Here is a 72,089-nt window from a genome sequence, read left to right as displayed (position 1 = left end):
ACCGATTTCGGGATTCCAGGATTCAAGATGCCAGAGCGTGTTCGAGTGAATGTTCTGTAAAGGTTCAGGGGAGTTGTACTAGGTTGTGACGAACCAGAGGATTGTGGAGGAGATGTAAGGATAGATCCTTGGATCTCCAGTTATGGATAGACCTTTTAAAAGGTTCGGTTGGGATTCACATCACCTTCCACGTTTCGCAATTGCGAAAGTGCATCATGAAAGTACGTCATGGATCAGAAGGTGGTGGTTTCGTTGGAGGACATTCAGGTCGATGAGCGCCTGAATCATGTTGAGAGGCCTGTGGCCTTCTGGAGAGAAGGGTGAAGGCTCTGCGAAACAAGGAGGTACCTTTGGTAAAGGTACAATGGAAGCACCAAATAGGGTCCGAGGGGACGTGGGAGCCGGAAGCAGAGATGCGGGAGCACTATCCGAGGATGTTCACCGCAGCAGACTTCGAGGATGAAGTCTAGTTCAAGTGGGGGAGAATTGTAACGCCCCGATTCTCGAATATCAATTTATGGTGATAAATTCTCATAAATTCAAGGTCTACTCGACGAGTTGGTTGCTTGACTTGTCGAGTAGCAGCGGGTTAGGTCGCGCACTTAAGTGACCTACTCGCCGACTCCAAGAAGGGACTCGACGAGTAGGAGCTGGAGGATGAAACCCTAAATCTTGGGGTTTTGCACCCTATTTAAAAGGATCATTTCCCTTAGCCTCCCTTGGCAGCCTCTAGAGAGTTCAGCAAAACCCTAATGCGTGTGTGTGTGCTCCATTGTGTGTTTCAAGCCTTGGAAGAAATTTCTTAGAGAAAGAAACTTGAAGATCAAGTAGCTAGCAGCAAGGTGCTTGTGTGGACCTGAAGTCTACCTTAGTTTAGCATCATTTGAAGGTAACAAGTTGTTACCTTGACCTTGTTCTTCCTAGATCTCTTCATGTTAAAGATTAGGGCTTTTATAGCATGGGTGATAACCATTTTCGGGTATGGGATAGGATCTGAAGTTGCCACTTCAGATCTGAGCTCATCTTGGACTCTAGAGCCATAAAGTCTCCAGCTTTAGACACCATGAACCCTTCCTTTTGAGTTAAACTCCATTTCAAGTTTAGTTTTGGCATTATGAGTCATTAGAGCCTTGCATGCACTTAAAGTTTGCAACTTTACGTGATAAACGTGCATTGGGAAGCTGGATCTACAATTTGGAGCCTTAGCATGGCTTAAAATCGTCTGTATGAATAAAGGACTGAAGAGACTCGGCGAGTTGTATGAACGTCTCGGCGAGTCCAGTGAAGATTGTCGTAGACTCGGCGAGTTGTATGAACGACTCGGCGAGTCCGATGAAGGTTGCTGTGGGCTCGGCGAGTCAGTCAAGTGACTCGGCGAGTTGGCGAGGGTTTTCTCAACCTTTAGACACGTATGAACGCGACAAGTTATGAAGGGAAAACTCGGCGAGTTGGCGAAGGAGTTACCGCCACTGACCCTAGGAACTCGACGAGTCACACGAGTGACTCGGCGGGTTGGCAAGTTATACAAGGAACTCGGCGAGTAACTAAGGGTACTCGACGAGTTAAGGTCAACATGGACTGTTGACCTTGACAGTTGACTTTGACCAAGGGTTGACCAGTTGACTTCTGAGGGTATTTTGATACATTGGATATTTATAGCAAAGGACATTGGTGAATATAGGTGTTAGAGTTGGAGCTACATTTGGAGGAGTTTGACACTACCTTCCGAGCTACTTGCGAGGTGAGTTATCCTCACTATATCAACAGGGTCTATAGCACCAAGGCCGACCCTTTATCGGATTTGTATACGGGTATATTGCATGATATGTTTATTGATCTGTTAGATCTGCATCCTGGTAGTTAGGACGGTATTGTGTTTAGTGACCTGGTAGGTCGGTATCCTGGTATATAGGATGATGCTATGTTAGTGACCGGTATCCTGGTTATAGGATGTTGCTATGCTATATGATCTGTTAGATCGGTTTGATTGCCTATAGACTGTTATGTGATTATTTGTTATATGTGCTCTTGGTGGTTTGATTGGGGGTTGGGTTGAGGCGGGTCCTGCTTCGTGATGTAGGCCAACATACCCACGGCGGACCGGATAGACTGCAGACCCGGGAGGGCACATAGTCAGGCCGAAGGCCCGACGAGCAGTCTGGATAGGCTAAAGGCCCCGAGATGGCGGACCAGATGTGCCGAGGCTCGGAGAGTGGACCAGATAGACTGAAGGCCCGGTACGAGCGGTCCAGTCAGACTGTAGACTCAGAGAGTGGACCAAGGTGCGGGCGGATCAGTCACACTGTAGACTCGAGATGCATGGCTGTTCTGTATTGGTTATATGATATGTTATGGTTATATGAGGTTGGTATTTTGGGGGTAACTCACTAAGCCTTCGAGCTTACATTTATCGATTAATGTTTTAGGTACAGCGGCTGAGCGCGGGAAGGCGAAGACGTGACCGTACACTTCCTCGATTATGACTATGATTTCTGGGAACTCTGATATTAAACTATTTTGGAAACCTTTTTGTAATAACTATTGGTATTTTGAATGCTTTAAAAGTTTAAATTTGGCTTGAATTTTATGGGTGTTACAGCGCGACTGATTTATCATTTAACTGCCACGATGTGGACATTGGTTGCCCACGGCGTGCTAACCTTCTGCGTTGACTTTGACTGTTGACTTTGGTATGGTTGACTTTTGGTCAAATTGGTAGTTTGGTTAGTAGACTAAGATGTTGACATTATATGGTTCCTTAGGTGGTGTGTAGCGCCAACATTCCAATTGTACGAGTTGTAGTCTATTCGACTTCGAGTGTGAGGTGAGTCTTCTCACTATCCTGTGCAGGATGCTAGACTCTCTGTGTGACTCTTGCATGTATGTTGGGCGGGGCCCGTTATGTATGTTGGGTGGGGGCCCGTTATGTATGTTGGGCAGGGCCCATATTGGTTATGTGGTATTTTGGGGAACTCACTAAGCTTTGTGCTTACGGTTTTATGTTTTAAATATTTCAGGTGCTTCTGGTTCCAAAGGGAAGGGTCTGACTTGATCGCACTGCATCCCCTGGTGTTTTTTTCCGCATTATTGATTTATGATTTTACTCTGATGTTTAAGAATACATTACACTCTGATTGTCTTGTGAACAAATGATTGAATAGCCTTGGGTGGTTGAAAAATGAAATTTATAATTGGTATTTTCGGGACGTTACAATTTGCAGCCCTAACTAGTCTCGTATTCAAAAAAAGGTAACGGTAGTCAATCATTTTTTCATGAAAAGTGAAAAAGAGAACATATTTTTGTGATTCTTATTGGTATGATTAAACAATAAAAAATAGGACTTTGTTATGGGAAATTGGAAGTTGGTATTTTGACATTAATCATCCCCTCACTTCTTCTCGAACACCTCTTTTGAAACCATTTTCATTTATTATTACTATTTTTCGTTCACATGCAGTCCATTAATCATCATGTTTATTGTTTTTTTCTGGATCAGAGTGATTTAATGAATGATGGCATTAAAGTCAGTCTGCTTGGAGTTTGGATGGCATTTTTTGTTGTATTTGCAGCAAAAAAGTTCACTCAACCTATCAAGGTAGATTTCACATTCTTTGTAACTAGAATTCTAAAATAAACACACACACACACACACATATATATATATATATATATATATATATATATATATATATATATATAAAGAGAGAGAGAGAGAGAGAGAGAAAGTTAGGTTCAAATAAGGATTGACATCTATTGTGCGGACGTGTGGACAACGCTATTCTGTGAGAATGACAAAGAAAATATGTTGTTTGATAATGTGAATACGTTCAATCTTACATAACTATTGTCATTATCACAAATTATCACTAATTAAATCGTCTATAAGGTTATTATAGACTTTTTTTTATTATTCTCATTCTGTCAGAATATTGTCAGAATGTTTATTGAGTCGTATTCTGTCAGAATGAAAATGAGTAAAAAATGATGTGTGAGAACAAAAATGAATAAGAATTAGTGAGAATGCATGAAAATGATGATAGTTGTGTGAGGTTGAACGTATTCAGATTAGCAAACAACCTATTCTCTTAGTAATTCTCATAGAATAGCATTGTCCACACGTCCGCACAATAGTTGTTTATCCACATTATAACCTAGCCCTATATATATATATATATATATATATATATATATATATATATATATATATATATATATATATATATATATATATATATTAGAGACAAATATGTGTTTTTGTTTGATGCTCTACCTGAAGAAGAAAATGCAGCTTTGATAAATAAACTCATGACTTCACCGCACACCGCATACGAGAGGGTGTGGTGTTCACAACACCATCGCACATGTCACCTCAACCTACTACACGGTGCGATGGGTGTATTCCTATTGTCCTTACCTCAAACTCATTTTTAGTAAAGGTTTTTTCAACCATATTCTTAGTTACAATCAACATGTCATCTACGTATAGCAATAAATTGTTAGTGTATCCCACATCGATAGACACAATCCTATATGTGTCTATATATGTTTAGAGTGCCCCCTCTTTTCATAAGAGCTATGTTGGAGAGTCAACTAACGACTCAAAATATACCATGAAAGTAGGAAACTCTTCAATTGATTTCCATTGATTGCCCATAGGGGATATATATATATATATATATATATATATATATATATATATATAGGGCTAGGTTAAAATGTTTCTTACATTTATTGTGTGCTAGAATGCACCAATAGAAATTTAGTAAAATTTAATTATTATTTAATTAAATAAAGATAGATTGTAACACCCATAAAATTCAAGCCAAATTTAAACTTTTAAAACATTCAAAATACCAATAGTTATTACAAAAAGGTTTCCAAAATAGTTTAATATCAGAGTTCCCAGAAATCATAGTCATAATCGAGGAAGTGTACGGTCACGCCTTCGCCTTCCCGCGGTCAGCCGATGTACTTGAAACAATAATCGATAAATGTAAGCTTGAAGGCTTAGTGAGTTACCCCCAAAATACCAACCTCATATAACCATAATATATCATATAACCAATACAGAACAGCCATGCATCTCGAGTCTACAGTGTGACTGGTCCGCGCGCACCTTGGTCCACTCTCTAAGTCTACAGTCTGACTGAACCGCCCGCATCGGGCCTTCAGTCTATCTGGTCCACTCTCCGAGCCTCGACACGTCTGGTCCGCCCTCTCGGGGCCTTCAGCCTATCCGGACCGCTCGTCGGGCCTTCGGCCTGACTATGTGCCCTCCCGGGTCTGCAGTCTATCCGGTCCGCCCTGGGTATGTTGGCCTACAGCACGAAGTAGGACCCGCCTCAACCCAACCCCCAATCAAACAACCATGTGCACACATAACAGATAATCACATAACAGTCTATAGGCAATCAAATCGATCTAACAAATCATATAGCATAGCAACATCCTATAACCAGGATACCGACCTAACCGGTCACTAACATAGCATCATCCTATATACCAGGATACCGACCTACCAGGTCACTAAACACAATACCGTCCTAACTACCAGGATGCAGATCTAACAAATCAATAAACATATCATGCAATATACCCGGATACAAATCTGATAAAGGGTCGGCCTTGGTGCCGTAGACCCTGTTGATATAGTGAGGATAACTCACCTCGCAAGTAGCTCGGAAGGTAGTGTCAAACTCCTCCAAATGTAGCTCCAACTCCAACACCTATATTCACCAATGTCCTTTGCTATAAATATCCAATGTATCAAAATACCCTCAGAAGTCAACTGGTCAACCCTTGGTCAAAGTCAACTATCAAGGTCAACAGTCCATGTTAACCTTAACTCGTCGAGTACCCTTAGCTACTCGCCGAGTTCCTTGTATAACTTGCCAACCCGCCGAGTCACTCGTGTGACTCGTCGAGTTCCTAGGGTCAGTGGCCGTAACTCCTTGGCCAACTCGCAGAGTTTTCCCTTTATAACCCGTCGCGTTCAAACGTGTCCAAAGGTTGGGAAAACCCTCGCCGACTCGCCGAGTCACTCGACTGACTCGCCGAGCCCACGACAACCTTCATCGGACTCGCCGAGTCGTTCATACAACTCGCCGAGTCTACGAAAATCTTCATTGGACTCGCCGAGTCGTTCATACAACTCGTCGAGTCTCTTCAGTCCTTTATTCATACAGACGATTTTAAGCCATGCTAAGGCTCCAAATTGTAGATCCAGCTTCCCAATGCACGTTTATCACGTAAAGTTGCAAACTTTACATGCATGTAAGGCTCTAATGACTCATAATGCCAAAACTAAGCTTGAAATGAAGTTTAACTCAAAAGGAATGGTTCATGTTGTCTAAAGCTGGAGACTTTATGGCTCTAGAGTCCAAGATGAGCTCAGATCTGAAGTGGCAACTTCAGACCCTATCCCATACCTGAAAATGGTTATCACCCATGCTATAAAAGCCCTAATCTTTAACATGAAGAGATCTAGGAAGAACAAGGTCAAGGTAACAACTTGTTACCTTCAAATGATGCTAAACTGAGGTAGACTTCAGGTCCACACAAGCAGCTTGCTGCTAGCTACTTGATCTTCAAGTTCCTTTCTCTAAGAATCTTCTTCCAAGGCTTGAAACACACAATGGAGCACACACACACGTATTAGGGTTTTGCTGAACTCTCTGGAGGCTGCCAAGGGAGGCTAAGGGCAAATGATCCTTTAAATAGGGTGCAAAACCCCGAGATTTAGGGTTTCATCCTCCAGCTCCTACTCATCGAGTCCCTTCTTGGACTCGGCGAGTAGGTCACTTAAGTGCGCGGCCTAACCCGCTGCTACTCGACGAGTCAGGCAACCAACTCGTCGAGTAGACCTTGAATTTATGAGAATTTATCACCATAAATTGATATTCGAGAATCGGGGCGTTACATAGATATTAAATGATTTCCATAATTGTATGTATATTAAATGATATCCATAATTATAATTTTCTCTTTATGGAAACTAATTAAATTCGTCATTAATGTCAACAATAACATTCTTTCTGAATGAATTCATATCTATGTCTTTATGTCAGCAATAACATTCTTTCAGGACTCACTCACTTAAAATACAATAACGTTGTATGGAATATGAAGAATGAGGGTGTAATCTAGTAGAATATACTCTCGTTCTGCTAGAATACACTCTTATTATTTTATATATGTATTCATTCTGAAAGAATATTATTATTGACATTAATAACGAATTTAATTAGTTTCCATAAAAAAAATTATAAGTATGGATATCATTTAATATACATTTAATGTTTACTAAATTCTTATTGGTGCATTCTAGCACACAATAGATGTGAGAAACATTTGAACCTACCTCTCTCTCTCTATATATACATATATATATATATATATATATATATATATATATATAATACAATCAGGTCCTATAACTATGGAAACACGTATACATCAAAATAATAAAAGATATTTACAATAAACACATAATATATATCTAATATATATATCGACTAATAAATATATCTTACATGCTATACAATTCGGCGTCTAGCATCCTTGTGGCTTGACATAACCATGTATATCATCAACGATATTTTGTCTCTATAGGGGAGTGTTAGTATATCTCACATCGGTGTGACATGTTCATATACGTCTCTATATATTTTGGAGTCACCGTTCTCTCCATAAGAGCTATTTTGGAGTGTCAACTAAGGACTCTACATATATCTTGCACAAATATATGTATGATTCATTAGACAAATTTTCAAGTAGACACAATTATCAAATTGGTTTTGATCATAGCCATGAGAAGTCAAATAAATCAACCACTTTATACCACTGTCTTAGAGATTGTTTCAAAGTGTAAAGAGATTTCTTCAGCATACATGCTTGATATTCTTGGCATTAATGAACCCTTTTAGATGACAAATATAAATCTTCACTTCTAAATTACCATGCAAGTATGAAGTTTTGACATCAAGTTGTCCAAGCTCCAAATTAAATGCACTCACCATGGCCAATTTTGTGCTTCATAACAAGCGAGAAAACTTCATGATAGTTAATGTCTTCCTTTTATGAGAACCCTTTTGCTAACAACCATGCCTTGAATCGCTCTGATTGAACCATTATAGTTTCTTTTTTCCTTTTAAATACTTATTTACATCCTACTAGTTTTGCTCCTTTTAGTAACGGTACTAGATCTCATATTTCATTCTTTTCTAGAGAGCGCATTTCTTCATTTATTGCCACCAACTAATCTAAATTTCTTTACTTGCAATAGTCTTTTTATATGATCTTGTCTCATCTGAACCAGTATTATCTTTCATTGTTGATGCATATGCAATTGAAACAAGGTTACAAGTATTAACACATCTTGCATATTTAGCACACTTATGAGTATTCCTCTTTAGCTCCCTTCTTGCTATAGATTCTAAATGTGAAAATCATAATTATTGGGTTGGGTCTGTATACAAGAATATTTGTAATACTAAATAGGTCTCTGCACCCCGCACTCCCACGTGATAAGTGTTTTTCGTATACGACTTTAGGCTTAACGGCCTTTAGCCTACTTCAAACACTTAGCCTTATAAAATTGTCATTCGGATTTCTTCACTTCATTCGGAGTCAAGTTATCTATTTAGATCACCAATTTCCTATTAACACTCCAACATCTTTTTTTAATCAAATTTAAACATTGTTATTTTTAATGTATTTTGATTCATTTTTTGTTACATTACCACCTACCATAGACATACATTTATATTAAATCTTAAATTGCAAGAATTCCATTGGGACCATTTCTCTATCTAGCTCTATCGATCACGTCTCTTAAATTAAAGCATGGGGAATGAATCTTAAATTACATTACCACCTAAATAGACATACATTTACAAATTACAACTAGTGCTTGCATTGATATAAACCGAAAGTACTGAATTAAGTATACCAATTTCGTTCCGCTTCAGTAGATTCTTGTTCATTGTTGGTTTACAATGTCCTACCACATTTTCACACTTTTATTCCCCAGCTATGAATGGTATTGTTTCTTCGTTAGTTTTTTTTCACTCTGTTGGTTTCTAATTATATTTGTCTTTGATTTTTAATTTTAGAAAAATTACGATATAACTGCTTTTATAAAATACAAAATTCGATTATATGTTATCTAATAAAGTTTCTTTTAATCATATTTTTAAGAGAACAAGTTCCGAAAACCAAGGCAACGATTCTATAAAAACAAAAGATACAAATTAACTAGGATTAAAATTCTAGATAAAAAATACATTATTAACAAAGATGAGGTAATATTTTGCATATAATATTTAATAAACCATTCACAAACCTTATTAAATGTCTATAATAACAAGATACAAGAAAAATAAAGATCTCGAGAACATGACAAAACAGTATAGTCATGTAACTCCTCTTTATATCTAAATAATTGTTGAAAATATATACGTCCAAATCAAACACAAGGTATTTATCTTAGTTTTAAAATAATTGAACTCATGACTTCCTTGTTAGCCAATAGGCTCGCCAACACTTGTATTAATCCTCGAATGAACAAAAAGGTATCTACATGAAATGTACTTAATTGATCATATTAATTAATGTTGTAATTATCTATACATTAACCATAAAGACATAATCATGGAATAATTTATTTTTTACCATTTGTTTATTAATCTATGGTGATAAAGTATTAAATAATGGATAAGAAATAATGATATTTAAACCCCATGACTTTTACGTTATATCCAAAGTCTTACAACTATATACAAAAAAACATATAGTACTATATATCTACGACAAGAACAACCACAGAAAAGCATTCCTAAATCAGTATAAAGAGCCATATATGCATATCCACTCATCTACAAAAGCACACATTAAAGGGGGACTGGTTACTAGTGTCTTTTAGTTCTTCCTCTTTCTAGTTTCTACCCATTTCAATTTTCCATTTAACTTCTTATAAATTAGCCATGGAAGCCACTGTCGGCTGGTGCAACTCCGGCTGCCGGAGTCAATACAAGACCGGCCACTACCACGTGTTCATCCACGTGAGTATCAATATGGGTTTGAAAGGTGGGCCCATTTGGAGAATTTTGTGGGGGAAAATCAAGAAAGAGAAGATGAAGAAGAAGAAGAAAAGGAAGAAGAAAGTGCATGGGGTTTTGAATACGACGCAGTTTAGTTATGATCCGTGTGAGTATGCACAAAATTTTGATCAGGGGTTGATGGTGAATGATTTCGATGATCTTTCGAGATCGTTTTCAGCTCGTTTTGCTGTCCCGTCTACAGTTTTCAACAAGGGATTGACTGTTTGATTGAAGCATGTACTATTTAGATGTAATGATCAATGTTTCCTAGTGGACTTAGTCAATGGAAAATAACGTAGTTTAATTTGTTTCTACTTGTTCATTTCATGTTCCTCCTATCTTTTTATTTTTACCAACACCGGACAAGATTGGACATGACTAACAAAAGGAGAAGGAGGTTATTAAGGTCCATGGACCAGAGATCAAAAGGAGGTCCCCCTCTCATTTTATTCCATCCTTTTGGGTTGGAGAAAAGATTATATAATATATCTCACTAACATCAGTGTTAGTCTATAATCTTTATGGCAAACAAATTAAATAGACGTTTTTTCTTAAGGGGTCAACTTTGTTCATTCCTTTTTGTCTAAAAAAAATGCAATTTCTGACTTAAAATATGATATAATCAAAAGTATGACCGTTACCCAACCAATTAAAATAGCATAGGATAACAATTAAATAAAAGGATGATAAGGTGCCGTTTGTTTTTTCGAAGCAAAAATGTCTGAAAGTTTGCGGACCACCTCTGTAACTCTCTGTAGCAGAAGAGGGGGACCAAACGGCTGCAACATGTAATAAAAAGTATGTTTGTTTTTTAACATCTACAGACTGCTGCAATAAGTTAAAGTAAGGTGTGAAGTGATTTGAAGCAGAGGGTCAAGTGTTGCGCCATACAACACACGCGCAACAGTTTTTAAGTCAGAAGTCTTCTGAAAAACAAACAGTTGCGAAGGACCAAGTGTTGCGCGTATGCTGCGCGGCACAACAATAAGTGGCCAAAAGTGGTTTTTTGGAAAAAACAAACAACACCTAACTAACAAACCATATTTTAAGTTTATAATATTAAACAAAATAACCATTTTTTTAAATGATTAATATTTTTGGGATGGATCATTCCGGATAGGAGTGTTATTTAGTCGATCCAATTGGTTATCGGATTCTTCTATTCTTTTTAATCAGTTTTTTGGCTTTTAAAATATTAACAAAAACCGAATCAAATAAGATTCACTTTAATCAGTTGTCAATTTAATTGGTTAGGTTTGTTTTGTTAGTTTACGGTTAAATACAAATAACAAACTTATATTTCTCTTACATAAAAATGATTTTCTATAAATATTGTTAACAAACTTATATATTACCATGATACCATCCATTGAACTTTGCTTTGTACACTATCCTACACAAACATATTTGCAAGGTGGTGAAACTTTCTAAAAACCCAAAGCCAATAATCATTTAATCTGTCCATTAGGTTGCACGGAGTTGACTCAGCACACCCTCGTCAGAGGTGACATGGACTCGGCGAACACTGGGTTGAACTCGGCATGCCGAGATCAGAAGGACAACTCGGCAATGGCAAGCCGAGTCTCGCTTCTTCTTCCTCCATCTTCCCCCTTTTCTTCCTTGGTGGAGCTGAGGTGGAGCTCAAAGAGCTCAACACCACTCCCCTTAGCCTTATAGCAGCCAAACAGTAAATAAAAAAAATAATAATAATATTTGTGCTTGATGCCGTGGTCCTTCAATTTTAAATCACGAATGTGCACACAATTGACAGTGTTTCTTGCACAAGATTAGAAGTAGATGAACACCAAACATCATCCATAATGATTGTCATCAGATTAATTGTTTATTAATCTATTATAGAATTATAGAATGTCTATGTATACTTAAAATTAGAAAGTAAAAAGGTTTATAACTTTAAAGTCTTAATCATTTTGTTTGGTTAAATTGAATGGTGAAAATGTTAAGTGAACCAAACTAAATAAGGTTTCAGAATTTGAGTTTACGAAAAACTAAACCGAATAAGCTCAACCAATCAATTGAACCTTATTCGGTTTGACCAGTTTGTTTGGTTTCGGTTTTTATTAACACCTCTAATTCCGGACCACTCAAGTCAAAAGTATTTTTGTGTCAAAAAAGTTCATTTCGGTCCAAAATTCCAGATTTTGGAAGAGAAAAACTTCGGGATTTCAATAACAAGTCCGGAAACTAATGAACAATTTCGAAATTTGGAGAAAATACTTCGATTATTTACTAAAATTTAACAAAAAAAGCTTAAAAAACATATCAAAGGGAGGTATATACATATAAACTCATACACACATTTGATTAAAAAATAGTCTTATTAAACATTTCAAAATAGATATTTAAGACATAAGTGAAGAGAAATTTTAATAAAAATGTGCTACATTAAATATTTTTGGTCAATCCACACTATCAAGAACAAGTCTGGAATGACAATTTAGGACAATACCATTTTCACAAAACACAAAAAAATGTTTCTTTTATTGAAAATCTTATTTATAATGATTATTTTAATAAATATCCTTAATAAATAGAGGAATTATGTAAACCAATATCAATCAATGTTGCTCGTATTTTGTAATGGTTGCTAGCTGAAAAAAAAATGTCACCGATTATAAGACATCATTCAATTGAAATTAATGAATCTATTTAATAAAAAAGTAGTACTTACTATGTTTATTATCTTTAAAGAGAGCAAACAAAAAACTTTATAGTAAAGGTGGTCAAGGTCTAGATTGTTAGACATTTTAGCTAATGAGAATTCATGATTCAAATTCAAATACCTGTCTCCAATTTAATTGAGGTAAAAATTGTAACTGGATAGAAAAAATTTAGTAGTTGGATGGGTTGTTAGTAATATCATCTAAAATAATTATATTAAAAAAGTTTTTCTACGTTTCATAATTGTTCACAACGAGTTTTTACATACGACTATACGAGGCATAGAGGGCAAACAAGAGGGGTAGAGGGAGGTGTAGAGAGGAGACAAGAGGGGTAGAGAGCAGCATAGAGGAGGAGAACCAAAACCATTTAACCAAAAAGTAAATAAACCGGAAACTGTAACCTTATACTGAGGATTGAATCCTTAAGCACAAGAAAATGTGGCAATTATAGGTCAATAAACAGAAATTAGTGAATTTATTTAATGAAAAGGAGGATTGAATCGTTACCCACAAGAAAATGTGGCAATTGTTGGACAATAAAAGAAATTAGGTGAATTTATTTATTTAAAAAGAAAATCGAATCCTTACCCACAAGTGGCAATTATAGACAATAAAAAGAATACTGGTGAATTTATTTGGTACTATCGTTTAAGAGAACAAAACAAAAGCTGTATGATAAAAGGTGGTCAAGGACTCAAGGTTATTCTAGACATGATAGACATTTTAGATCTTCAATTGTCAGTTATTTGTTTGAATCTTTTTTGGGATTTTTGTTTGTTCTTTCCCTGAGTATTTGTTCCTCTTTGTGTTCTTGTTCTTGTTTTTCTTTAAATTTTAGGTGAATTCTTTAACTCCAATCCTTTTTTATCAAAATCTGTCAAAGAAAATCCTCCGTTATAAAAAGAATTATTAAACTAGCATCATTTTCAGAGTCTGTCATATTTGCCTGTTCATATGTAAGAAAAAAAAGGTCAAAGGTGATATACTGATATTCATCTGACTTCTGAATGAATGAAAAAAAAAGGTCCAAGAACAATTGCAGCAGCAAGGCATGTGCTTCAAAACAAGCATACTGACCAATTGCTAATTTTATCTATCGTCTGAAAGGGAATACTTGGTCCCATTTCATTAAATTCATATCCACTGACAAATCTACCTAATCAATGACACCCATTTCCTATTGTACAAGTCATTAATGCGTGGAAAAAAGGTTGATTTTTACCCGTTACAAGTGGTCGTTGCATGAAGAGGGGGCAGCTTACAGTTGATCAGTTCCATCGTGGAAAAGGCATCCAATACCATGATCAATGTGTTTGAAGCCCTCACCTGTGTAAACCAGCAGCAGTAATGATCCATTTCTAGATGCCAATGGTAAGTACATGTAATGATGTAACGTTTATCAATAATTGGCAACTAAATTTTATGTGTTTCAGTGCACAAGATGAATCCTGTTTATTGTTCCATAACAACTGGCAACAAAATATCCATAGTTTTCTTCAAACAAAATTAAGTCAACAATTAGCAACACAATATATGAGATTCAGAGTGTTAATTCGCTAAATGTTACGAAATGGAGCATGTTCAATGTTCGATAACAATGAATTTCTTCGTAGAAAATTACTACCTGGATATCGATAAACCTAATGTCCCTCACAACTTTAGTCAAGTACATCATGTAATATTCAAATCAGATGCAAATTGTGAGTTGTGACAGATAACGAAAGAGCAATTTAACGGTGAAGATGAATTGGAAATTATATTCTGATCGATCAGTGTTATTGTGAAAAAAGAAAAAATTATGGAGCATTGGACAGATTCACATATTATTTTGCAAATGCAACTGGAATTCATACAACTTTCCTTTACCAAACAAATATGATCACACGAAAACGATGGCACATATGAATTGGAAGCTTCATTGATAGATATGATGATTTTGTTGTCTAAGTATGTCGAGTGATTTAGACAGAACGGCACAGATTTTTAGAAAAATGAAACTATGATTGTACAAGACGAAATCAAGGCGACGAAAAAATGCAAGTAAAAGATGGCACATAAAAAAAATTATTATATGTCAGAAGTGGGATTTGAACCCACGCTCTCTCACGAGAACCAGAACTTGAGTCTGGCGCCTTAGACCACTCGGCCATCCTGACTTAGATGCCTAATCTACGAAATTATTTTATAAAACCAATTCAATTAGGCTTACTTTCTCTTTATTCCTAAGGCCATGTTTGGTAGGGAGGGACTCGAGAATTAGAAAAAAAAAAAAAAAAAAGCGGAGAAAAAATCACACCACCACTTCGAACCCAATTAACGACATCAGGAAAATTTATTTCACGTTTGGTATTGGATTTCTCATGCCATCTGTATATTTCCTGTTTCTTGAACTTTGTATGGCAAATGGATGACGTCTAATTTGCTATTTATTTTCTCTTTATTAAAGGGTATGTTAGATAAAAAAATTGTGTCAACTTTTTTCCTATTTATGGTTAAATCATTATATATTTGTATCTTATAAAAACTAATCACTAAACAAATATTCAAGGTTTAATTGTTGATAAAAAATACATCCGAAAAGTATGGTGGTGCCGATAATAGATTCAAACCCGGTTATTTGAAGGTGATGCAATAATAACAAGATGTTAGTCTTCCTAACTCGGGTTGAAAACATAACCTCGTATTAAATCGAGGATGAAGACATGGAAAAATCATTTCAACATCGTGTACGAAATGGTAGTCGGAAAAAACACGAATGAATAAACATAATAAAAAGCTAATTTCCATTTTATTGCTTAATACAACCAAACAAAGGAAATGATTCTCAGAAACATTTCTCTAGTGAATTCTCTATTCTACTAAACAGTAGAATCAATTCTCTTTTCTCAGTATAATTCTCTTTCTCTACATTTTCATTCTCCATAACAATTCTATTTCTCTGTACCAAACGTGCCCTTAGAGATTGATGTTTGAATTTAAATTCTGACGTTTAAATTTGAATACAAACTAGTATTTAGGTCATATAACTCATTTCATTTGAAAATTGTAATTAATAAAAAAGAAAAATACAAAAAAAGTTATATAAAGAACCAAAAATACAACTTTGAAATATAATAACGGACCAAACTTGTAACATATAAAATACTAATAATTTAACTTTAAAATAATAAAGGATGAAAACTATTAAATTAAAATTTCTTTAGCGGAAAAATATCCAACATTACAAATTAATAGGTATATAATTACATAAAGGTTTTGGTTATGTAAAGTATTATTTCTTTTTTAATCGTAATCTCTTTTTTTATTACTATAATTTACGACATATGTTCTTAGACATTGAATTTAAAAATAGATGTTTAAAATGTAATTGGTGGTGGTAAAAGGAAGAAGAAAAGTTTCATTTTCTCTAGTTTACACTACTATGTGGATGATTTGGAATGCAAAGAATGTCTTGGTTTTCAGAAATGAAATGTGAGCTTCTTTACTTGTGACGGATGATATTAGTATTAACATTTTTAATTGGATCAACTCGTTAAAAGATCAACCCAAGACAGATTTTAAGCCAACCCGAGTCAAACTTGAACTTAATATTAGGCTCGTTTATTAAACGAGCTCGAGCTCGAGCATATGTCACTAAGCTCGATTAGGCTCACAAGCCTAAACGAGGCTATATATAATATAATTTATTATTTTTATATGTTAAAATAGAAACATATTTGAAGAATTAGTGATTTGGGGTATTAATAAGCGAGTTTCTTAACAAGCTCGAACCAAGCTTAAACTTATTTAGGTTCGTTAGACAAAAAAACGAGTCGAGCTTGTATAATTCTTCACGAGATTGAGTCGAACTCGAGCTCGAGCAGTTATAACTTAAACTAGTCCGAGCCAAGCTTGGCAAGGCTAGGCCTCGGCTCACCCCTAATCATACCCACACTACCCCTTCCTTTCTTTCTTTACCAATCCACCACTGTTGTAGTCCACCACCCACTACCTAACTTAGAATCTATTAATCATCCTTCAACATCGGCAGTTATGCTTGCTAACAACTTCATTGATCAATTACCATATGCAGTTGACTCACTATAACTATCATCAAGTCTTCAAATCATAGTCCAAAATATCAAATCCAAAAAAAACTCGTGGCTGACGACAAGTCAAACCTAGAAAATCAAACAAAAATACTCAAACCTAGGTAATTAAATGCAAATCAAAACCATATTATCAAACCAAAATAAACAAACGAGATTCAAACACAAAAAAACATCAATCCTATAAAATCAAATGAAATATGTAAATTTGAAAAATCTTAGAGACCATCTATGAAATTCACACGTGATATCTCAATTACCCGATCTACTTATGACAATAAAAACGATTTTTAGGAAAAAAAAGTTGTCAAGGTTCATTACTTTCGTAAAACAGCTTTATATCAACACAACATACATTTTGCAAAATTTAGTTTTATATCAACACAACGAACATTTTCCAAAAATTTATCTTTAACGTATTTCTTACAATAAGCACATAATCACTTATATCCGGTACGTATCAAAAAATATTTCATGAAAATACTACATCTTATAAATGTTTTGCAAGCTTCTATAATTTTATGAAATACCCACATGCATATTAATATAGAGTGAAACAAGGTCTTTCATTTTACCACTCTTCTCTTTATATTCTCCCGATAGTGAATCTTCCAATTTTGCTAATGACCATATACAAAATCAGTAGGCACTATATAAGCATGTTCGAACAGGTGTTTAAAAAAACGGATAATTCTATTACTATCAAGATCTCACTTGTCAACTTTGTTTTGGAAATATAGTGTGCGGCTTACCATCAAGTGTTCGACCAACAAAACTTGTAGTCAATGTTAGTAAATATTTATGTCTCAATCTTGTCTTCCACTTCGGTTGGTTGTCTCAGCTTTGCCCACCTATAATAAATAAGATTACATAATATTTGAGAACAATACCAAAACTATCATAATAAATAAGATTATATAATAATATTTCTAACAACTATATTAATTAATGATATATATTGTTATACATTCATTTGAAATTTGAAACAAATTCAAAATCGAAAATATGAATAAATAATTGAAGGTAATAAACAGCATTTATACATGATGTTTGAACCCAAAATCATCCATCTTTCCAGCATTGAGACCAAAATCACCCATCTTTCCAGCATTTGAAAGATAGTCTTGGGAATTATTCTTATTTTTAAGACAAAGACACATGAGCCAAACATTAATGTTGAAATAAGATTTATTTATTACGTTAATCAACCAGCTAATAGGTTGCAAATCTAGGCAATTGTCATTTATGATGGAAACTTATTGTCCAAATGCAAAAACTTTATATGCATTATGTTGGAAGGTGGACAAACTTTGGGCAAAGTTTTAGTTTTAATTTGTAAGTAAATTTTTGAATAGAGATGTGATAACTTTGAGTATATAATTTCTGCACGGAGGACAGATTTTTAAAGCCTATCTAATAATGAAACAAATAAGATGGGTAAAAGGGTGATATGAGTAAAAAAATATTTAGCGGGTCTTTAAATGTTTATATATTTAAAATTAATCATTCCAAACAAATTAAATTCTTAGTATAACCTTTACAGATATTATTTAGATTACGTATTTACAAATTTATAAAAATTGTTGAAGAATAAACACAAGCCATATTGACTGATAGTATGGTACTATTAAAAATTACAGATTGTTACTCAATATCTATTCAGCCGATTTGCCACAATAAAAAATATTTATGCGACCACAGTGGGAGTCGAACCCACGACCTTTTGATCCGAAGTCAAACGCGCTAATCCACTGCGCTATGCGGTCGTATTGATGATAAGAGTTTTTTTATAGATTTATCATGTATAAATTTATAAAAATTGTTGAAGAATAAACATAAGCAATTTCGACTGGTAGTATGGTACCATTAAAAATTACAGATTGTGACTCAATATCTATTAAACAGATTTGCAACAATAACAAAATTTTAAGCGACCACAGTGGGAGTCGAACCCACGACCTTTTGATCCGAAGTCAAACGCGCTAATCCACTGCGCTATGCGGTCGTGCTGATGATAAAAGTTTCGTAAAGATGTAATTATCTAATACAAAAAGTTTTTGCTGAAAGTTAAATTCCAAAGCAAGTTCAGTACATATAATGTAGATAGGTATTTTATTTCGTACTAAAAGAATAAGGAAAGCAATATCAATCTATGTATTTGTAACTCAAACTAATCATGGATAATCATCAAATAGTCTTTAATCTATCGGTAAGGTTTGATTTTTTCCAATAAGAGATCATGAGTTCAACTTTCTCTAAAAGACATAGACAATATTTAGGAGTATGTTAGTTTGATGTTTAAAAAAATAAAGATAATCACTAAATAAACAATCAAGAGATAGATGTATCACGAAATACTTGTTCTTTTTTTAAATTGATCACAAAAATAACCATATATTTTATAAATTATTTTGTGCACTATCAAAACTATTTTCTTACCATTCTAGAAAAAAGAGTTTATCGTTTTATGAAATTGTAATTATTTTAATAACATTGCAAAATGATATAAAATATATTAGATTATTTATTTATTTTTTCAATTTTGACCACTTAACTGGTATCCATCAAGTCACCCTGTATCATTTATCCTTGGAGCTCACATGCCAAGTAGGTGTTGTGGCAGCCATATTGACTCATACATGGCATTATAGGATGTATAAGAGACATCTCCTAAAAAAAGCTAGGTTTTAATACTTCATTTTCTTATCTTCTTCTCTCACATCAACTCCAAAAAATATATGGTTTGTCTAGGTTGATCAAGTGGTTCGTCATCACATACTTGTCTGAAAAGAATAAGGAATCAACTCGTTAGGAGGTGTCATTATGGATTATCAAATCGATTTCCAGTCTCTTGGAATAACAAAAGCATGCAATAATATACTTTTGTTGCAGGTCTTTCCCATATGAGAAAGAGATTATAAATACTTTGAATGGTATGATAAACTTCCTAGTGTATGGTACAAGACAAGTTTAACAAGTTGAAGTCTCAAACCATTACGTCCCACGATCCTACTATTTAGAAATCTCAACTCCAATTTTTTGTTTTTCATTTGGGTTATGATTTCCTTATTTGTCCTTTTGATAATCCTTGTAGGGATGCTACTTTTGTTATTGTAGAAGGGTTAAGTAGTTAGGCCAATAGTTTGTGTAGGTCTTGGGGATTACACTATGGCATTGACTAGGAGATATATCGACGAACACACATTGGTTATTGGCAATAATGTGTTTAACTGAACTCTCTCATTTCTATCAAGGTTAATGTTCTTTGTTGGAGGATTGCATTAGATGAACTTCCAACAATAGTTAATCTAATGCACAAAGGTATGGATATACCTCTCATTGTTTGGCTTGTAATCTGATGGAGTGGTCAACGAATCATCTTTTAGTTGATTGTGACATGGTTAAATTAAAGATTTAGCACAACGTGGGTATTGGGTGTGGTTTGTAAGTTCATCTTTACTGTCTTTATTGATTGGAAGACGTGGCCCACGGCTTTAAGGTGCAATAAGAAAGTAAAAAACATTTTAGAAGCTATTTGCCTTGCTACTTGGTGGGTGATATGAGTGTATAGAAATAATTGATTGTTTGGTTGTGTTAAACAAAAAAGAAGAGTTGTTCCACAAGATCATAACTCTTTTTTTGGGGATTGTAAGAGGTACAAGAAAGTTAATCCGAACTGGAAGAGTTGGATGTAGAACTGAGAACCTGATTTTTCATTTCCTGATGTAATTGTTTTTCGTTGTCAAGTTACTTGCTAAACTTTTTAATAAAATATTTTAGTTGTTAGAAAAATACAGATTCGGTCAACAACATGTAATTTAACTCCATGCAATTAATTGTTTTATTTGATTATAACTTATAACAAAGACTTACACACACTTATTCTGAAGGTGCATTTGTTTGTAGTTATTTAATGTTTATAGACAATCTTCTTTGGTTTAACTCATCCACGTTCATTTGTGTTAGACATATTGTATAATATGTTTTATTGTATTATATTCTTGTGTATGGCCCAGTGTTGTATGGCTCATTCATAGCCAACCCATTGTACATTGTATATTTATTAGTGAAATGCAAATGAGTCCATTAACGCCTTGTTCCCGAGTTATACTTAAGGAGAGAAATGGAAGGATACGGAGGGAAAGTGAGGGGTGTCGAAGGAAAAAAATGTTCCCGAGATTCATTAATGGAAGGAAAGTGAGGGGAGGGAAAGGATTTTGGAGTCATATTTTCCTCCCAAATTGGGCGGATTTGGGAAGAAAGTGAGGGGAATGAAAATTTTAAGTTTTATTTTATTTTTCCTTCTAACTCGGGAACACAAAAACTTAAATTTTTCCTTTCATTTCCTCTCATTTCCTTCGAACTCAGGAACACGGAATAATGAATATTTTCCTTCACCTCCCTTTCTTTCTGTCAAAATTTTCCTTCCCTTTTCTTTAATGAATTTACTAAAAAAAACTCGGGAACAAGCCGTAAGGGAAAATATTCTCAATAGCATGGTATCAGGCTAAAAACCCTAGCAAGTCGTCCCCCCCCCCCCCTCTTGTCGTCTTCACCCTCTGTGACCAACAATTCTTCTTTCTCATCTTCTCAATCATGTCCTCTCCCAATGACAAAATATAAGGCTGCACAAACATAAAATCATACTGTACTTACCAAACCTAGCATTACATATGCAATTTAGTAGGTCTGCTTATTCAGGAACAATCAAGCCTTACTTTGCGGCTTTCAAACGCATTCTCATATACAACCGTGGCACACTCGATCATGGCCTACAGTTATATACATCTTTTTCTCGTCGTCTAATGCAGATTGGGTTGGATGTCCTTCCACCAAACGATCCTCCTCTGGTTACTGTGTTTTTCTCGGTGATAACCTTTTCTCTTGGTCCTCAAAGAGACAAGGTACTATTTCTCGATCCAGTGTCGAATCTGAATATCGTGGTGTTGTGAATGTTGTTGTCGAGACCTGTTGGCTTAGTAATCGATTACGTGAGCTTCTGTATCCACCGCTTTCTGCTACTCTAGTTTATTGTGATAATGTGAGTGTTGTATACTTGTCTACCAATCTGGTTCAACATCAACGCACCAAACACATTGAGATCGACATTCACTTTGTGTGCGACAAGGTCGTCATGGGACAGATTCGTGTTTTACATGTCCCGTCGTCATCTCAGTATGCCGACATCTTCACCAAAGGGCTACCCTCCTTATTTCTCGATTTCAGATCCAGTCTGATCGTTCTCTCACGATCTTCCGTTCTGATTGTCGGGGGGGGGGGGGGGGGTTGTATAGTATATTTTATTGTATTGTATTATTGTGTATGGCCGAGTGCTGTATTGCCCGTTACAAATGAGTCCAGCATGGAAAAATATTATCGGTAACAATTTGTATTGGTCAGCATGCTAACCAAGGTGACAGGTTTGACAAATAAAAATGAATAACTGAATTGGGCCGAATAAAATTTAGAATTAATTATGTTTGATTTTGTTTTTGGTTCAAAAATATTTCAAAATTTTGGATTTCCATTCAAAGTGATTTTTTAATATTTTTATGACTTTGTTATAAATAATTAACGAATCTAGATCAACTTTTATGTATTATTGTATAAAAAATAAAGATAAAAATGGTATTAATTAACGTATATATTTGATAAAAACCAACAACTTTGTTTGCAAAGTTATAACTAAACATTATAATTAGTGATCAAAGAATTTGATACATAAATGGATGGAAATAAACTTTGATTTTTTCAATTAAATCCATTAAAAACGTACCATAAATATTTTCTCAAGAGAATTGACGATACTGTATTAAATAATGTTTTACAAAATTTGACAAAAAAATATAAGAATATATTATGATTTTTTTTCCATATTTATATAAACAACTTCAACGACTATTATTGTAATAAATTTTTATATATAAATTTGTCAAAAATATCATGTTTGTATCGTTGAAAGTTTTTTTTTTAAGTTTTGTAATTTTTTTTTCAAATTGTTTATCATTAATAAAGTTGAAAAATTATAAATTAAAAAAAACTTAAAAAAAATAAAGATATATATGTTTTTTTAGGCTAGAAAATGTCTGAAGATGTTAGAAGACTCTGGTCCACATCTGCGCCAAGAAGAGGGCGCGCAGACATTTTTAGGTCTGCAGTCTTCAAAAAAACAAACAGTCTGCGAAGGCTAATGTCTGCACGTGGTCTGCGCGGCACAGACAGAAGAGGTCACGCAGATTTGCAGAGAAAACAAACACTACCTAAGTCATGGTATCAAGTTATATACTGTATATATGAGTAAAGCGACTAACTAATGATATTGGTTTTAATATAGTGTGGTAATATATGTTTTCAAACTAAATAAATGTGTGAATGAGACTAAATGATTATTTTATCCTTTTATAGATTAAATAAATGTCATAATATATATATATATATATATATATATATATATATATATATATATATATATATATATAGGGAAATTGTCAGAAAAGTTCTAATATTTTCAGGAAAGTTAAACTTTAGTCCAAAGATTTTGTTTTGAACATTAAAGTCCCGATTATTTTTAAAAACACGATAATATGTCATTTCCTGTTAAAAGAAAAAAAAAGACTTTTTTGTAAACTTGAGCCAAAATAAAATAATCGGGACTTTTTTGTTTAAAAAAAATCTTGGGACTAAAGTGTAATTTTCCTGAAAATATTAGGACTTTTCTGACAATTTCTCATATATATATATATATATATATATATATATATATATATATATATATATATATATATATATATATATATATATATATATATATATATATAGGGTTGAGATCGGTTGAGAACTCAAAGTTTCCCGAGAACCCGAGAACTAAAAGTGGAGCGTTGGATCGAAATTAATTCATTAAAGACATGATCGTCATTTTACCAATCTTATTTAATGTTTAATTTTTTTTGTTATTGGAAAGATTAATAAAAGTTCTAAAAATTAACATAAAAAATCAAATTTCATATTTTTTTTTTAAAAAAAATAATTTTCGTTTTTTCTCAATGGAGATTTTTTTAATTTTTTCAGAAAAAATGAATTTAAAAAAAATGATTTTTTTTTAAACTGCAATTTTTTCAAAAAAACTGCAATTTTCTTTTAAAAAACTTTTTTTTTTCAAAAAAATAGTAATTTTTCCAAAAAACAAAAAAAAAACTGCATTTTTTTTCAAAAAAAAATCTGCAATTTTTTTCAAAAAAACTGCAATTTCTTTAAATATATTTATTTTTAAAAAGTAAATTGCAGTTTTTATAAAAAACAATTGCAGTGATTCATATGTGAATTACATGTAAAAACTGCAGTATTTTTTATTAAAAAGTAAAAACTGCAAAAAAATTGCAGTATATTTAAAAAAAACTGCATTTTTTATTAAAAAGTAAATTTTTAAAAATCAGTATATTTAAAAGAAACTATAATATTTAAAAAAAAAACTCTAATTTTTTAGCAAAAAAATCAACGTTTTAGGTGCATATATGCATATGTTTTCAAATGCATATATGAATATTTTCTTATACAATCATATTCGTAAGTAAAAATCATAAAAAATCTTAATTTTATTAATCAATCTATAAACATAATACTACAAGTATTTTATTCAATACAAAATAAAATATAAAAAAAACTACAACGATTCACAATACTATCATTTCTTCATATCAAGATTTTCATATTTTTCTTCAATTTATCACTTTTCACCTCTTCAATATTTTCCACAAATTCTTTAAATTCTACAAGAAAATTAAAAAAATGATTAATGCAAGAACACTCACAAAAATGTACATGTATATATCATATAAGATTCACATGAGATTATATCATGTGATTATATAATGTGTATCTTTTAACTATCATGTGATTGTATCTTTTAAGATTCACATGAGATTATATCATGAGATTATATCATGTGATTATATAATGTGATATTCACATATGATTCATATGTGAATTACATGTGATTTACATGTGAATCACATGTAATTCATATGTGAATTATGAATTACATGTTATTTACATATGAATCACATGTAATTCATATGTTTTTCACTCGTGATTTACATGTGAATCATATGTAATTCATATGTGAATTACATGTTATTTACATGTTTATCACATTTAATTCATATGTGTTTCACTCATGATTTACATGTGAATCACATCTGATTCATATGTAAATTACATGTGATTTACATGTGAATCACATGTAATTCATATGTGAATTACATGTGAATCACATGTAATTCATATGTGTTTCACTCGTGATTTACTTGTGAATCACAAGTGATTCATATGTGAATTACATGTGAATCACATGTAATTCATATGTGAATTACATGTTATTTACATGTGAATCGCATTTAATTCATATGTGAATTACATGTTATTTACATGTGAATCGCATGTAATTCATGTGTTTCACTCGTGATTTACATGTGATTCATATGTGAATTACATGTAATTTACATGTAATTTACATGTAATTCCTATGTGATTCACTTGTGATTTACATGTGAATCACATATCATTCATATATGATTTACATGTGATTAATATGTGAATCACATATGATCTACATGTGAATCACATGTGAATCACATATAATTCACATGTAAATATATGAATCACATCCAAATTAATACAATGGATATTATATACGACAAAATAATTAAATTTGGATAATAATGTAACGAGTTGTTGCAAGATAACTAATTATTGAGATATATGTAAAATTACCTAACTATCCCTATCTTTTAGCAAATGATTACTCATTTTTAAAATTCACATCCAAAAACTATCTAGGACCCATGTCATAAATAAAAGAACAAACCTTAATAGGTGTAGTGCATAAATACGGAGGGCTGACTCTTGAGTTTTCAGGGAAGCAGGTTGAATGCTGAAAACAATAGACTATCAGGTCTATTTTTTATCCCAAGATGGATTAAAATTGCAGCTTTTTGTCCCACCTAAAAAGGTGGGACAAAAAATATGTTCTCAAAATTATTATACTTTAAGAAATATATGCAATTATAGCAATGCATTTTTTATTAATTAATTAAGAAATGGAAGTAGGATGCTATAAATATAATCAACAAATTGACAAAAGTAGAAAATACAAATGATAAGAACCTGAAATTGGCAGGGGAGAAAACTCCAATCCAGTCATCATTTGATGGGTTCAAATTGCTATTGTGCACATTCATCCATTCAGAATTTTGCTACATATACTACAAATTAAATACCCAAGTTTGCTTGTTGGGCCCTCAATGCTACATGGATAAAAAAAGAAACGACTTACATTAACAAAAAAAAATTGGCAATGAAGACTTGCAGTTTAGGTTTCAATCCAGGTTAAGCTTCCCATTAACAAAAACTTGCTCGGAAGTTCTCCTCCTGATGGAGCTAGATATGTGATTTTCTTCCTAAAATTGTAAATACAACACAAAATTAATTTGTATTCTATATTTAATATTTAATAAGTTCAAAGCTCTCAATCAAACTGTAACAACGTAAATTTTCAAAACAATTTTTCATTTTTAAATCATACTTTCATTCACATGATAATCACAAAACATAATGTGTCACTGTGTCATAACCAAAAACATGTCCCAGAATCTCAATAACATAAACTCCATAAGTGTGTACGGATCATGCCGGCGCCTTCCCACGGTCCTCGCTAGTACCTGAAACACATTTCATAACAACTGTAAGCATAAATGCTTAGTGAGTTCCCCAAAATACCACATGCCACACATACGCCTTTCCAGGCCACAACTCTGTAGGATCTTCCGATCCATGTGTCTCAGGGGACTCCCGTCCCAAATCCCGGTAGACCTTCCAGTCCTACCCCTATCGACCTTCTGGTCCGTAACCTCTTGACCTTCCGGTCCATATCATACATAATCATACATAGCATATACATATCACATAACCGCATATAGCACATACATCATAGCATACAAGACCTTCCGGTCACACATAAGTACCCTTCCAGGTACAGTATAGTGAGAAGACTCACCTCGTATGATGTCTAGTAACTCACGTGCTCGATATCCCTGAATCTCGAAACAACGACCTAGCCCCGCCTAATCACATAAAGCAATTATTTCAAATCATAAACGGCTCTCAAGGCTAGACTAATCCCTTCCTATGTCCTCTCAGAAGGTTAAAAGACCATTTTACCCCTCAATGGTCCCAAAAGTCCAATTGTTGACCAAACCCTAAAAGTCAACAAAAGTCAACTCTCCGGGTTACGTTGCGCGTACCAAGCCTGTACGCTGGGCGTACCCGGCGACCTCACAGAAACGGGGAACGCGACCCCCTACGCCGCGCGTACTGGGATTACGCCCAGCGTAACTCCCAGTTTCAGACTCCTTAGCTCTTGAGGTCTTAAACAGTTAAGACCCACGTCCAACTTTTAGATCTGACCATTTCTAAGCCTCTTAATCCATAAAGTTGGTGACTTTAAGCCTTTGCATGGCTGGACAAGTCACTAACACCCATAACATTCCATTACCCAATTCTACAAAGCTCATAATACAAGCATGACCTCATATCAACGACCAAGATGGAAACTTTATGGATCTATAACACAAATATAACTGAAATGGGACAGATCTAGGTCCATGGAGTCCTTTATGCTCATAAAGTCTCCACCTTTGGGACTTTAACCCTAGAAATGGTCCATAAAGCACAAACCAAAAATAACAAGGAAAGCTTTGAGCTTTATACCTCCAAGTGAAGCTCCTCCCTCTGTAGAACTCAGATCCAAGCTTGTACTCCAACTTCTAGCCTCCACAAGAACCTCCTCTTCTTCTTTACTAACACACAAAGGCACTTTCTTGCTCAAGAACACACACACTAGCTTTAGAACGATAAAGTTGCTCTTCTAGGGTTTCTCTCTGAGGGATGGTGGATGGGGACAAGACCATCTCATTCCTTTTATAGCCCTCAAGCCACAATTAGGGTTTTGCACCTGGGCCAACTACGCCCAGCGTAACCCTGGGTACGCCCAGTGTACCTAGGCGAGTCCGCGTCCAAAATAAGCGCATGAGTACGCGCAACGTACTCTTGAGTACGCCCAGCGTACTCATTTGCTACAATTTCCACTCAAGGGCTACTCTTGACAACTTGACAAAAGAGAAGGATTAAATAGTTGTACCTGAATTTCGGGATGTTACAATTCTCCCCCACTAGAACCAGACTTCGCCCTCGAAGTCTCATGCTGAAAACAACTCCGGATGCTGCTCCCGCATCTCTGACTCTGTCTCCCAGGTCAGCTCAGACCCCCTCCGATGTTGCCACTGAACCTGAACCAGGGGCACCTCCTTGTTCCTCAGAACCTTGATCTTTCGATCCACAATCGCGATTGGCCTCTCAGCATAATTCAGGCTCGCATCCACCTGAATGTCCTCCAGCGGCACCACTGCCGACTCGTCGGCTATACACTTCCTCAACTGAGACACATGGAAGGTATCATGAATCTGGCTCAACTCCGCAGGTAGCTCCAACCGATATGCTACCTTGCCCACCCTCGCGGTCACCATGAACGGACCGATGTACCGGGGCCCCAGCTTTCCCCTCTTCCTGAATCGGATCACTCCTTTCCAAGGGGACACTTTCAGGAGTACGAAGTCCCCCACCTGGAACTCCAGCTCGGATCGTCGTCGATCCGCATAACTCTTCTGACGACTCTGAGCCGTCAGTAACCTCTGTCTAACCTGCTGTATCTGCTCTGTCTTCTGAAGCACTATTTCAGTGCTACCCATCACACGCTGCCCTACCTCTCCCCAGCAAATGGGAGTCCGACACCTCCTCCCATACAACAATTCGAAGGGAGGCATGCCAATACTAGAATGATGGCTGTTGTTGTAGGAGAACTCAGCCAACGGCAAGTACGTGTCCCAACTTCCCCCGAAGTCCAACACACATGCTCGAAGCATGTCCTCGAGCGTCTGAATCGTCCTCTCACTCTGCCCGTCCGACTGTGGGTGGTAGGCGGTACTGAAATGCAATCTCGTACCCAACTCCTCGTGGAACTTCTTCCAGAACCTGGAAGTGAAACGTACATCTCGATCAGACACAATCGAGATCGGTACTCCATGACGCGATACCACCTCTCTCACATACAACTCTGCCAACCTCTTAGCAGAAGAGCTTTCACTGATAGCAAGAAAATGCGCGCTCTTCGTTAGCCGGTCGACGATCACCCAAATTGCATCGACACCCCTTGCGGTCCTTGGCAATTTGGTGATGAAATCCATGGAAATATGTTCCCACTTCCACTGGGGAACCTCAAGCGGCTGCAACTTGCCATGCGGACGCTGGTGCTCGGCCTTAACCCTGCGACAGGTCAAGCACCTCTCAACAAACCACGCAACATCCCTCTTCATACAGGGCCACCAATAATCTTTCTTCAGGTCCAAATACATCTTCGTGGCGCCGGGATGGATCGAGAACCTCGATCTATGCGCCTCCTCCATCAGAATGGTACGTGCGCCGCCTGCATACGGCACCCAAATCCGGCCCTGAAAGGTCATCAGCCCTCGACTATCCGTCACGAACTCGGACACCTGCCCGATCACCCGCTCCCTCTTGCGGTTCTCTGGTATCACGGCCTCTGCCTGGGCCTCCCGAATGGTGTCCAACACCGGGGTCATCACTGTCAACCTCATACAAGTGCCTTGAATCGGGGCACTCTCCGCCTACGGCTCAGCGCATCGGCTACCACATTAGCTTTGCCCGGGTGGTACAGGATCTCACAATCATAATCCTTTCCCACATCCAACCATCTTCTCTGACGCATGTTCAGATTGGGCTGATCCATCAGATACTTCAAACTCTTATAGTCCGTATAAATGGTACATCGAACCCCATACAAATAGTGACGCCAAATCTTGAGGGCGAACACCACTGCCCCCAACTTCAGATCGTGGGTGGGATACCTCGTCTCATGAGGCTTCAGCTGCCTCGATGCATACGCTATTACATGCCCTCTCTGCATAAGCACCGCACCCAACCCCGATATCGATGCGTCACAATACACCACAAAATCATCCATCCCTTCCGGGAGGGCTAGCACAGGGGCTTCGCACAATCTCTGGCGAAGTGTCTTAAACGAGGTCTGCTGCTCTGGACCCCATGAAAAAGCAACACCCTTCCGGGTCAACCTGGTGAGAGGCACGACAATCTTGGAGAAATCCCTGATAAATCTCCGATAGTAGCCGGCCAGTCCTAGAAAACTCCTGATCTCGGTGGGAGATCTCGGCACCTCCCAACTCATAACCGCCTCAATCTTGGTCGGATCGACCAAAATCCCCTCCTGGTTGACGAGATGTCCCAAGAACTGGACCTCCCGTAACCAGAACTCGCACTTGGAGAATTTGGCATAAAGCCTCTCCGTCCTCAATACCCCGAGAATCTCTCTCAGATGCTCCTCGTGCTGCTCTCTAGATCTCGAATACACCAGTATATCGTCGATGAACACGATCACCGAACGATCCAACATCGGTCTACACACCCTGTTCATGAGATCCATGAACGCTGCTGGTGCATTGGTGAGCCCGAAAGGCATCACCACAAACTCGTAATGCCCATAACGAGTCCTGAACGCCGTCTTCTGGATATCCTCATCACGCACTCTCATCTGATGATATCCAGACCTCAGATCAATCTTGGAGAACCAAGACGCTCCCTGTAACTGATCGAACAAATCGTCGATCCTCGGTAATGGATAACGGTTCTTGACCGTCAGCTTGTTCAACTCCCGGTAATCAATACACATCCGGTGTGAACCATCCTTTTTCTTGACAAAAAGGATCGGCGCTCCCCATGGCGAACTACTCGGTCGAATAAACCCCTTCCCGAGCAGCTCCTGAAGCTGCGAGGATAACTCCTGCATCTCTGGCGGCGCAAGGCGATAAGGCACCTCGGCGATAGGTGCTGCCCCCGGAACCAAATCAATGCGGAACTATACATGCCTCTCGGGAGGCACTCCCGACAACTCCTCGGGAAAAACATCAGGGAACTCGCGCACTATCTGAACGTCATCCACCGAACTCGGCCTCCCAGCGGCCTCTCGTGTGTCCAACACATAGGCTACAAACCCACTGCAGCCCTGTTGTAAACTCTGTCTCGCTCTGGCAGCTGAACAGAACGCTGACCCACATCGGGTACCCTCGCCGTACACCGTAAGTACTCCCCCACTAGGGTCTCGTATCGTCACCAACTGTCGCTCGCAGCCTATCACAGCCCCAAATAGGCTCAACCAATCCATGCCCACTATGACACACACGTCCCCCATCGCTATCGGGACCAAATCTATCGGGAACTCAACACCGAAGATCTCGAGTACACATCCTCGCATCACCTCCGTAGCATACACCGCTCGCTCGTCAGCTATGGAAACTCGCAGAGGTCGACTCAACGCCTCTCGCCTGCTACTGATGTGCCGACTAAACACTATCGACTAAACACTATCGACACAAACGATCGACTCGCACCCGAGTCAAATAACACTAAGGCAGGTACAGAACTCACAAGAAAAGTACCTACACATATCATCATATAAGCACAATATCTCAACGTAACATAAATAAATAAGGAATACATACCAGCCACAACATCGGGCGCTGCGCGGACCTCATCCGCTGTCAACTGGAAAGCTCTCCCACGAGCCTTCAGTGCCTCGGCCTTCACTGGCCGAACCTCGGTAACCCTAGCAGTAGGGGCAGATCCCTGTGCTGATCCCTGATGTAACTGCGGGCACTCGGCCTTCCGATGGCCAGTCTGGTTGCAATGAAAGCAAACCATAAATCCCTTGGGGCAATCCTTGGTGATATGCCCCTCCTTGCCACATTTGTAGCAAGCACCCGATCAACAGACCCCATCATGCCCCTTGCCGCACTTTCCGCAAGTGCGGCCCTTCTGGCCTCCAGATCTCGTATCAGCGGACTTAGCCCGCTTTGCTGCCGGCTGAGACTGTGCCAGCCGCCGATCTATCCTCTGAGACTCGGCCTCCTCCCTGGCCTGAGTCTCCAACTCAATCTCCCTCTTCCGAGCATTTGCCTGAAGCTCAGCAAATGTCCGGTAAGTCGAGTTCGACACGAACTCCCGTATATCCCTCCTTAAAACGCCCAAATACCGGCTCATACGTGCCTGCTCAGTAGACACCTACTCAGGGCAGAACACCGCCCTCTCATGAAACTTCCTCGTAACCACAGTAACCGAATCAGTACCCTGCTTGAGGGTCAAGAACTCCTGTACCAACCGTTCCCTCTCCACCGGGGGAACATACTCGTCTCTGAACATGGTGGTGAACCTCTCCCAGGTCACCGCTGAAATCTCTGCAAGAGTGAAGCTCGCCGTCACGAACTTCCACCAGTCCTTCGCTCCCAAGCGAAGCTGGTTCAATGCGAACCGTACCCTCAGATGCTCCGGACATGAACACGTGTAGAAGCATCCCTCAATATCAGCAATCCATCTCATCGCAGCGATTGGATCCTGCGTCCCATCAAACTCTGGTGGCTTCGTGTTGCTGAACTCTCGAAGCAACAACGAGTCACCTCCCTGAGGTCTGGCAGCAGCCACCGCTGCAGTAGCTGCAGCAGCAGCAGCCTCAGTCACCGCGGCGTACCGCTCATCGAAAGTCTCAATCAGTGTGGTCTTAATAGACCCAAACATCTCCGGAATCTCGGCCCTGATCGCCGCCGCCACCTCATCGTGGATCATCTGACGAAGCTCCTCGTCACTCACGCCGCTCAACTCAGGTCTGTGGCGTGTCCCAACTGTGATGTCTCTGAAATACAACATAAGAATATCAGAGACTCGCTCGAGCATACTCGCACTCGATAACTCAACCCTACTTGTTCCTTGGTACCCAATGGATTCTTACTTAGAGTGCGCACTGCTCCGGTGTCTTCAGTAGTACGGGCCCTATACTACCGTCCACACCGCATCAGTATTCACCCTAAGTCCTCCTCCTTGGATCCCAAATCATAAGTACTCTATATCTCACTGGCATAGGCTACCCTTCGGTAGACCTCTCATCAGCTCCTCACTGCTACCTACTCGCTCTCAAGCATCACATAGCAGCAAAATCCTTCCTAGGCTAAGGCATCACAAAATCAGGCCACTCTAGTCCTAATATGAATACCTAGCCAACTCTAGCATGCATATCATATCATAACATGTCTCATAACACATAATGTAAGGGTATTTTGGGAAATCACCGTTCGGGCGCTGACTGATCGTACACACCGCTTCCTTCTGTCTTTCTCAAAATCTTTTACTCTTTTAGAAAAATTGTTTATTTTATGAAAAACTTCCTTGATTCCTCAGTTTGAGTTCAGATTCATCCGAAGATGCACCCGAATCCCTCAAACCAAGGCTCTGATACCAACTTGTAACAACGTAAATTTTCAAAACAATTTTTCATTTTTAAATCATACTTTCATTCACATGATAATCACAAAACATAATGTGTCACTGTGTCATAACCAAAAACATGTCCCAGAATCTCAATAACATAAACTCCATAAGTGTGTACGGATCATGCCGGCGCCTTCCCACGGTCCTCGCTAGTACCTGAAACACATTTCATAACAACTGTAAGCATAAATGCTTAGCGAGTTCCCCAAAATACCACATGCCACACATACGCCTTTCCAGGCTACAACTCTGTAGGATCTTCCGATCCATGTGTCTCAGGGGACTCTCGTCCCAAATCCCGGTACACCTTCCGGTCCTACCCCTATCGACCTTCCGGTCCGTAACCTCTTGACCTTCCGGTCCATATCATACATAATCATACATAGCATATACATATCACATAACCGCATATAGCACATACATCATAGCATACAAGACCTTCCGGTCACACATAAGTACCCTTCCAGGTACAGTATAGTGAGAAGACTCACCTCGTATGATGTCTAGTAACTCACGTGCTCGATATCCCTGAATCTCGAAACAACGACCTAGCCCCGCCTAATCACATAAAGCAATTATTTCAAATCATAAACGGCTCTCAAGGCTAGACTAATCCCTTCCTATGTCCTCTCAGAAGGTTAAAAGACCATTTTACCCCTCAATGGTCCCAAAAGTCCAATTGTTGACCAAACCCTAAAAGTCAACAAAAGTCAACTCTCCGGGTTACGCTGCGCGTACCAAGCCTGTACGCTGGGCGTACCCGGCGACCTCACAGAAATGGGGAACGCGACCCCCTACGCCGCGCGTACTGGGATTACGCCCAGCGTAACTCCCAGTTTCAGACTCCTTAGCTCTTGAGGTCTTAAACAGTTAAGACCCACGTCCAACTTTTAGATCTGACCATTTCTAAGCCTCTTAATCCATAAAGTTGGTGACTTTAAGCCTTTGCATGGCTGGACAAGTCACTAACACCCATAACATTCCATTACCCAATTCTAGAAAGCTCATAATACAAGCATGACCTCATATCAACGACCAAGATGGAAACTTTATGGATCTATAACACGAATATCATTGAAATGGGACAGATCTAGGTCCATGGAGTCCTTTATGCTCATAAAGTCTCCACCTTTGGGACTTTAACCCTAGAAATGGTCCATAAAGCACAAACCAAAAATAACAAGGAAAGCTTTGAGCTTTATACCTCCAAGTGAAGCTCAGAACTCAGATCCAAGCTTGTACTCCAACTTCTAGCCTCCACAAGAACCTCCTCTTCTTCTTTACTAACACACAAAGGCACTTTCTTGCTCAAGAATACACACACTAGCTTTAGAACGATAAAGTTGCTCTTCTAGGGTTTCTCTCTGAGGGATGGTGGCTGGGGACAAGACCATCTCATTCCTTTTAGAGCCCTCAAGCCACAATTAGGGTTTTGCACCTGGGCCAACTACGCCCAGCGTAACCCTGGGTACGCCCAGCGTACCTAGGCGAGTCCGCGTCCAAAATAAGCGCATAAGTACGCGCAGCGTACTAATTTGCTACAATTTCCACTCAAGGGCTACTCTTGACAACTTGACAAAAGAGAAGGGTTAAATAGTTGTACCTGAATTTCGGGATGTTACACAAACCTTGGAATATCAATATCAGTGATCCAAATAAACCCAGCTATGTTGCTACATTCAAAGCAAATAAACCAAAACAATAGTAAGCACCATATACAATAAGTTCTATTAAAACAATTTTAAAGAATACCTTGAAAGAATCTGATCTTGTTCTTTTGCAAAAGAGATAGCAAGAACTAAATTGAGCAAATCCCTGTTGATGTTTACAGGAACTTGTGAGTTGCCTTCTTCTAAATCATATAACTTAAACTTCAAGTTTGAACTTAAATTAATTATATTTCCATTTTATTTTTTTATTAGGATTATAAGGTCAGGAGATACATTGATCAGCCAGTTGAAGTTCCTGTAAGTTGATTATTTGTTCTATAAATTCTGTTATTTGTGCTTATTATGGGATTTACACAATTTTATTATGCTGTCAACAGAGTCGAATCACAACAGAGGAGTACTTGATGAAGCTGGATGAAGCACTTGAGGTAATTAAGTTTTTTTTAAGTATGAAAATCACTTGAGGTAATCACCACTTTCTGTTCTTGAAATCGAATGAATAAGTATCTTAATCAGCAATTTGCAGAGGCATAGAAACACAATAGTTCAAATCAAACGGACTAACTAAAACCTATCACTTTGGCATTGGGCTTAATGATGAACAAAATTTGATTGAATATATACAGAGGAGGCATTAAGATGTACCTTAGAAGGCTAATTCGAGTCTAGATTAACACATTTCACCAATCGAAAAAGGAACTCGTCTGCCAGGGGATCGTGAGAACCACCGGGTAAAATCCTCTCCGGTCCAAAAATACAGTTTCAGTGATTGAAAAAGTGAAGAATATACTAGAGATGGTGTCGACATGTACCGAAGGACGGACGACGATTTCTGAAGACGAGAACTGTGTAACGGCGGTCGTACACCGGCTGATGAAAGTATCACCGGCGGTGACAAATCACGGAATTGGAGTGATCTGGAGCTCGTGTTACATGTCAAGAGATCGAATGGCTCAGGAATCTGCAATGAGGAACAATGGATTGACAAAGGTGTTGCTCGTGATACAGAGTAATTGCTCCGACACGGCGAGGCAAATCGGTGTGTCGTTCATAATCGCAACCAAGAACTGCAAAATCAAAAGTTCAAATTCATAAAACTAGGAATACTAATTGAACTTACCTGAGTTGTGATGAGCAATAATTGACTTTATGTGTGTGATTTTGATCACCTGTGCTAGAAATCGATGGTGATTTCATTGAAATCGGCGATGATTTTGTTGAAAATCGACAATAACTGTGGTCCTTCATCGATCTTCAGCGCATGTGTGTGAGTCTGATCTTCAGTGAGGATCTCTTTCTGTACGATGTGATTACACATACTTCGGCTATCAAAGATCCATCATAGAATATTCAAGTATTTGGCAATCTATTGTCGCAATTGAAGATGAAAACTAATGACATCGATCTCTTAGCTCGTGGATTCACCATCGATGATACGGAGGATAAGGACCATGGATTAGTAGTCTTCACCTTACCCGATTCAATGAATAGCGGAGACATTTGACGGAGGAAACCATAGATGTTAGGCGATGGTTATGGATTGGGGAAGGATCGACGATGAAGTTGTAAGAGAAAGAGGGATGACGGACAAAGACGATGAGAGATTTGAGAGCGACATCGATTGATTTGGGGGATAATCTCTTCAGTACCATAAATGCCCTTCGATTAATTTCAGAACCATACCCCCGTGTTTAATTTTCCCATTTATTTACAAAAACGCCACTGAGCATCCTAGCCTTTTATTATTTTAATCTAACGGCTCACAATCGGTTATCGGGTTCTCGGGAAACTATGAGTTCTCAAATGATCATTCCTATATATATATATATATATATATATATATATATATATATATATATATATATATATATATATATATATATATATATATATATATATATATATATATATATATCGTTTGAACATATTATCAATTTCAATTTTAATGTGAAAATAGTTTGAAAGAATAAAAAATCTGTTATATAAAAAGCCAGTGTCTTAATAAATTAAGGATCACGCAAAGAATTTTTTCTTTTTTTGTTTTGGCCCGGTCCAATCCAAACCGTTGTTGAGATTTGCAGTATTGGACCAATCAAGTAATCAAGATATAAAAATCAAGGCATAAAGTCATGAACTATGAATCTTTAATTCAACTTCCCCATATGTATTATTACATGAGATGATTTAATTAAGAGCGACAAAAATGAGATAATGTATCGATTATTTTATATTTATTGTTTTGGCTTGAATCAATTTTTTCACAACTTATTTGTGATATCTACGCTAACCATGTAATTTTAATGGTAAATAAAACTAAACAATTAAGACTTCTTTTTACGGTTTAAATTCACAATTGAGCTTTCCACGATGACGAGACATGGGCCACGGCTTCACCAACAGTGATATACAATCCGTCCGACCCAAACGACTTCAAACTGTTCGATTTGTGTAGCTTTTCCATCACACTTCCTACTGGATTTGTCAACACAAGCTATATTTCCAAATTAAACAATGGAATTTGTTATTTTTTTTGTTTGTATATAACTATATATTATATACGGACAACAATGCTCCACTAGGTTGTACAATACTACCCGATATAATAAATAAAACTAACCTGAAGGGATCGCTTTTCTAACATCCTTTTGAGCTCGTTCACCATGGCAAGGCCGCTTGTGTCCATGGCCGTCACAGCTTAAGAGGTTACATGCAATTCACATGGAGAAATTTATTGTTATTACAAAATAAGCAGAAAATTAAAACAAATAAATCGGACAAAAATTCTGACTATGTCATAAAATGAAAGTAATCGGAGAGATTTGGTGTAAATACCATTCCAAAGCACACTAATTTTTAGAGCATATAAAAATGTGTTAGATCAGATTGGTAGAAGGTCAAAATTATATGAAATATTGTTACAACAACCTTAAGTGTATAAGGAAAGTTAGTAGTTTAGTCAAACTAGGAAGTTTTACTTGGTTAACAAGTCTTGGAATGTAACGTCTTTTCTGTTTGCCCATATATAGTTGTAGTTGTTTTCGTTTTGATTATAAGAGAAAAGTTTAACTTTTAAGCAATCCTTTCTTCTCCTCCATATATCCGTTTTTCATTATTTTGTTCTAACCCTTGCTTTATTTTCAAGCAAGTTGTTTATTTTGTTCAAACCTACAGAATATGATGTAAAGTGTAAACAATTTTTAACCATGTCATTTGTTATTTTTTACTCGTTCGCCATAAGTATAACTCAGCATTTTTTCGTATAAACCGGTTATATTCTAAAAATATCCACTTTTAAGAGTCAAACTAAAAGAGTTGGATCGAACCATCAATTCTTATTTTTATCCATCTTTTTTAATTTGTTTAAGTTTTACAAACATTAAATATGATTACAAAACTATAAATAATTCAATAATCCAACTGTTCTGAATATAACATTTTAGAATCTTGTATACTTTAACCGATTTTTGTAGGGTCTAACCTATTTTTTTAACTAAATTTATTAGTTTTATGATTTTATCCAGTAAACACATTAAGTTAAATACAATATATAAACTTGGGGAACTTATAATTTGTATATAAAATAGAATCGAAATCGGACACTTTGAGTCTTCAATGATAACATACCAGTCATGTCTATGATGACACACTTTAGAGTACTGCCATTGTTTGCCGCAATCCAATCTTCCTCCTCCCTTAACCATCTCAACATCCTGCAACATTATTTTGGCGTTTCATATTTATTATTTATTTGTATATGTATATTACAAACATTGTATTACATTTTAGATTTTATGTAACTAACCTTTCTTGTAGATAAGTCGAATTAGCAAAGTAGATTGGAGCCTCAATACCAAGTATAAAAAACGAAGGCACCCTTCGAGCTTCTCTATATCGATCAAGATCTTGATAGATTTGGGTGCCCGGAATATTTCCTAGGACACCCGTATTTGGTCGTGTCACGTGTAACAATATTTTAAATACCGAAACTCCCACCTACAATAAACCCATAAAAACAATTATTAGAAAAAAGCGATATATTTTGAAAATCTAATGTTATCCTTCCAACAACTTCTAAAATGGTTTAGTTCATACTAGAATTGAAACTCTCATAACAGACTGATTGTTTTATTGAAGAATATTGGAAAGATTACCGCGACTGCAAGGCCAACAGGGACTGAGACGAATAGAACACCTAAGAAGGACGATAAGCATGCTACAAAATCGAGTTTATCAACTTTCCAAAGACGAAATGCACTTTGATAATCCATTAGTCCAATCACAGCAGTGACAATGATTGCAGCCAATATTAGATCTGGGGTGTATCTAAAGAGGGGCATCAAGAACAAGAGTGTTACAAGTACTGTTAATGCCATTACAATGTTGGACATTGCTGTTTGCCCCCCTGCATTTTCATTCACAGCTGATCGGGAAAACGACCCTACAAATTGGAATCTGTCAATGGGATTGAAATATGAAGAAATTTGAATCTAGTAGGAACAGGAATTGGAATGTAGTTGAATTCCATTCCTGTGTTGTTTTCAGGAAATGGAATTGAATTGGATTCCATTTTCATATTCAATTCTTAAATCGAACCTGTAGTGACATAACAAGAGGAGCAAGAACCGGCCATGTTCATAAGTCCGATCGCTATCATTTCTTTGTTTCCATCGACTTGGTAGTTCTTAAACGATGCGAACGTTCTTCCAACTGCAATCCCTTCCTACAAATTAAAATGAACATAATGAATCGATCATGGATTCATTCCAATTGATGTACAGTACAACTCGACAATGCATCAAGTAGGATTCCAATTTCGGAGTAGAAACTATCAAATTAAAGCATTCGTGGCATAGGTTCGATTGATTTATTTATATCAAGTCATTTTTAGGGTTGAAAATTGTATAGGAAACCTACTGTAAGGGATAATAGGCCAGTAACAGCGCCGGTTTTGACTGCAACAGCTAGAAATTCTCCATGAAAATAGAGCATGTCTAACGAGGATGGATTCAAACCCTTCTTTAACTGACCAATCTGTGAAGAAACTTAAAAGTTATGGAGCTCCGTGTTAAAATGTAAACTACAGGTACTAATTTTGTAAAATATAAGCTTACAGTTGCAATGTTATGAAGCTTTGATTTGAAAAGAGCGACTATAAGAGTTGACAAAATAACTAATGTCAATGGAGCTGCTGCTGATATCCAAAAGAGTTTTGGTTTTCGCAATCCCTGCATTGATCAAAAGAATTTAGAAACAGAGCATAAAAATTTGGGTTAAAATGCAAAAACAGGGTATTCTTCTTGTAACATTATATTTTTATTTAATTGTATTACTTACAATTTGCCTTGTAGTCAGTAAACATGCCAAAAAGCTAAAGCCCATCATAATAGCATGCCAAGACCACTGCATAAATAATTAAATATTAAGAAATTATATATAAAATTGAATTTAAAATCTAAAAAAATATCATAAACAAGTCCAATCACTTAAAATAATCAATAAGCCTCTGAATATTTATCGTTGGGTTGCATCAATAAACAGACGTAAACAATTGTCTTTATATATATATATATATATATATATATATATATATATATATATATATATATATATATATATATATATATGGGTTTTGAGATCCTCTAGAAATATAACTGCATGAAATTGATATAACAAACAATTAATGATTATTTACTCGTTACCTCGTCTCTTCGCTCGATAACAGACGATAAAACGGGAATTATTTGCATTTTGCTAGTGAAATTGACAATCCCAAGTAGCCCTTTGAGTTGTTGCATGGAGACAATGACAGCTGCCCCAGCCATGAAACCAACAAGTGTCGCCTTCGATAAAAAATCGATTAAAAAACCTAACCTGTAGATTAAGATATATCCATTACTCAATTCCCTGGAATTCGATAACATATATGTAAGATGTGCGTATTGGTTTGATTTTGCGTTTACGTAGTGAATAGTGATCAGATGCAAAATCATAATCATAATCTGATCGTTTATTGTTTAAAGAGACGATGAATTGTTGCATCGTATCGTATTTGTATGTATCATGGATGAATCAATACATTAATGGTACCTGAGAAAGCCAAGAGAAGCTTGAAAGAGGCCAGCGAAGAAAGTAGCAGTGAAAGCCAATTTAAGGTAGAGAACTGGGTTTAAGGTGTAAGAAACGGCGTCGTTCAACATTGTTCCCATCACCATTGAAGCTATGGAAACCGGCCCGACCGCTAGATGTTTAGAACTCCCAAGTACAGCATATATCAATGGCGGCACAAAGCTTGAATCTGATCATATTTCCATATTTAACTAGTAAGTAAATGTATTTATATACACTATTTCAAAAAAAAAAAAAAAAATTATAAAAACTTACAGAGGCCAATTACAGGAGGCAGATTTGCAAGCTTTGCATAACTTATTCCCTGCAAACCAATTTGAAAAGCAAAATCAACTCATTTAGTAATTCTGAAGATGATGATGAATTCGGAATGTATCAATCTATCATGCATGTATATATGTATATATAGTGTATGCTATACCTGAGGTATGGCAAGGCTGGCAATTGTGAGACCAGAAACGACGTCTGAGCGGAAGAGGGTTAGATTATAATTAGGTGCCCACTGAAAGATTGGGAAGACGAAGTGAAGAGCGAAGAGGATTTTGTTTAAGCGTGTTTGGTTTTTTAATCCGTGGAGTGGATCGTCAGGGAAGAAAATCTCCGAGAGTTTGTGCCGGAGTTTCTGAAAAGTAGTTTTCTGCGGCGGTAGACAAACGCCGTGTAGCTCCTGTGGCTGTGTCCCCATTGTTTCCGACGGAACTAATATAGAAATGGTGGTGGTTTCTGGCTGAGCATGACCCGGACCCGAATTGTCCTCCACTTCTATGTTTAAACCCATTTTTTATATCTATTAACGGAATGGCAATTCGGGTTTAAATAAGGTGTAGAAGAAGGGTATGATTGGAAATTGTATTGGGAACCCAGGGGCAATATAGAGATTATACTTGCTTATGGTTTGGTTTCATTTTTTGAATCTCTATGGCGGATTAAAATCGGTCGAAATGTATAAATGTTTACAACTTTTTAATGGGACGATTTGATTAATATTATCTTTTACTTTTTAAAAGTTTTAGTAATTTTCATAAAGTTTTGCTAGCAAAATATGTCAAATTAATCATACCGTTTAAATATATATTACCACCGTTTGAACTATTTTATGAAACAAATTAGATCATCATTTTTATAATGACCTTCGTAATCATATTAATACATTATCTATTTATTAAATTAAAAAATAAGCATAAAAAGTATTGGAGGTAAAGCCGATCCAAACTAATATTTCTAATTTATAGAATCTTGTAAAGTTTCCATTTTTGTCCATTGATATGGAATTTAATGGCCTTGTTGCATATCCATTTGTTTGGGCTTTTTATTTGTCCACAACTCCTTATAGACTAGTGTCATCATCCCCATTCAGATTTTGGTTTGTACAATAAGTTTCCAAAAGGAATTTATGCACTGTTTTCCTCCTTCTGTCAACGGTTCTATGTATCCAAAAGAATATTATGGGGCCAAATTTTGATTCAACTCAAAAGGTCAAATATAAGGTAATTATTAACTACATATATTACGATATGGCAGGATATCCGGCCGATAGAAATGCATGTTTGGCAAAACTAATCGGTAGTTACAAGTTCTTAGTTGAAAACCGATATTTGTAGTTTTTATTTGAGCCTCCCACCCGGCCCGGAAATAGAGAATCCAGCCCCCTTTTGATCCATTCATTTCAGTATTTGGTAAAAATAGTTCCAACATCTTATGCACTTTGCACTTTTGTAGCCTCTAACTTCCAACACTTTTCATCATTAACTCTTTCAACTCGGGCATTTTATCAACAAGCTCTGAGCCCACATACATGATAATGAAGCCCACAAATTCTTTAATGTTAGCCCAGTAACAAAAACTAACCCACAAGCGATATCTTAACTATATTATAAAACATATTAGATAATTCTTGAATTTTAAGAGGTACAAATTTTAAATCTTGATGTATAAATTACCAAAGCACGGATAAACAACCAATCTTTACCATAAATAAATGAACTGGAATAAGGAAAGTTATTATTGAATTTAATCGGGACAAAAAAAAACTATACGTCATTATTTAGGAGTTTTTTTATTTAATTCAAAATTTGAAATGAATCTCCTTATACATTACTTCATTATTAATCTTCTCACATATCCAAAAATGTTTAATGTCTACATATTTATATTTAAATCGTTGGTATTAAAGGTACTAACATAAATTCTGATCACAAATTGTGTTTAATTTGTTGCATAAACATGATACACAAATTTGTGCAAATATATCAGATGTTTTTATAAAGCTTAATAAGTTTTTAGTTCAAAATATTTTTTTTATGGTTTGCTTATTTTTACATATAGTGTTTATTCTATTAAATTCCATTTAAGTTGTAAACATGTTAATAGCTAATAACAAATGATTTTGTTCATTTCATCAAAACAAAATAACATTTTATTACTAAATCAAATGAATCATTTGATTTCTTTTCGTAATTCGATTGTAACATCTTTGTAAATTGAAAAAACTAATTTGAATGATAAATTATATCATTTTGAGATCAATATTATTAGCTGGCAATTTTTATTCTTATTTACAATAAAGGTTTGAATGACGTGCATTGATATACATATACATGATACTATATTATACTTTTAAACTAATATAAAACCTAAAAATACATATACATGTAAAATGAATATTCATTCATTAAAAAGTAAATATCATGCTTATTATACTATTTTTTTAATTACGCAATTGTAAAATAAATTTTGTAACTATTTCCACAACAATTTATATGCATATATACATCCTACTAATATCCAATTCAAATCAAGAATATCACCCCTCCGATTAGAGTAAATACTTAGGTTTACTACTATTTGGTTATTAATTTATACTTTTGAAAAGAATTTGGGATGTGAAAGAAAACTACTTTGCTAAATAAAAGAATCATGTCTGTAGAAAAGATTCTAACACTTAAAAGGGAACTATTTGCGAAAAAACAAACAAACAAACTATTAGTTCCCATCTTATTGAACATTAAAGTGCACAAATAAAATTTTTACGAGGGATTCAGTCGACCTTCAAAATTTGAATCCCGCTGCATTGTGTGGGCATATAACTAATGAATATATGTATATATATATATATATATATATATATATATATATATATATATATATATATTCATGTGTTTCTTAAATTTATTGTGTTAGAATGCATCAATAGAAATTTAGTAAATTAAATAATTATTTAATTAAATAAAGATATATATTAAATGATATTCATAACTGTATGTATATTTAATGATATCCATAATTATAATTCTTTTTTATTGAAACTAATTAAATCTGTCATTAATGTCAGCAATAACATTATTTCAGAATAAATTCGCATCTAGGTTTTCATGTATGGTTCATGTTTTGTTTGTGGACCGACTCACTTAAAATACAACAAAGTTGCATGTTCCATGTTCCATGTATGGGTTCAATCTTTTAGAATAAACTCTCATTCTGCTAGAATACACTCTCGTTCTCCATTTCCAGACAACTTTGTTGTATTTGAGTGACTGGGTCATTAAACAAAATACGAATCCATACATGAAAACCTAGATGTGAATTCATTTTGAAAGAATATTATTGCTGATATTAATGATAAATTTAATTAGTTTCCATAAAAAAAATTATAATCATGGATATCATTTAATATACATATAATTATGGAAATCATTTAATAATATCTTTATTTGATTAGATAATAATTTAGTTTTTACTAAATTATTATTGATGCATTTTAACACACAATAGATGTGAGAAACATTTGAATCGTCCCTCGTTTATATGTTAAAATACACGTTTGTTCATATTTTCAAAAATTAACTCGGATAGTCCTTATTTTGTTAAAAGTTGTACGGTTTATTCCTCGTTAGTTTAAATTTGCACGCTTCATCCCTTGCGAGATCTGAACAGACTATATTGCCCTTGTTTATTTTATGTTTGAATTTCTTTTGAATTGTTTATTTTTATACATTATAATATATAAAAAACGAACTTGCCCTTCACCATTACACGCCCTCACCCTTATTTAGCTAGATACCCTAACTCTTCCCTCTCGTTTCTCTATCTTCATCTCAAAATCTCACCTCCTCTGTGAAGTCAAAATTCGGCCACTGGAGTTGGATAATCCTGTTTTTACACTCCCACCACCCTTCACTTCTACCCTTACCTCACCCACCGGATCTGCATTCTTCCACCTTCCTATAATCCTACTCTTGTCATCATCTCCAACCACCCCAATTTGCATATTTTGGTTCCCAAATATGAAACCTGTAACCCAAATGGTTCTAGAAAACATGAAATAGATAGTGGGACGGGAAGAATATAGGCGGCAAAGGAGGCAAGACAATAACAAAACCGTTGCTGGTGGTGGTGGTTTTATTCACCCGATCCAGTTGGTAATATGTGGAGATTATGTGGTTACGTTCGAATCGACATCTGCGTTTCAAACCACCGTATAGGGTTTTAGACAGAGCTCCACCATCGTTCACAGATCGTCTCTTGTGCGCCACCATCGCCGTCTTCACTTGTGCACTGCCTAGGGTCGAAACCCTAGATTTGATGTAGTGGTCTTCTTTGAGAGAAAGAAAGATGAAGAGAAGAATGATGAGGATGCAAGTATGAGATCAGAATAGAAGAAACAAAAGACGAGAGTGAAACAGAGATTGAGGTTGGTCAATGCCTTGGAGTCGATCGCCACTGTTTGAAACCGAAGATGTCTGGTGATGGTCGATAATTGGATATGAGATGTATCGAAGAAGAAGAAGGGACCGACGGGAGGGGGACGCGTTATTAGATGTAGTGACTTTTTTCTTTATCAAAAGGAAATAATAATTATTTTTTATAATAAATAAATCAATTAATAATTAATAAATAACAAATAAATAGAAAAAAAATCAAAAAAGAAATAAATAAGGGCATACTTCTCTTTTTATGTGCGGATGGATGAAGTGTGGTAGTTTTAAACTAACCAGGAACGGTCTGAGTTAACTTTTTAAAATAGGTACCAAAGGTGCATTTTGGCATATGTACGAGGGGTGATTCGTATAAATTACTATATATATATATATATATATATATATATATATATATATATAATGACCTACACAAAATTGACCAAGTAAATGCTCTAAACATATAAGGACGATGCATTATAAAAATGAGATCGAAGAAATAACATCTTTCAACAACCCCTCCCTCAATCTCAATTTTGTAATGGATCTAACATTTTCAAACTTATAACAAAGATATATCTGTGATTGTCATGTTAAGGTCATATTTAAAATGTCACTAATTTGTTCTTCAAAAGAAGTTTTAACAACTTTAACAATCCTCAATGATACTTTTTTCTCCTACTAGACGTACATATATTTCAATGTGTTTTGTCCTTTCATAAAATACATTATTATGAGAGAGTTTTGTTGCATATCTATTATCATATGTGTTAAATGTGACTTGAGCGTTTGGAGCATTTAGATCATGTTCATGGAGCATTTGGAGCACTTGGAACTCAATGGAGCACTTGGGGTTCATGGAGCATGTGACAAAGGAACGGATCATCTGAGAAGGAATGGATCATCTGACAAAGTAACGGTGACAACCCGGAACTTCTATCCTGTACAATTGATCAGTATATCAATATTAAACTCGATTTTATCACCTTTTAACGCCGTTTAAGGGTTTGATCAAGCGTTCTAAGCCTCGTACAATCAAATTTTGGGTCCTAGGTCGAGTAATACCAAGTCATAGTTCAACATTCGGGCCATACACTCTCTCGGGAGGAGTGTACGGCCGTACACATGGGTGTGCGGCCGCACACCCACCCCTCAACCGTACACCCACCTCTATATAAAGGAGGAGACCCCTTCATTCACTCTTTTTCCCTTTTGGCTGCACACTACTTTCTCTCTCTAGGATCTTCACATAAGGACCCTCCAAAGGCTTCAAAAACGTAAGTAATCTATCATCTAGCTCGTTATACTTGAAAGACTCTTAATCTAAGCCCTAAATCATCAAGTTTTCATCTTGTTCAACACCCCTTTGAAGGTGTACGGCCGCACACCTCCATAAGGTGGTCGTACACACCTTAAAGACTCTCTAAGGTGAGAGTTTGGCCTCCATCTGCTAGTTGGACTTGGTATTAGCCTTGAAACACCTAAAAATCGACATTTTGGGCATGAATGAAGAGTGTACGGCCGCACACCCCTCTGTACGGCCGCACACTCCCTTGTACGACCGCACACACATCCTCTTGGCCATACACCCACTTTGATGCTCATTTTTGGCCTCAAACTTGCAATAACACTCAGTTTGGGACCTAGAACACTCATTAGATGCTTGTAGGACCTTAGAAACACCTCAAAACACTCCCCATCATGAGTGTACGGCCGTACACTCATGGGCCGTACACCCATGGCCGTACACACCCATAGGGTGGCCGTACACCTCCCTCGTTCGATCATATAAGGTCCCGACACTTAGTTCAAGCATTTCCAGGTCCTTAGGGTGGTTTCCCGTCATGTTTAGTCATGAAACACCCTAAATCTAACACGCATATGTGTTACCATATGTTAATAGGATCCACTTGCGTACGGAACACCAGTTGACACTCAGCATCCACACCGATCGTACGCTCGAATCCTACATCAAACTGTGAGTTCATACCCCTACGCTTTTTTTTTCCGAGTTTTTCATATTTTCAGGGGGGAATACAAGCAAAAGTACAAGGAAACTTGTGCTCAAGTTATTTTATTTTGCATAAAATAATTATATGTTCAGTATGTTTTTAACACAGAAAACAGTTTTACCAAACGATTAAGAAATCAACTCGTAGAAACAGTTTTCAAAACTAAAGCAAGGAACTTGTGAATCTTGTCATAAAATGTGATATTTTACAAAGGATTCATACAAAACATAAACAGGATTTTCGGTATTATTACATGCATATTGTTAGTCTAAAGTTGGGGACACGTCCTTGGTAACACTCCCACCGGATTCGAGAGTGTAGGACTAACACTTGTAACCAGAATCTCTTGTAGGGAGAGCGTGACTATTGTGTATAGATCTATACGGGACTGACTATCCCGCACCTCGCTGCTAGCTACAGTTGGACCGTCAGGTCTACGGGTGACAAAGTCATAAAAGATAACGGCCCCGTTACGTGCCATATCAAGTCTAAGTACGGTTATGACACTCACAACCTAGATAACAGAATTTACTTTTGTAATAATGAAACAAGTGAACTAACCTCAAAGTAATAACCGATTTGATTACTAGAGGGTATTAATATTACCCTTAGGATTTAGTTCCCACTTATTTATTAGTTATATATATATATATATATATATATATATATATATATATATATATATATATATATAATAAGGCTAATACATCTCACAGAGAGCAAACATGTTTTTTTTCAAGGAAACTACATCTAACGATACAAGTATGGTAGATACTTGTACACCTCAGACAAGAACAGATAACCAACTATCAACTTTTAAGGAAAATATAGGATTTTCCTGGGATAACTCAACCTTACATAAACAGGCTGTTAATCAAATAACAAAGGGATAATCAAACATCTTTCATAAGAAAATGTAGGATTTTCTTGGGAAACACTTTTCAAAGGATCAAAGAAACATTTCTTTCACCAGAACTAAACGCTTATGAACTCACCAGCTTTATGCTGATGTTTTAAAACTGCTTGTATTCTCAGGGTATTAGTAGATAGGTACTTCCAGGAGTTCGGAGAAGTTGGAGCGTCAGAGTCACGTCGTTACTATTTTACTTTTGCTATGAACAAAACTATGTATTAAACAATGTAAACCTTTTTCACATATGTATTCAATGTTTGGTTGTGTTTACTATGCTTGATATGATACAATTGTTGTGATACTACGCATGACGACCTCCGCCCCAGAACGTTTCCGCCGTTCCGGTTTTGGGGTGTGACAGATTGGTATCAGAGCCCTTGTTTATAGCGAACTAAGTATACCGAACCTTACATGGTATACAACTATAAATACTAAGGGGCCTAAGTGCTCTAAACTAAAAGTATACTTTCAAAAATACAAGTATTTTTATAAAAGTATATAAGTGTACCAGAGTATCAGAATCCATGTCGTAAGTAGACGAAACGAAAGTACTTGGATGTTGGACACTGCGGTTAAACCTGGACAGTTATGTAATCATGTCTAGGATCAATATAGCCTGATCAACTATATTCATTCGAGACATGACCAACATGTGCTTGGGAGTGACTATGGTGTTACAGCAAGTCTAAAACTTACCTAGATACTAGAGGAGTTCTAGAGCCAAACATAAGGATTAAAATACTATAGGAGCATTCTTCCACCTTCCTATAATCCTACTCTTGTCATCATCTCCAACCACCCCAATTTGCATATTTTGGTTCCCAAATATGAAACCTGTAACCCAAATGGTTCTAGAAAACATGAAATAGATAGTGGGACGGGAAGAATATAGGCGGCAAAGGAGGCAAGACAATAACAAAACCGTTGCTGGTGGTGGTGGTTTTATTCACCCGATCCAGTTGGTAATATGTGGAGATTATGTGGTTACGTTCGAATCGACATCTGCGTTTCAAACCACCGTCTGGGGTTTTAGACAGAGCTCCACCATCACCATCGTTCACAGATCGTCTCCTGTGCGCAACCATCGCCGTCTTCACTTGTGCACTGCCTAGGGTCGAAACCCTAGATTTGATGTAGTGGTCTTCTTTGAGAGAAAGAAAGATGAAGAGAAGAATGATGAGGATGCAAGTATGAGATCAGAATAGAAGAAACAAAAGACGAGAGTGAAACAGAGATTGAGGTTGGTCAATGCCTTGGAGTCGATCGCCACTGTTTGAAACCGAAGATGTCTGGTGATGGTCGATAATTGGATATGAGATGTATCGAAGAAGAAGAAGGGACCGACGGGAGGGGGACGCGTTATTAGATGTAGTGACTTTTTTCTTTATCAAAAGGAAATAATAATTATTTTTTATAATAAATAAATCAATTAATAATTAATAAATAACAAATAAATAGAAAAAAAATCAAAAAAGAAATAAATAAGGGCATACTTCTCTTTTTATGTGCGGATGGATGAAGTGTGGTAGTTTTAAACTAACCAGGAACGGTCTGAGTTAACTTTTTAAAATAGGTACCAAAGGTGCATTTTGGCATATGTACGAGGGGTGATTCGTATAAATTACTATATATATATATATATATATATATATATATATATATATATATATATATATATATATATATATATATATATATATATATATATATATATAATGACCTACACAAAATTGACCAAGTAAATGCTCTAAACATATAAGGACGATGCATTATAAAAATGAGATCGAAGAAATAACATCTTTCAACAACCCCTCCCTCAATCTCAATTTTGTAATGGATCTAACATTTTCAAACTTATAACAAAGATATATCTGTGATTGTCATGTTAAGGTCATATTTAAAATATCACTAATTTGTTCTTCAAAAGAAGTTTTAACAACTTTAACAATCCTCAATGATACTTTTTTCTCCTACTAGACGTACATATATTTCAATGTGTTTTGTCCTTTCATAAAATACATTATTATGAGAGAGTTTTGTTGCATATCTATTATCATATGTGTTAAATGTGACTTGAGCGTTTGGAGCATTTAGATCATGTTTATGGAGCATTTGGAGCACTTGGAACTCAATGGAGCACTTGGGGTTCATGGAGCATGTGACAAAGGAACGGATCATCTGAGAAAGGAATGGATCATCTGACAAAGTAACGGTGACAACCCGGAACTTCTATCCTGTACAATTGATCAGTATATCAATATTAAACTCGATTTTATCACCTTTTAACGCCGTTTAAGGGTTTGATCAAGCGTTCTAAGCCTCGTACAATCAAATTTTGGGTCCTAGGTCGAGTAATACCAAGTCATAGTTCAACATTCGGGCCATACACTCTCTCGGGAGGAGTGTACGGCCGTACACATGGGTGTGCGGCCGCACACCCACCCCTCAACCGTACACCCACCTCTATATAAAGGAGGAGACCCCTTCATTCACTCTTTTTCCCTTTTGGCTGCACACTACTTTCTCTCTCTAGGATCTTCACATAAGGACCCTCCAAAGGCTTCAAAAACGTAAGTAATCTATCATCTAGCTCGTTATACTTGAAAGACTCTTAATCTAAGCCCTAAATCATCAAGTTTTCATCTTGTTCAACACCCCTTTGAAGGTGTACGGCCGCACACCTCCATAAGGTGGTCGTACACACCTTAAAGACTCTCTAAGGTGAGAGTTTGGCCTCCATCTGCTAGTTGGACTTGGTATTAGCCTTGAAACACCTAAAAATCGACATTTTGGGCATGAATGAAGAGTGTACGGCCGCACACCCCTCTGTACGGCCGCACACTCCCTTGTACGACCGCACACACATCCTCTTGGCCATACACCCACTTTGATGCTCATTTTTGGCCTCAAACTTGCAATAACACTCAGTTTGGGACCTAGAACACTCATTAGATGCTTGTAGGACCTTAGAAACACCTCAAAACACTCCCCATCATGAGTGTACGGCCGTACACTCATGGGCCGTACACCCATGGCCGTACACACCCATAGGGTGGCCGTACACCTCCCTCGTTCGATCATATAAGGTCCCGACACTTAGTTCAAGCATTTCCAGGTCCTTAGGGTGGTTTCCCGTCATGTTTAGTCATGAAACACCCTAAATCTAACACGCATATGTGTTACCATATGTTAATAGGATCCACTTGCGTACGGAACACCAGTTGACACTCAGCATCCACACCGATCGTACGCTCGAATCCTACATCAAACTGTGAGTTCATACCCCTACGCTTTTTTTTTCCGAGTTTTTCATATTTTCAGGGGGGAATACAAGCAAAAGTACAAGGAAACTTGTGCTCAAGTTATTTTATTTTGCATAAAATAATTATATGTTCAGTATGTTTTTAACACAAAAAAACAGTTTTACCAAACGATTAAGAAATCAACTCGTAGAAACAGTTTTCAAAACTAAAGCAAGGAACTTGTGAATCTTGTCATAAAATGTGATATTTTACAAAGGATTCATACAAAACATAAACAGGATTTTCGGTATTATTACATGCATATTGTTAGTCTAAAGTTGGGGACACGTCCTTGGTAACACTCCCACCGGATTCGAGAGTGTAGGACTAACACTTGTAACCAGAATCTCTTGTAGGGAGAGCGTGACTATTGTGTATAGATCTATACGGGACTGACTATCCCGCACCTCGCTGCTAGCTACAGTTGGACCGTCAGGTCTACGGGTGACAAAGTCATAAAAGATAACGGCCCCGTTACGTGCCATATCAAGTCTAAGTACGGTTATGACACTCACAACCTAGATAACAGAATTTACTTTTGTAATAATGAAACAAGTGAACTAACCTCAAAGTAATAACCGATTTGATTACTAGAGGGTATTAATATTACCCTTAGGATTTAGTTCCCACTTATTTATTAGTTATATATATATATATATATATATATATATATATATAATAAGGCTAATACATCTCACAGAGAGCAAACATGTTTTTTTTCAAGGAAACTACATCTAACGATACAAGTATGGTAGATACTTGTACACCTCAGACAAGAACAGATAACCAACTATCAACTTTTAAGGAAAATATAGGATTTTCCTGGGATAACTCAACCTTACATAAACAGGCTGTTAATCAAATAACAAAGGGATAATCAAACATCTTTCATAAGAAAATGTAGGATTTTCTTGGGAAACACTTTTCAAAGGATCAAAGAAACATTTCTTTCACCAGAACTAAACGCTTATGAACTCACCAGCTTTATGCTGATGTTTTAAAACTGCTTGTATTCTCAGGGTATTAGTAGATAGGTACTTCCAGGAGTTCGGAGAAGTTGGAGCGTCAGAGTCACGTCGTTACTATTTTACTTTTGCTATGAACAAAACTATGTATTAAACAATGTAAACCTTTTTCACATATGTATTCAATGTTTGGTTGTGTTTACTATGCTTGATATGATACAATTGTTGTGATACTACGCATGACGACCTCCGCCCCAGAACGTTTCCGCCGTTCCGGTTTTGGGGTGTGACAGATTGGTATCAGAGCCCTTGTTTATAGCGAACTAAGTATACCGAACCTTACATGGTATACAACTATAAATACTAAGGGGCCTAAGTGCTCTAAACTAAAAGTATACTTTCAAAAATACAAGTATTTTTATAAAAGTATATAAGTGTACCAGAGTATCAGAATCCATGTCGTAAGTAGACGAAACGAAAGTACTTGGATGTTGGACACTGCTGTTAAACCTGGACAGTTATGTAATCATGTCTAGGATCAATATAGCCTGATCAACTATATTCATTCGAGACATGACCAACATGTGCTTGGGAGTGACTATGGTGTTACAGCAAGTCTAAAACTTACCTAGATACTAGAGGAGTTCTAGAGCCAAACATAAGGATTAAAATACTATAGGAGCATTCTTCCACCTTCCTATAATCCTACTCTTGTCATCATCTCCAACCACCCCAATTTGCATATTTTGGTTCCCAAATATGAAACCTGTAACCCAAATGGTTCTAGAAAACATGAAATAGATAGTGGGACGGGAAGAATATAGGCGGCAATGGAGGCAAGACAATAACAAAACCGTTGCTGGTGGTGGTGGTTTTATTCACCCGATCCAGTTGGTAATATGTGGAGATTATGTGGTTACGTTCGAATCGACATCTGCGTTTCAAACCACCGTCTGGGGTTTTAGACAGAGCTCCACCATCACCATCGTTCACAGATCGTCTCCTGTGCGCCACCATCGCCGTCTTCACTTGTGCACTGCCTAGGGTCGAAACCCTAGATTTGATGTAGTGGTCTTCTTTGAGAGAAAGAAAGATGAAGAGAAGAATGATGAGGATGCAAGTATGAGATCAGAATAGAAGAAACAAAAGACGAGAGTGAAACAGAGATTGAGGTTGGTCAATGCCTTGGAGTCGATCGCCACTGTTTGAAACCGAAGATGTCTGGTGATGGTCGATAATTGGATATGAGATGTATCGAAGAAGAAGAAGGGACCGACGGGAGGGGGACGCGTTATTAGATGTAGTGACTTTTTTCTTTATCAAAAGGAAATAATAATTATTTTTTATAATAAATAAATCAATTAATAATTAATAAATAACAAATAAATAGAAAAAAAATCAAAAAAGAAATAAATAAGGGCATACTTCTCTTTTTATGTGCGGATGGATGAAGTGTGGTAGTTTTAAACTAACCAGGAACGGTCTGAGTTAACTTTTTAAAATAGGTACCAAAGGTGCATTTTGGCATATGTACGAGGGGTGATTCGTATAAATTACTATATATATATATATATATATATATATATATATATATATATATATATATATATATATATATATAATGACCTACACAAAATTGACCAAGTAAACGCTCTAAACATATAAGGACGATGCATTATAAAAATGAGATCGAAGAAATAACATCTTTCAACAACCCCTCCCTCAATCTCAATTTTGTAATGGATCTAAAATTTTCAAACTTATAACAAAGATATATTTGTGATTGTCATGTTAAGGTCATATTTAAAATGTCACTAATTTGTTCTTCAAAAGAAGTTTTAACAACTTTAACAATCCTCAATGATACTTTTTTCTCCTACTAGACGTACATATATTTCAATGTGTTTTGTCCTTTCATAAAATACATTATTATGAGAGAGTTTTGTTGCATATCTATTATCATATGTGTTAAATGTGACTTGAGCGTTTGGAGCATTTAGATCATGTTCATGGAGCATTTGGAGCACTTGGAACTCAATGGAGCACTTGGGGTTCATGGAGCATGTGACAAAGGAACGGATCATCTGAAAAGGAATGGATCATCTGACAAAGTAACGGTGACAACCCGGAACTTCTATCCTGTACAATTGATCAGTATATCAATATTAAACTCGATTTTATCACCTTTTAACGCCGTTTAAGGGTTTGATCAAGCGTTCTAAGCCTCGTACAATCAAATTTTGGGTCCTAGGTCGAGTAATACCAAGTCATAGTTCAACATTCGGGCCATACACTCTCTCGGGAGGAGTGTACGGCCGTACACATGGGTGTGCGGCCGCACACCCACCCCTCAACCGTACACCCACCTCTATATAAAGGAGGAGACCCCTTCATTCACTCTTTTTCCCTTTTGGCTGCACACTACTTTCTCTCTCTAGGATCTTCACATAAGGACCCTCCAAAGGCTTCAAAAACGTAAGTAATCTATCATCTAGCTCGTTATACTTGAAAGACTCTTAATCTAAGCCCTAAATCATCAAGTTTTCATCTTGTTCAACACCCCTTTGAAGGTGTACGGCCGCACACCTCCATAAGGTGGTCGTACACACCTTAAAGACTCTCTAAGGTGAGAGTTTGGCCTCCATCTGCTAGTTGGACTTGGTATTAGCCTTGAAACACCTAAAAATCGACATTTTGGGCATGAATGAAGAGTATACGGCCGCACACCCCTCTGTACGGCCGCACACTCCCTTGTACGACCGCACACACATCCTCTTGGCCATACACCCACTTTGATGCTCATTTTTGGCCTCAAACTTGCAATAACACTCAGTTTGGGACCTAGAACACTCATTAGATGCTTGTAGGACCTTAGAAACACCTCAAAACACTCCCCATCATGAGTGTACGGCCGTACACTCATGGGTCGTACACCCATGGCCGTACACACCCATAGGGTGGCCGTACACCTCCCTCGTTCGATCATATAAGGTCCCGACACTTAGTTCAAGCATTTCCAGGTCCTTAGGGTGGTTTCCCGTCATGTTTAGTCATGAAACACCCTAAATCTAACACGCATATGTGTTACCATATGTTAATAGGATCCACTTGCGTACGAAACACCAGTTGACACTCAGCATCCACACCGATCGTACGCTCGAATCCTACATCAAACTGTGAGTTCATACCCCTACGCTTTTTTTTTTCTGAGTTTTTCATATTTTCAGGGGGGAATACAAGCAAAAGTACAAGGAAACTTGTGCTCAAGTTATTTTATTTTGCATAAAATAATTATATGTTCAGTATGTTTTTAACACAGAAAACAGTTTTACCAAACGATTAAGAAATCAACTCGTAGAAACAGTTTTCAAAACTAAAGCAAGGAACTTGTGAATCTTGTCATAAAATGTGATATTTTACAAAGGATTCATACAAAACATAAACAGGATTTTCGGTATTATTACATGCATATTGTTAGTCTAAAGTTGGGGACACGTCCTTGGTAACACTCCCACCGGATTCGAGAGTGTAGGACTAACACTTGTAACCAGAATCTCTTGTAGGGAGAGCGTGACTATTGTGTATAGATCTATACGGGACTGACTATCCCGCACATCGCTGCTAGCTACAGTTGGACCGTCAGGTCTACGGGTGACAAAGTCATAAAAGATAACGGCCCCGTTACGTGCCATATCAAGTCTAAGTACGGTTATGACACTCACAACCTAGATAACAGAATTTACTTTTGTAATAATGAAACAAGTGAACTAACCTCAAAGTAATAACCGATTTGATTACTAGAGGGTATTAATATTACCCTTAGGATTTAGTTCCCACTTATTTATTAGTTATATATATATATATATATATATATATATATATATATATATATATATATATATATATATATATAATAAGGCTAATACATCTCACAGAGAGCAAACATGTTTTTTTTCAAGGAAACTACATCTAACGATACAAGTATGGTAGATACTTGTACACCTCAGACAAGAACAGATAACCAACTATCAACTTTTAAGGAAAATATAGGATTTTCCTGGGATAACTCAACCTTACATAAATAGGCTGTTAATCAAATAACAAAGGGATAATCAAACATCTTTCATAAGAAAATGTAGGATTTTCTTGGGAAACACTTTTCAAATGATCAAAGAAACATTTCTTTCACCAGAACTAAACGCTTATGAACTCACCAGCTTTATGCTGATGTTTTAAAACTGCTTGTATTCTCAGGGTATTAGTAGATAGGTACTTCCAGGAGTTCGGAGAAGTTGGAGCGTCAGAGTCACGTCGTTACTATTTTACTTTTGCTATGAACAAAACTATGTATTAAACAATGTAAACCTTTTTCACATATGTATTCAATGTTTGGTTGTGTTTACTATGCTTGATATGATACAATTGTTGTGATACTACGCATGACGACCTCCGCCCCAGAACGTTTCCGCCGTTCCGGTTTTGGGGTGTGACAGATTGGTATCAGAGCCCTTGTTTATAGCGAACTAAGTATACCGAACCTTACATGGTATACAACTATAAATACTAAGGGGCCTAAGTGCTCTAAACTAAAAGTATACTTTCAAAAATACAAGTATTTTTATAAAAGTATATAAGTGTACCCGAGTATCAGAATCCATGTCGTAAGTAGACGAAACGAAAGTACTTGGATGTTGGACACTGCGGTTAAACCTGGACAGTTATGTAATCATGTCTAGGATCAATATAGCCTGATCAACTATATTCATTCGAGACATGACCAACATGTGCTTGGGAGTGACTATGGTGTTACAGCAAGTCTAAAACTTACCTAGATACTAGAGGAGTTCTAGAGCCAAACATAAGGATTAAAATACTATAGGAGCATTCTTCCACCTTCCTATAATCCTACTCTTGTCATCATCTCCAACCACCCCAATTTGCATATTTTGGTTCCCAAATATGAAACCTGTAACCCAAATGGTTCTAGAAAACATGAAATAGATAGTGGGACGGGAAGAATATAGGCGGCAAAGGAGGCAAGACAATAACAAAACCGTTGCTGGTGGTGGTGGTTTTATTCACCCGATCCAGTTGGTAATATGTGGAGATTATGTGGTTACGTTCGAATCGACATCTGCGTTTCAAACCACCGTCTGGGGTTTTAGACAGAGCTCCACCATCACCATCGTTCACAGATCGTCTCCTGTGCGCCACCATCGCCGTCTTCACTTGTGCACTGCCTAGGGTCGAAACCCTAGATTTGATGTAGTGGTCTTCTTTGAGAGAAAGAAAGATGAAGAGAAGAATGATGAGGATGCAAGTATGAGATCAGAATAGAAGAAACAAAAGACGAGAGTGAAACAGAGATTGAGGTTGGTCAATGCCTTGGAGTCGATCGCCACTGTTTGAAACCGAAGATGTCTGGTGATGGTCGATAATTGGATATGAGATGTATCGAAGAAGAAGAAGGGACCGACGGGAGGGGGACGCGTTATTAGATGTAGTGACTTTTTTCTTTATCAAAAGGAAATAATAATTATTTTTTATAATAAATAAATCAATTAATAATTAATAAATAACAAATAAATAGAAAAAAAATCAAAAAAGAAATAAATAAGGGCATACTTCTCTTTTTATGTGCGGATGGATGAAGTGTGGTAGTTTTAAACTAACCAGGAACGGTCTGAGTTAACTTTTTAAAATAGGTACCAAAGGTGCATTTTGGCATATGTACGAGGGGTGATTCGTATAAATTACTATATATATATATATATATATATATATATATATATATATATATATATATATATATATATATATATATATATATATATATATATATATATATATATATATAATGACCTACACAAAATTGACCAAGTAAACGCTCTAAACATATAAGGACGATGCATTATAAAAATGAGATCGAAGAAATAACATCTTTCAACAACCCCTCCCTCAATCTCAATTTTGTAATGGATCTAAAATTTTCAAACTTATAACAAAGATATATTTGTGATTGTCATGTTAAGGTCATATTTAAAATGTCACTAATTTGTTCTTCAAAAGAAGTTTTAACAACTTTAACAATCCTCAATGATACTTTTTTCTCCTACTAGACGTACATATATTTCAATGTGTTTTGTCCTTTCATAAAATACATTATTATGAGAGAGTTTTGTTGCATATCTATTATCATATGTGTTAAATGTGACTTGAGCGTTTGGAGCATTTAGATCATGTTCATGGAGCATTTGGAGCACTTGGAACTCAATGGAGCACTTGGGGTTCATGGAGCATGTGACAAAGGAACGGATCATCTGAGAAAGGAATGGATCATCTGACAAAGTAACGGTGACAACCCGGAACTTCTATCCTGTACAATTGATCAGTATATCAATATTAAACTCGATTTTATCACCTTTTAACGCCGTTTAAGGGTTTGATCAAGCGTTCTAAGCCTCGTACAATCAAATTTTGGGTCCTAGGTCGAGTAATACCAAGTCATAGTTCAACATTCGGGCCATACACTCTCTCGGGAGGAGTGTACGGCCGTACACATGGGTGTGCGGCCGCACACCCACCCCTCAACCGTACACCCACCTCTATATAAAGGAGGAGACCCCTTCATTCACTCTTTTTCCCTTTTGGCTGCACACTACTTTCTCTCTCTAGGATCTTCACATAAGGACCCTCCAAACGCTTCAAAAACGTAAGTAATCTATCATCTAGCTCGTTATACTTGAAAGACTCTTAATCTAAGCCCTAAATCATCAAGTTTTCATCTTGTTCAACACCCCTTTGAAGGTGTACGGCCGCACACCTCCATAAGGTGGTCGTACACACCTTAAAGACTCTCTAAGGTGAGAGTTTGGCCTCCATCTGCTAGTTGGACTTGGTATTAGCCTTGAAACACCTAAAAATCGACATTTTGGGCATGAATGAAGAGTGTACGGCCGCACACCCCTCTGTACGGCCGCACACTCCCTTGTACGACCGCACACACATCCTCTTGGCCATACACCCACTTTGATGCTCATTTTTGGCCTCAAACTTGCAATAACACTCAGTTTGGGACCTAGAACACTCATTAGATGCTTGTAGGACCTTAGAAACACCTCAAAACACTCCCCATCATGAGTGTACGGCCGTACACTCATGGGCCATACACCCATGGCCGTACACACCCATAGGGTGGCCGTACACCTCCCTCGTTCGATCATATAAGGTCCCGACACTTAGTTCAAGCATTTCCAGGTCCTTAGGGTGGTTTCCCGTCATGTTTAGTCATGAAACACCCTAAATCTAACACGCATATGTGTTACCATATGTTAATAGGATCCACTTGCGTACGAAACACCAGTTGACACTCAGCATCCACACCGATCGTACGCTCGAATCCTACATCAAACTGTTAGTTCATACCCCTACGCTTTTTTTTCCGAGTTTTTCATATTTTCAGGGGGGAATACAAGCAAAAGTACAAGGAAACTTGTGCTCAAGTTATTTTATTTTGCATAAAATAATTATATGTTCAGTATGTTTTTAACACAGAAAACAGTTTTACCAAACGATTAAGAAATCAACTCGTAGAAACAGTTTTCAAAACTAAAGCAAGGAACTTGTGAATCTTGTCATAAAATGTGATATTTTACAAAGGATTCATACAAAACATAAACAGGATTTTCGGTATTATTACATGCATATTGTTAGTCTAAAGTTGGGGACACGTCCTTGGTAACACTCCCACCGGATTCGAGAGTGTAGGACTAACACTTGTAACCAGAATCTCTTGAAGGGAGAGCGTGACTATTGTGTATAGATCTATACGGGACTGACTATCCCGCACCTCGCTGCTAGCTACAGTTGGACCGTCAGGTCTACGGGTGACAAAGTCATAAAAGATAACGGCCCCGTTACGTGCCATATCAAGTCTAAGTACGGTTATGACACTCACAACCTAGATAACAGAATTTACTTTTGTAATAATGAAACAAGTGAACTAACCTCAAAGTAATAACCGATTTGATTACTAGAGGGTATTAATATTACCCTTAGGATTTAGTTCCCACTTATTTATTAGTTATATATATATATATATATATATATATATATATATATATAATAAGGCTAATACATCTCACAGAGAGCAAACATGTTTTTTTTCAAGGAAACTACATATAACGATACAAGTATGGTAGATACTTGTACACCTCAGACAAGAACAGATAACCAACTATCAACTTTTAAGGAAAATATAGGATTTTCCTGGGATAACTCAACCTTACATAAACAGGCTGTTAATCAAATAACAAAGGGATAATCAAACATCTTTCATAAGAAAATGTAGGATTTTCTTGGGAAACACTTTTCAAAGGATCAAAGAAACATTTCTTTCACCAGAACTAAACGCTTATGAACTCACCAGCTTTATGCTGATGTTTTAAAACTGCTTGTATTCTCAGGGTATTAGTAGATAGGTACTTCCAGGAGTTCGGAGAAGTTGGAGCGTCAGATTCACGTCGTTACTATTTTACTTTTGCTATGAACAAAACTATGTATTAAACAATGTAAACCTTTTTCACATATGTATTCAATGTCTGGTTGTGTTTACTATGCTTGATATGATACAATTGTTGTGATACTACGCATGACGACCTCCGCCCCAGAACGTTTCCGCCGTTCCGGTTTTGGGGTGTGACAGATTGGTATCAGAGCCCTTGTTTATAGCGAACTAAGTATACCGAACCTTACATGGTATACAACTATAAATACTAAGGGGCCTAAGTGCTCTAAACTAAAAGTATACTTTCAAAAATACAAGTATTTTTATAAAAGTATATAAGTGTACCCGAGTATCAGAATCCATGTCGTAAGTAGACGAAACGAAAGTATTTGGATGTTGGACACTGCGGTTAAACCTGGACAGTTATGTAATCATGTCTAGGATCAATATAGCCTGATCAACTATATTCATTCGAGACATGACCAACATGTGCTTGGGAGTGACTATGGTGTTACAGCAAGTCTAAAACTTACCTAGATACTAGAGGAGTTCTAGAGCCAAACATAAGGATTAAAATACTATAGGAGTATTTTAGGATGCTATAACGACTAAGCCGAAAACTTACCCAAGGATCCATCCTTCAAGAATCAAGCATGTAGCCATGATACATTGGAAGTATTATTAGATTCGATGCCTATTAAATATTCCTTTACCATCACTGCGCATAGATAGCATGGCTGGATTCCATCTCCCTGGCGACCCGTACTTTCCCAACCAAGGAGATGACGGATGGATCGAGCCAGAGCTAGAAGGAAACCATGAAATTCCTCTGGACGATGACTTTGCCGAATCATTCCCTAAAGAGACTGACTCGGAACCCGAAGTCGAGAACCTACCTCAAGTGACCCCAATACCAGATCCTAACCCTCAAGTTGGATTCCAAGGTCCAAAGCTCATGTGGGTCAGGAGTTTGAATAGGTGGAGCCACGAGCAAGACCAACCCCTCCCATACGACGGAAACCGCAACTTCTACGATTTAAACGGGGGAGGCCCCGCAGACAGGGCCCTTCCAATCCTGACACGCCGAGTAGCTCGCAATGTGGAGCTAGGTATGGCAACCCTTCAGCGAGCAGTGGAGCTCGAAGCTGATTCGGACACCAGCACGGACCGCATCCGTCGCTTCGAGATTGCTCATGCGAGGGCCGCAAGGAACAATGAAGCTCTGCAGCGAGAGTTAACTACAACCCGAGCCGAGGGCATAGAGCTCCGAGCCCATCAGTCAGAGTACGAGAGACGCCTGCATGACGTGGAGCGTCAGCTGGCCGAATTAAGGTTTCACCTGAGGAGTGCCCGTCGCCAATAGAGGAATACCTTCCTCATTCTTCCTTTTTGGTCTAAGGAATAACTTTCATATCCATGTTCTGAGTAGCTCTTTTCCGTAAACATCTTTGTCTTTCATATCGTCAAAATTTTCTCTTTGTTATTAGGACTTAGACCTATTGTTAGGTCATGAGTTCCGAAATATGTAATCTCAGTTTCAGTTATGACGGCAACAATTGTATTTCAGTTAAAGCATGTATCATAGGATGTGCTCATACCTTAGACGATCATTCCTTTTCCCCATCGATTTCATATCAGTCTCCATGAAAAGCTTCAATGTCCTAATCGGCATAGGACAAATGAGTTCCCCATCTCGCCGATGTCCTTTGCTTCGAGAAAAGCGATTCGTCTCAATCTTCCCTCTGACAAAGTCCTCACTGGTTATAGTTATAAAATTTGTTCGAACCTTCGTATCATTTACCGCGCCAAAGCCCAGAAGTGTCTGCGAAAGGGATGCCATGCATTCCTGGCTCATGTTGTCAATGAGACGCAAGAAGTTAAAGACCTCGAGAGCATCTTCGAAGTCTGCAACTTTCCCGATGTCTTCCCCAAAGACATTCCAGTGATTTCTTCCGAGTGACAAGTTGAATCCCGTATCGACTTGATCCTCGGAACTACCCTTATAGCCAAATCTCCATATCGTCAAGAGCCGACGAAAATGTGAGAGTTACTCAGCCAGCCCGATGAGCTGAGCAACCAGGAGTTCGTAAATTTATCGTATGTGAACTTTGTGTGCTCAAATCTTTTCTATCCTTGCTAAGACCACATCATGGGGATGTGGGTCAAATCGATGAGAGTCAAATAATAAAAAAAACGGGAGATTATCATGCATAGATAAACGTTTTGGATATATCCAGAGGCAACCATTGTTGCTCACAAACTTCTTTTTTGACATGTAGCAGATCATGCCTCCGAAGAAACATAACCACCCCACTAGTAAGACACCAGTCCTCCAGATGGACTCAGTCATGTTCCAAGCTACTGTCACAGCAGCCGTGGCAGCCGCTCTAGCTGTTCTTAACACTAACAACCTAAATGGGAATGGGAACAATTTCCACACCTCAAGCTGTAACAACACACCAGGAAATCAACAAGGGTTTGTCCAAGAGGACATTCCAACTCCCAAACCTAAGAGTACGAAACGAAAATTCTGGAACAAGATGGAGCGCAAGTTGTCTCAGAAACTTGCCAAGAGACAACAACCCGTGATAACTCCTACAGCCGCCTCATCCGCCCAACCAATGCCAACGCCAGCGTGGCAATATAATGGAAAACTTCCATATTGCGAGAAATGCAACTTCCACCACGTAGGAAAGTGTCGCGAGCTTCGATGTGAGAACTGCAACAGGAAAGGACACACCACGCGATACTGCAGGACACCTGCACAGCCAAACACCTCGATTCCTGGCATACAGATGGGTCAGGTTTGCTACAATTATGGTGAAACCGGACATTACAGAAGAAATTGTCCAAGGATTAAGGTTGGCCAGGAAGCTCGCTTCACAAAGACCCCGACAAAATACATCATTTCCACTACCGATACTAACGTAGTTCAAGTGTGCGGTACATGTGGAGAAATGGGACATCTCAAAAGAGACTGCCCCACAGAGAAGAACAATGAGGGAGCCGGAGGAGTCTGACCTCAGAAGATGAGGAAGCATCGAACGACCCCGCCATGTTTTGGTACGCTTTCAAAACCCCAAAAATTGCCCATATTCTGATTATTCTTTCATTCAAACTAAATTCCCATTTTCATGTAAACTTTGGAGCCCCAATGAGTAAACTATGATGGATTAATGTATACGTCCGGGTCAGCTATACTTGTATATACCAAGAGATTATAGAGAGACCTAGTGAGAGACATCTTCCTAAAAAGTCCATAATCTCAAAGTATCAGAACCCTCGTACTAAGCAGTAACCGCCCACGTCGAACTTAAAACAGGAAATATTAGAAATACACAACCCGAGGCACCAATGTGCTAACAAAACGATCCTTCCAGACTAACTTAACGCGCGATTCTACGACGTCGTCCCGCTTAGTCCGACTGAGTCTATGTTATACCAAACCCTTTTGTCTTAGATCGTTCGATCGCAAAACTCTCGTCACTCGTAACATCAAATTAGATGCAAACTTCAAAAATTCATCACTCTTCGAAAAACCCGAAAGTATTCATACGAAGAATACCACCCACAAGGACATGGATAGAGTAAGAGGGTTATCCAGACAATCGGAAATACGTCGTGGGACACTCAACTACTCTTAATTGAACCTTCTCGCAACAAACGGTGACCTGTCCAACATCAAGGTTGCGCCGTTCGAAGCCCTCTATGGCCGTAAGTATAGATCCCCACTGTGTTGGGCTAAAGTGGGCGACACGCAACTATTCAAGAGTCAAGTCCCCGACAGTACTCTCACGAGTCCTGAAACCATCCGAGAGACGACTGAAGAGATCATACGAAAAGGCTACGCCGATAAGAAGCAAGAACCCTTGGAGTTCCAGGTTGGAGACCGTGTCCTGCTAAAAGTCTCACCCTGGAAAGGCATGATACGCTTCGGTAAGCGTGGAAAGCTAAATCCAAGATACCTAGGACCCTTCGAGATCCTCGCTAGGATCGGTCCCGTAGCCTACAAACTTCGTTTACCGCAAGAACTTGGCAACATTCATCCTGACTTCCACATTTCGAATCTTAAGAAATGCGTAGCCGACGAAACCCTTACGATTCCTCTCGACGAGATTGAGATCAACGAGAACCTGAACTTTGTGGAAGAACCAGTCGAAATCATGGATAGAGAAATCCAACGAACAAATCAAAGTCGCATCCCGAGAGTGAAGGTTCGCTGGAATGCTAAGCGGGGACCTGAATTCACTTGGGAGCACGAAGATCAGATGAAACAGAAATATCCACATCTCTTTCTGAGTCCATAATTTGTATTTTTATGTTTGAATTTCGGGACGAAATTCCCTCTAACGAGGGGATGATGTGACACCCCGGAACTTCTATCCTGTATAATTGATCAGTATATCAATATTAAACTCGATTTTATCACCTTTTAACGTCGTTTAAGGGTTTGATCAAGCGTTATAAGCCTCGTACAATCAAAGTTTGGGTCCTAGGTCGAGTAATACCAAGTCATAGTTCAACATTCGGGCCATACACTCTCTCGGGATGAGTGTACGGCCGTACACATGGGTGTGCGGCCGCACACCCACCCCTCAACCATACACCCACCTCTATATAAAGGAGGAGACCCCTTCATTCACTCTTTTTCCCTTTGGCTGCACACTACTTTCTCTGTGACAACCCAGAAACTTCAATCTTGTACACTTAGTCAATTTAATCAATATTCAACTTGTTTTATTGATTTCTGGTGCTATTTAAGGGTTCATTTAAGTGTTCTAAGCTTGTATATAGCCAAGGTTGAGTTTAGGAATGAGTCAAAGTGTTGAATAGTGAGAAAATCGGGTCATACACACCTCTTGGAGGAGTGTACGGCCGTACACATGGGTGTGCGGCCGCACACCCACTCCCTGGCAGCACACTCACTTTTGGGCAGCACCCTTACCCCTATATAAAGGGTAGCCCCCTTCCTTTCATTCCTTTAGCACCTTGGCAGCACACAACATCATTTCCTCTCAAGTTTCTCCAACTTTGAACCTTCCAAAGCTTCAAGAACGTGAGTACTTCTTCCTCTAGCTTACAATCCATGAAAGACCACTCTATCCAAGCCCTATGTATGCAAAAACGACATGTTCTTCGTGTTTGGAAGTGAGTGCGGCCGCACACCCTCTTAGGGTGGCCGCACACCCTTAAAACACCCTCCAAAGTGAGAGTTTAACTTCCATATTCGATGTAGATGTTCCCCTAGCCTTGTTACACCTTGGAATGGACAATTTGGGCAATCCTTTTGAGGGGTGTACGACCGCACACACCTGTGTACGGCCGCACACACCCTTGTGCGGCAGCACACCCAAATGTGCGACCATACACTCATTCTAGGACCATAAACCCACCTCTAGGACCCTTATCTTGCACTACAATTGAGTATAGACCTTGAACACTTCATGGATTGCAATTATGGACCTTGAAACACCCCAAGAACACCTTTCATCATGGGTGTACGGCCGTACACCCCTTGGGCCGCACACCCATGGCCGCACACACCTTAAAGGTGGCCATAGACTCCCCTCATGCAATCCTTCAAGGTTCTAACACTTAGTGCAAGTAGTCCCAAGTTCCTAGAGTGGTTCTCCATCACATTTAGTGGTGAAATACCTCCATTCGACTCATGTATGTGTCATTGCGTGTAATTTAGGGTCAAATCGTGTTCAAGGCTTCACTTGAACATCCAGCGTTTCGTGTCGATCCTTCATTCAAATCACCCGAGGTGAGTTCATACCCCTACATTTTCCGCTTTTTTAATGTTTTCAGGGGGGGGAATACAAGCCAAACTCTAAGTATTTTGTTAAGTTTTAAACTTATTAATGCAGTCCAACGATTTCCACGTTTAATAACATATTCGGATATTTTATCTCTTTTTGTAATATGTTGAGCATAAGGGAAACTTCTATTTTGGAAATCTAACTTCATAGCTTTCAGAAAGGTTTTTACAAAGCATTTTCCATATAAACTCTAATAAACTATAATGGGTATAGTTTGGGATAACCCTCTAGGCAGTCTCGACTTAATCAGATTTCATAAATGAATATATATAAACTATGGCAGATTTAGTTTATGTTATATATTTTCTCAGAAGTATAAAGTACTATTATTCAAGGATAATTATTGTTTTATACTGTTTCTTGCTAGTAAACTAGATTATACATAATTGTGAGGCTCTACTTCAATACTGTGCACTTAGGTGTATAGTGATAAATCCTTTTAGTATAACCACAGTCTCCTGGAGGGAGAGCGTGAGATTTGTGAATAGATCTATTCGGGACTGACAATCCCACACCTGAACTGCTAGCTACAGTTAGGCGGGCACGCCTGGGGTGAACAAATGTCATTTTGCTTAACGCCTGAAGAACGTTATAAAGGTCTCTCGGTCATATCAAGTATGGTTATACGACTCGCAAATAAGTATAAACTGATTTTGTTTACGGACTCTCTACCCTTCATTTGTTTTATTTTGAGTAATAAAACTACTTTTATATATACTGATAGTATTCAAGGATTTCAAAACTGGCATCTCTACCTCTAGGGCGGACAACATGTTTTCTAAAACTGATGGTTTATCTTCTACTAATTGATACTCTTTCGACACTACCTTTCACAAGAAAATATAGAATTTCTTGAGGAACACTTTGTTGGATTAATGTCTAAGTCCATAACTATACTTGGTATGTACTTGACCCGACCCGGCATGGTCCATTTGGGTTGCACTTCACCGGCACAATTTATATGGATAGTCTTTTGAGAATAGTATATTTATGATTTATATTAATATATTATAAGTTCTAATATATTAATATGGAATCATATTATTTAATTAGTATTGATCAAGAATTAATTTAGAATTAATTAAGTGATCAAAAAGAACTAATTAAATATGGACTCTTATATATATGGAATGGGCCAAGTTCATTTAGGTTGGGCTAAGCTTTCATGGATGGTCCATGGAGATTTTAACCCATGGATCCTATGTAAATGAAAGGTCATGGGTATTAGGGTTTACATGGATGTAACCCTAATCCTCCATAATATATAAAGGGGTCCTTGGCTCACAAAATTGGCACAAGTGTGTGAAAATAAGAGTGGGCCGATTTTAGTGTGCATACATATTCTCTCAAGTTCTTCCAAGGTGTTTTGGTGATTTGTGATTCCATTTGAGGCTTCCACGCTATTGGGGCTACGCTCTTAAAGCTTGAAGACATCAAGCTACATCAAAAGGTATGTCATCTAACTAGAACTTTGTAGTATAGGTGCTTCATAATATGCTAGTTAGGATGAAACCTTGGAATAGTTAATATTTGCATGTATAATAGAGAAAACATAGATCCAAGGTTTATAAGGTTGCATGTACACCATAGGAGTGTTAGAATGCTCAAAACCCAACAGTGGTATCAGAGCCATGGGTTGTTTTCTGTTATACTGATGCAAATGTTTTATTTTCAAGTTGAAAAAAAAGGAAAAAAAAACATGACTTTTGTCAAATTTTAAGATAATTACTTGTTTTGTGAAAAACGAATTATTTGTAAAATTTGAATCATTTGTTATATGAGTTGAATTAGGTCAAATTTAGTAAAAGATAAAATGATATGATTATTTTATTAGTTTTAAAAGTTTGATCTAAATGTTTTAAGGAGTTACATATTTTGTCATAAAATTTTGGAGCTCAAAAGTTTTTTTTAAAGTTGTGATCTTAAGGGTTTTTGAAACTTCCATAAGTTATGGATATGAAAGTTTTTTTTTTAAAAAAAAAATTGATTCAAAGTTTTTATGGAGTTACAAATTTTGGTGTTAATGTTTTAAAGAATTCCATAACTTGTTCTTAAGTTATGGAATTTGGAAAGTTTCATCATAAACACCATTAATTCCATAAGTTATGGAATCCAAAGGTTTTCAAGAATTACAAAACTTGCCCTCAAGTTTTGGAATTTGAGAAAAGTTTTTTATGAAAAAAAAGAATTGAATTCTAAAACTCTTGGGTTCATAACTTAAACAATTAATTAAATGGTTTTAATTTTGAGTTTAATAATTGGAATTATGATGTTTTGTTTAATAGTTCAAATTAACTCTTATGGACTTTATTAATAGTTAATTAAAGCGTTTAATTAAAAGAGTATTATTAAATCCATAAATATATGGTTTGAGTTTAATTAAATTAAAAGTCTAGTTTAACTAATAGATTAAACCACCAAGTATTTTAAATGTCTAAAATACACCCTTATACTATTATAATATTAAAAGTTTAATATATTATATCTATAAGAGCAAGTCGTCTTACCATTAGTAGGCCTCATTCACGAAGCCGGTCTATAAGGGGGGTATAAGGTTACTGCCTAGAAAATGGCAGTTTAATGGGTGTCCACTCTCACTCACCGCTTCCTTGACCGGTGGAGGGTCGTTAGCCGAACAGGTAGGACAAGGACTATAATTCTCCCTTCATTATAAGTATAATGATAAATACTAAGTAACTAAACACTTATAAATTCTCAATCTTAGTTGCTTAGGAAAATGTGAATAAGGTGCTAATCCATGAAATTACACTTTGCACTTTGTTTAAGCTATTAGTGGAGCGTGTGTGGTTAACCGGCACACTAACCTGGACTTAACAAGGTAGGCAAAGGGTAACTTAATGTTTATCATAGTATCGTTGGAGCGTGTGTGGTTAACCGGCACATCGATTGAGGGGTAAATATTAAGGGTACCAAGTATATTTGCATGGTTACTTCACACCTTGTTTTGTGATCCTCGGCATCCCAGTCACAAAACCTGAAGGGCACACTCGAGATTGAAACATGCCATTGAAAAGTTCAATGAATCTCAAAAGAATCTAGGAGTTTCAAAACCAATTAAAACCTACTTATACATTTCGTTTATCTTGGTGGAAATTGGTGAATCGTCATTCACCTACCTTCAAATATTTTATAGCTTGGATTACGGCATCCCTCTTCCAAGTTATAAAATAGTTTGTTGGGTCCTAGCCTTAATATATCATATTGGGTGTTATATTAAGGACTTAAATCAACTTTACGTGAATTTCTCCCATTGTTGATGTCTGGTTTAGACAACAATGATCTTCCCAAACCAAGCTTTCCTAATGAATATGACTTCCCGAGTTTGGCTCATGGAAGTCATACTTCTCTTCCTCCACCTCCTCCAATTATTCTCCCTAACCTACAAGTTCAAGGGCACTCAAGCCCTAATGGCAAGTAGGTCTATGTGTGATCACATCTTAGAGATGAAGTCACATATTGACAAGCCGGGAGAGTTGGGTGTCAAAGTCTTGAGAAAGTTGGATGTTCAATCACTTTCTAAGTCACATAGTGAGTTCCTTTGGGACTACTATGAAACAGACTATGACATGAACCTTAATGATCATATCTATTTGCTTGGTGCTGCTGAATCAGCAATGATTTGGAACGATAGTAAAGCAAATTTTATTAGAATATCAACTTCCCAAAAACTTTATGGACAGTGATAATGGTGACACTGGAAATCCAGAAAAAGCATTCTCTTCCCAATGGAAAGGGATTGGCCATAGTCAACCCGGTTGACCAAATGGTAAAGAGAAAGGCTAAGTCTGAGATAGTCCCATTACCAAAGGGTCCATATGTTTATTTTGCCAAAGGAAGGGGCGTTGATTGCAAAGCTGCCAAATTTACCTAAGGATGTTAAAGTCAATAAGTTTGACTCTACATCAGGTAGAGCCCATTATCTAACTCTGTTAAGTTCTATTCTGAGATCCTCATTACATGATGTGGCTGGGTCACATGTTGATGTTTTAAGAATCAAAGAATAGAGAGAAATCTTAAAGGAAGTATATGCTGATTCTGATCGCGAAGGTGGATTTCGATCGCATCAGAATTTTGAGCAGTTGCTTAAGAAGTTATGATATATTGCTAAGGAATAGATAACAACAATTTTCCATGTGGATTGTAAGGATAAGTTTTTCCGCAAAGTTTTAAAATAAAAGAAAATTGTTTAATTTTATTTATTTGAAGTATCCTTACAATGGCATTTGTGGAAAATTGTTGCTTATATGATTCCACTGACAGCAATATTGGAAAATGGATTTGATTCTTTCATTTGTGGTAGTGTCTAAATTTACCAAATCAGGAAAGTTCCTCATCGCCCAAGTTTCAATTGGACCGAAACTTGGAATCATGCAAGTTGAATAGTATGATGAATAAGAACTTTCAAGCATTGGAAAATCAAGACTAATTACTTGTTCACATGGATGTGTGAGTCAAGTGAAGGACTAAAGGGATCGAGTACATATTCTTGTGCACTGGTCATGTCCACCACAAAGCTCGTTAAGACTATTTGATTTACTAAAGTTTAGTAAATATGGTTATACTTACAAGTTTAAGTATAATTCTGAAACATTGGAAAAGTCTCAATGTATGGCAGAACGAATGGGAAGAATCAAATTAGGCAGAAAGATAAAAGTTTCTCAAATCTGAAAAGATGGGAGAGTACTTTAGTATCATGTTTGTGATCATCTTAATGATTTAGAAAT

The 72,089-nt window shown here is 37.0% G+C and overlaps 1 protein-coding gene and 3 non-coding genes across 4 annotated transcripts; all 4 read right to left on the bottom strand.

Moving 5' to 3' along the window:
* Window positions 1-14,857: 14,857 nt before the first annotated feature.
* Window positions 14,858-14,941, bottom strand: TRNAL-CAA (transfer RNA leucine (anticodon CAA)). The gene has a single exon. It is a non-coding gene; the product is annotated as a tRNA-Leu (tRNA).
* A 3,624-nt stretch (window positions 14,942-18,565) lies between these two features.
* Window positions 18,566-18,639, bottom strand: TRNAR-UCG (transfer RNA arginine (anticodon UCG)). The gene has a single exon. It is a non-coding gene; the product is annotated as a tRNA-Arg (tRNA).
* Window positions 18,640-18,804: 165 nt separating this feature from the next.
* TRNAR-UCG (transfer RNA arginine (anticodon UCG)) lies at window positions 18,805-18,878 on the bottom strand. The gene has a single exon. It is a non-coding gene; the product is annotated as a tRNA-Arg (tRNA).
* An 18,309-nt stretch (window positions 18,879-37,187) lies between these two features.
* On the bottom strand, window positions 37,188-41,895 carry LOC145104985 (putative sulfate transporter 3.4). The gene is made up of 13 exons (XM_079042135.1): window positions 41,552-41,895; window positions 41,386-41,434; window positions 41,092-41,299; window positions 40,704-40,875; window positions 40,339-40,404; window positions 40,116-40,229; window positions 39,919-40,035; window positions 39,598-39,724; window positions 39,156-39,442; window positions 38,807-38,997; window positions 38,629-38,714; window positions 37,622-37,698; window positions 37,188-37,495 (listed from the first exon to the last, which is right to left on the bottom strand). Exons 1-13 carry the CDS (start codon window positions 41,813-41,815, stop codon window positions 37,352-37,354), a joined length of 1,902 nt encoding a protein of 633 aa, XP_078898261.1. The 5' UTR covers window positions 41,816-41,895; the 3' UTR covers window positions 37,188-37,351.
* Window positions 41,896-72,089: the final 30,194 nt, after the last annotated feature.

The sequence above is a fragment of the Lactuca virosa genome, chromosome 1 (assembly GCF_052849685.1).
Source record: "Lactuca virosa cultivar CGN04683 chromosome 1, Lactuca_virosa_CGN04683_v6, whole genome shotgun sequence".
Classification (NCBI taxonomy): domain Eukaryota; kingdom Viridiplantae; phylum Streptophyta; class Magnoliopsida; order Asterales; family Asteraceae; genus Lactuca; species Lactuca virosa.
This window is presented reverse-complemented; position numbering and strand designations above follow the sequence as displayed.

What these genes read in the sequence shown, in the direction of transcription:
- LOC145104985 (XM_079042135.1), bottom strand. Translation starts at nt 41,815, where the DNA reads ATGGGGACACAGCCACAGGAGCTACACGGCGTTTGTCTACCGCCGCAG. An exon ending in TTATCGAGCGAAGAGACGAG is followed by an intron (nt 40,405 to 40,703) that starts GTAACGAGTAAA and finishes TTATTTATGCAG; the next exon opens with TGGTCTTGGCATGCTATTAT. An exon ending in TAGAAAAGCGATCCCTTCAG is followed by an intron (nt 37,496 to 37,621) that starts GTTAGTTTTATT and finishes TTGGAAATATAG; the next exon opens with CTTGTGTTGACAAATCCAGT.